This window comes from Thalia democratica, chromosome 3 (assembly GCF_965202585.1).
Source record: "Thalia democratica chromosome 3, ktThaDemo2.hap1.1, whole genome shotgun sequence".
NCBI classification, from domain to species: domain Eukaryota; kingdom Metazoa; phylum Chordata; class Thaliacea; order Salpida; family Salpidae; genus Thalia; species Thalia democratica.
The window spans coordinates 29376431-29448519 of record NC_139167.1 but is presented as its reverse complement, the minus strand read 5'-3'; the positions used below and the strand labels follow the sequence as shown (position 1 = coordinate 29448519).

General features: G+C 24.1%; 2 protein-coding genes across 2 annotated transcripts; both read left to right on the top strand.

Annotated features, from left to right (window-relative positions):
- The first annotated feature begins 5857 nt into the window (after nt 1–5857).
- On the top strand, nt 5858–6595 carry LOC145832152 (kelch-like protein 35). Its single transcript, XM_082939506.1, has one exon. It carries the CDS (start codon nt 5858–5860, stop codon nt 6593–6595), a length of 738 nt encoding a protein of 245 aa, XP_082795632.1.
- A 38396-nt stretch (nt 6596–44991) lies between these two features.
- On the top strand, nt 44992–51016 carry LOC145832151 (multicopper oxidase 3-like). The gene is made up of 12 exons (XM_082939505.1): nt 44992–45052; nt 45488–45629; nt 46040–46226; nt 46462–46575; nt 46830–46960; nt 47306–47413; nt 47901–47966; nt 48454–48547; nt 48980–49281; nt 49523–49668; nt 49778–49974; nt 50916–51016. Exons 1-12 carry the CDS (start codon nt 45021–45023, stop codon nt 51014–51016), a joined length of 1620 nt encoding a protein of 539 aa, XP_082795631.1. The 5' UTR covers nt 44992–45020.
- The last annotated feature ends 21073 nt before the right edge of the window (nt 51017–72089 follow it).

The following is a 72089-nucleotide window of genomic DNA, read 5'->3' as shown; positions in this document are numbered from 1 at the left end:
GCAATAGCTGGTCCTTTTGAAGTTTTTATTTTGAGGAAATTAAAGAAAAAAATCTTCTTTTTATGTTTGTAAATTTTGCTTGCTTTCTATTATTACAGTTTAAGACATCGACAAGTATTCTAAAAAAAAAGTACATTTTAAAATAAATAGAAATTTTTTGTTGTTAATATTATTATTGTTACTTTGAATCAAAAAACAATTTAAATTTTCGTCTTCAGCAATTTCTAAAAAAAACTGGTTTTTATATCTAGTTTTCGCACAACTCTTATTAAATGTTTAACTATAACAACTTTTTTTTTTCGATATTTCAAAGAAGTAGGTTTTGATAAAAATAGACCAAGCTTAAAACTTAAACGTTCCTGCGAAAGTAATTTTACAAAAGTCAATTTTAGTAGTTATTTTTCCTTTTTTTTTTTTTTTTTTACTTTAGTTTAAAATAAATCAACACTTGGAACAAGGACACAGAAGTTAGTGTCCGGGAAAAGGTTATGTTAAAATTTAAACACTATTGTATAAAAATATTATAGTTGTTTTAAAATGCTGGTCTAAATTCAAACTGTTTCCTCCATTTTTCAGAAATAATTTTAATAATATTTATTAACTTTTTTTTTTCACTTTCACTTGAAAAATGTTGTAAAATGACAAAGTATTCAGCTTTTGTTTTTAACCAATAAAATGACAATAAAAATAATTTATAGTATAAGTGTAATGAGATAAAAGTTAAAAATAAAATTTATACATAAACTCAAGATTTTTAAAGCTTCATTTTTTTCTATTTTATTATGTCAAGCTAAGAAAAATAAGATAGGGTCATAAAAATTAAATATAAAAAGAGGATTTACAGTTTCATTATCTTTAAATCATGACCTATTAATATAAATAAAACTTAGTAGTAAAACTAAATTATTTAAATTCTAGCTTTTTAGAGAATTTTATAGACAAGGTGGCCAAAAAACCTGGATTCCAGAAAAATTATGGAATTTAAAAATCTAGAATAAAACACCTAGGATTTTTAGAAATTTTTAAAAAATGTAGAAAACATGGAGTTTTGAACTGAAATAATTAAATAACCTTGAATTAAAAAAATTCTTCATGTTAAATAATGAATTTCCTATTTGACACAAAAGATCTATTCTAGAAAAAAAAACTTTTTTCATTAGCAATTTTCATTTTGTTAAAAACATATTTGAAATAGCTTTATCTTTATAGCATCTTAAAGTATTTTTACACCATAAATTATTCAAGATAGTGTTATACCATTTAAAACAGTTATTTTTAACTTTTAACTAAAAATAGATCTAAAAGGGTGTTCTTTTAAAAACCTAGAAAAATGTTAGAAATTCTGGAAGAAATTCAGAAAGCATGTAACAAATTTCTCAAAAATCAGTATAGACCACATTTTATAGACTAACTTAATTCATAGCTACCACACTTGTAGGATACACAGGACACTCAGTTTCACTCAAGACATTTTTTTTTTTTAAATCTTACCATGGCTCAGTATAAATCAGGGTTGACTTTTTTTAAACTCAGGATATTTCTTTTGTTTATGAAAAAGCTCAGAATATATAAAAAATTCAGACCAATTTTTGCTAGATACTAAAAGAAATTTAATTAATTACGTTCAATATTTTGCTACTATTTAACAAGTTTTGTTGAAGAACTGGACTTTTATTGACTTTGAAAAGTTTTTTGTTTTATGAAACATTTGAGTTTAGGATACCTCCCGACAATTTAAGAGCACTCATTTATTTGACTTAAAGAGCAGCAACCCTGTTATTAGAAATTTTTTAGTAAGATTATAATATGAACTTAAAAAATGTACATGAATCTCCTTTAATATAACTAGACTGTTTTACAGTCATTGTGTGGATAAAAGTTTTTAAATAAGTATTTTTTTGAATCTGTATGTTTATGATTAATTTAAAGAAATTTATCAAACTTTTGTCGTTGTATGTTGGCTGTTTCTATGAAAAGCTTAATAATTTTAAAGTACTTAAGATCTTGTAGTATAAAAATATTTTAAAATTTCATCGTGTTATAGTTTTTGTAAAAATGTATTTAATTTTCTTAATGTTTAATTAGTTATCAATGTTTTAAAAATAACTTTTACAAAGATTGTTCGGAATATAGGAAGTTAAACTGTATAATTTTTACTAATTTTTTAAACAATTTTTATTATAGATGTTTAACAAAAGTTATAACAAGTTTTAGTTTTTAAGTTATTCATTATAATGTTGGTGGTTTAGAATTATGTTTTTTGTTTTTTAAATATATGTATTAATAAGTTTTACCTTTACTTTATTGAGGTCTAAACTATTTTAAGTATAGCTTTTCAGAGAATTCTATAGACATGGTGGCCTAAAAACCTGGATTCCAAAAACGTAATAGAGTTTGACAATCTATAATAAAAAAAAACCATGAATTTTAGAAATTAAAAAAAAAATCTGGAATAACCTGGAGTTTTGAACTTAAATCATTAATTAACTTTAAAATATTCCTTATATTAGATAGTGAAATTTCCATTTGACACAAAAAATCTATCATAAAAAAAAACTTTTCTCATTATCTTTTTTTTTTGTTAAGTAATTTTTTTTCAGATTTGGCTGTTCTTTTTGCTGTTTACTTCAACTTTTTTGCATAGGAATCAGATTAGATGGTGCAAAAAAGAATTTCAAAAATGTTTAAAACTTAATATCAAAGTGGTTGTATAGGCAAAACATTTTAGTGTTTTTTTTTTTTTTGTGTTTTTTTTTTCTGTTTTTCAAATGCTGCAATCTTTATTATATTTAAAATTTTAAACATTGTTAGTAAAATTAAAATGAACTTTTGAAGTTCTAGTAAATACAAAAAACAATTTCAATCGTAAAAAATACATTAGTTTTTAAATTAAAAGATCATTTGTTAATATTGTTTAATTGATTTTATTTACAAAATTTTTTTCTCAAAAGAACAACAGTTATATTCTGAGACAAATTAAAAATTCGTTACATGTATTTTTTTACTTGTTTATGAAAAAAGGGTAGCGTTTATTTTCTAACAAAAAGGCGAAAGAGAAGAGTTTAGTGAAGATTCTCTTACAAAAGTGGAAGAAAAGGAAGGGTTACAAGATCACAAATTGCATTTGAAAACTGTTTAAATTAAATATAATATTTTAAGTTCAAGCTCCTGCTTATCCAAGCGTTTAAGAGAAAGCTAGCAAGGCTACTTGTTATAAAGATGCAAGTTTGCACTACTATATTTACTATATTACATCCATATAAAAACTCTCAACAGTTGAAGCAGAGACACATTTTAGCCAAGACCTGCTGCAGTAAACATGTTATTCCAGAAAAGACATTTATATTGTTTTCAAACGTTATGTTGTGAAGTATAATTTTTTTTTAATTGTTATTTTTTAAGTATATTATATTACATTCTAAGTAGTTAAACTTAATATTTAAACCTTATATTTCTGTTAGATTAAACCTTGTGTAAATGTTTTGACCACATATAAAGTGTTTTCTTAAGTAAGACGTTAATTAAATATTTATTAAGGTTTGCAATGGTTCTAAAGTATAAGATATGTTCATTAACTGTCATGCCTAGTTTTTTATAGAGTAGCCATGAATACTGTTTTATACCAGCAATTTATATAAGTTTAACTATGGTTGGGAGTGTGGTTGTACAATACACTATAACAACATGTATAACATTTAAGTTACCTACATACATGGGTTACAACTCAATGAATTAATATAAATTACTAAGTAAATTTAATTTGCTCTGTTCCAGCAATGACGTTATAGGAGTTATTCCAAATTGTTTTTGCAGACTCTTTTTTTTTGGGCCATCTACGTCCATGGTTTAGTGTGTAATTTATGTAAGTTGGGTAAACGTTTTAAAATGTGGACTTAGCTTTAAATGTGTACCCTTATTTCTGTTACACAAAACCCTAACATGTTTAGGTGATACTTTGATATAGGAAAAAAAAGTAAACGAATTTTTCCTGCTTCGATAAACGTCGAGGCTATGGTGTCCATGGTTGGTAAAATTTAAATCGTTTTCATTTGTGCTTATGTAAATTATTTGCAAGTTTAGAAGGAGAATCTCTAAATAATTGCTACTATAGTTTCGTGTATTGCAGAAATCAACTAATTCATTATTATGAAAATAGAAGTATTTTTTCCGATCTCAGTATCTATTAAATTAATTTTACTTTTTGTAAAATTCAATAAGCATAACTATTACTTATTAAATTAAATTATAAGAAAAAATTCAAAGCTGTCAAAATTAAAATTTCAAATAAAATTAAATAAATAGTTTGACAAAATAAATAGTAATTACTGTTGAAACTTTTTTTCAGATTTTAAATAAAAAAAAATAAATCATGTACAAGATCGTCGAATTGTCAAAGAAAAACGCACAAACAAGTTTTCAAGAAAAAAATTGTTTCGTTGAAAAAGGTTGAGTGTAGAAAATTAAAAATAATGTTAATGCACTCGTAAATAGTTAAAACTAAAAATTCTTAAATTAAGTTTACTATGTTTTTAAAAGCCACTTAAGTTAACAACATAGTTTTTAAATCAATAATTTTATAAGCTGTTTTAAAATTTTTTTATAAATATTTTAAACTATAAAATAATAAAAAAGGCAACCCTCACTTTATAAAGTAATGTATTATTGAAAATTAAAAGTCTATTTAACTAACGTGTATATAGTATTTTAAACTTGCTATTAAACTTTATCTTTTATTATTAAGTTAAAAAATAAAAGTTTAAAGCAATAAAATTATTCAAAGTAGTTTTCACATTAAATTTGTATTTTAATTGTATTTTACTTAACCTAATTTTTCAAATAAAAATTTTAGATATTAATATAGAAGAACAGAAGTTAAAAGAAAACAAATTAAGTTTGACTTTAAAACGAAACAAACATTCCATCAAGTGCAATATATTTAATGTGTTGAAAAATAAGTACAAAAAAGTTTTAAAGAAAATATTTCAAACCATCTCAACAAAAAAGGTTAAATAAATAAAATATTTATAGTAAATGTTTTACAACTCTAACAAACTTTTAAATCAAAAACTCTAACATAAACATAAAATTTGCATTCTCATATTTTAATATTTGTTTAATTATTTTTGTTTAAGCAGTTTAATAATTTTAAACATTTTTAAAGAACTTTTGTATTTTAAACATTTTTAAAGATCAATAATATAATTTTTTTTTAGATAAAGAGAAGATGAAATTTGAGGGATTAACTTTAGTTTTAAAACTAAATAAGCTTATGTTAAATGAGAATGAATGTTCGAAGATATGCAGTTATATCGAAGATCAACTATCAGTAGAAAAATGTCTTTTATTTTATAAATTAGCTAAACTGTACAACTTATCGAGTTCTGAATTTTCATTCGGCTACATAGAACGTTGTTTTCCAATGTTAGTTGAAACAAAAAAGTTTATACACTTAGACTTTAGTTTTATTGCAAGAATACTTTCAAGTTCTGGATTGAATATTCACTCAGAAGTTGAAGTGTTTAATGCAATAATAACTTGGTTGAAGCACAACAGTAAAGAACGTAGCAAGTATGCAAAACAGTTGTTACAGAAAGTCCGATTTCCTTTGCTAACGGAAACAACTTTAAAACAAATTTCAAAAAACAAAGATTTTTTAAACTCATTTGAGAAAACTTTAGTTGACAAAAACGACTTCATTCAAAATAAGTCTAATATTTATTGTAAAAATAGGTATTGTAGCCAAAATGAGTTTGGTGTTCTAATTTGTGGTGGTTTGGACACGAAAACGAGAAAACATTTAAATACAGTACATAGAATTGATGGAAAAAATCTTAAAAATGTAAAAACTCTACCTTCGATGCTAAAAGAGCGCTCGAATTTCAAAACTGTTTGTTTAAAAGGAGAAGTTTACGTGATTCAAGACAGATTGCACAAGTCTTCAATTGACAAATATTCACTTTCTGCTAAAAAGTGGAGCAGAGTAACTGAAATGTATGACAAACGTTACGATTTCTGTGCTTGTGCATTCATGGATGAAATATTTATTATCGGAGGGTGTTACTGGGGTTGTCTCCACAAAATCATCACTAAAGATTGTTTGCAGCTCAATACGAAAGACAGCAGTTGGAAAAAGATCACCAATATGAAAGAGCCTCGGAGAAATTCAGCCTGCGCCGTTTTCCGAGGAAGCATTGTAGTCTCAGGCGGGGAGGATTTTAATCGTCGTGATTTGAACACAGTAGAATCATACGATGTTTTTGAAGAGAATTGGACACCGATGCCTAGGATGAATGAAGCAGTGCGCAATCATAGTTTGATCGCCACCAGAGATAAACTTTTTGTTATTTTTTCAGACAAACTAGAGGTGTTTGACAGTGAAAGTGGAAAATTTGCTGATCTTGAGATTCCAATTTTTCTAACTGAAAATCTATGGAGATCAATGGCTATCTCAATAGGCAACAAAATAGTAATATTTAAAGAAGAGGAATCTTTAGTAATCAATTATGATATTATTAATAATAAATGGTCTGAAGAACCTTTTGAAATTACAGAGAATCTGGAACGGTTTTCTTTAACAAAGATACCTTGCTACTAATAAATTTTGCTGTAGACAAAACACTAAAGTGTCTGTTCTGAGAAATTTTTTTAGAGTTTTATACTAACACAATATATTTTACGTTTTTTCAAATAGAATAACTTGTACTAAGATTTTTAATTAATTTATTTTATGCATATTTTTTTAAGATAAAAACAACAGAATATTTTTCTTAACTTTTATTCTTTTGATTGCACTTTCGTATTTTTATTAATAAAAAGTATTTAAACAAATTTTATGTTCTTTTAAAAAGTTATAAACTTTATCACCGTTTTAGGTAACCAGAACTATGTAAACTCACCAATTATTAAACTATGAAAGATAGTCATTTGCTACAAGATTATTTTTTTTAATCTACAAATAGTTATTAAATAGTATAAAATCAATTGATAAGTTTTATTTTAGAAATTTAAGAAAATTTCTAATACCTAAATACGTATAAAAAACTAGTTTTGTAGATTCATTTACAAGTTTATATATTTTAAGTAAACTTTAGTTTAAAGATCTTACTACACTTTTAAGTTATACACTTTTATAACTAATTACAAAATTACATTACTTTTACTTTTTTCTGTATAGCTAAAACACTAAATATTTTTTTACCTAGCTTTTGTTTGCTATAACTGTAATGGTTTCATTTAAAAAAAGTGATAAACTTCAGATCTAAGACTGACAAGTAGCTGATTAATGTTGTTAAAACGGTAAAATTGATATGATAAAATGACTAAAAAACGTTTTTTGTATAATGTTTATTCTAACCTAATAAAAGTGTCTCTTTTGAAAACGCTAACTTCCTTTATTTTAAACATTAATGCTGTTTTTGAACTAAAATGGTTTAAAAAACAATGAAAATGATAAAGTTTCTTACGTTTATGCGCGTTACAAAGTGTTACTTATAACTTAAACGTCAAATACGATATTTTGCTTAGTTATATAATGCAATAAAACACTAAGTGTTCTTAGTCTTTTTTAACTACGTTATTTAAACTTTAAATAATTACAATGAATGTTTATGCATTTACCAATTGATTTACTCTACGGTTATATTTAATGAAAATTGTTTTTTCCTTTTAGATATAACTTAAAATACTTAGTTACTGTTAATATTACATTGTAAATAGACTTTGACAAACCACAAGTCAACTTTCAACTTTTCTAATAAAATATTGTGATAGTGCGGAATAAAAAGCAAACATATCGTATTTTTAAAGTTCAATTTTTTATTGCTATATGAAATTATATTTAACAATTATTTAAGTCAGCCTAATATTTATATACTGTTCATTATACAATGCACTGTATACAATGAATTATAAAACTCGAAACATGTTTAGTTTTTTATATACTCTAGATATGATTAAAGTTTAATTTTGAATACTGTTAAGTTAAGTTTTATGATTAGTATTAAAATTATAAGAAAAATAAATAAGTTTTTAAATATTATTTTCATTTTATGTATTTGTTAGCTTTTAGTCAGCTCAAAAAGTAAGCCGTTTAACAATTGACGTAACATATAAAAACACTATAATTTTATTTTTTAGTATAATGTATGAATTTAATAAGAGAAAAATGAATAAAGTTAATAATCTGTAGATAAAATTCTAAGCTTCTTACTTAAGAAGCGTACAGCTATAAAAATTATTATCAATAGAAGTTAAAAAGTGTTAAAATGAACTAACTTGTATTTTTATACATATATGCATTAATTGTTTACAGAAATTTAAGTATGTCAAGTTGGAAAAAATATCAAATTCTTTTAAATGTTCTAAAATCTAAAAAATACAAATTCGATAAAGATTTTATTTATGGTTATTAACTTAACTTTTTTATTCTTAAAGTATAAAAGTTATATTTATTTGTTAATTATTACTAGTGGTAGTAATTTGTATTTCTATAATAAAGTTTTAACTTTACTTTAATTATCTATTATTTACAAACTTGTTGAGTTTAGAACTTAAAAATGATAAATACTCAAAAAAATCTATATTTTGTTAAAAATAAAGTTACTCAAGAGATGTACAATGTATAAGATAAGTTAACTTCGGTTTGTTTCTATTATGCAAGAATTGATATTTTTTAATTTTCGACATATTTATATATATAATATTGCTTTTATTTCGTATATGCTATGGTAAAGCTTTATTTTTAAAAATACTTTCATAGAAAATGATAGTTTAGTCAAACTTAATAACATTTTTAAATTTATTGATAGTGAAACAAATTGAAGATCAAATAAACCTGCTTTAATTAAGTTATTCATGAAATTTTGAAAAGTGATACGATATTTTCAAAAATTACTTCAAAATAAACACTTTTAGCAGAGGTAGTGATTGTGTCATAAGTTTTTTTTAATCAAGTTTTATTAAAATAACCTCATAACTGTTACCTATATATATATATGTATATATATATATATATATATATATATTATTCAACTTTAAGCAAAAAAATTCAAATCATAGTTAAAGTAAGCAATAAGTTCAAGAAATATGATATTGTTTAAGTATATTTATATATAAATATACATATATATATATTATATTTCTTTTTAGGTTAAATATTATTAAATAATATAAGCTAATTCATCACATCATCATGCATTTTGTCAGCAATAGCTATAAGTTGTTAGTTTTGTTTAAAGTTTTACATGAAGTTTTAAAACATTTGAGACGTAATTACTTGTCTATTGAGTAGTGAAAATTTACTAACAGTCCGATCGAGCAAGTATTAACTTTCGCTGCTCACCTATAAAAGAGAATTTAGAGGAAAGAGAGGAACGAGTTTTTGCATTTTATCACTAGTAGATTACCAACTCTTAGTTGTAATTGTATACTTGTATTAATCTTTAAAAAGAAGTTAGCGTTTTTGTTGAATTTTAGTGTAGAAAAACATGTATGATTGATACTAATTTTTTTAAATGTTTTCATAAAAATTCTAAACATTAAACATATTGGTTTTGTTTATGTTTTTTAAAGTTTAAAACTAAATGATTTCAAATTATTGGTTTTACTAAATTACTAAACTAGTTTATAGTAGCAGCATTTACGTTTAAAAGGACAATGAAAACTTAAAATATTTAATATATAAATTTATATGTGTGTATATGTACTAACTTTATGTATCTTTATCGTTTAAATTTATCTAGGTATGTTTATTTGCGTTATATATGTTAAACTAAGTAACTATTTAATTAATATACACTACTTAATTTAAAATACACACTCAAAAAGCTCCTATCAAAAATGCAAGCAATATTAAACAATTTTTTGCTTATAATAAAACTAACTTGTTTTTTGTTAAATGTAGTCTCTAAATAATTCTTTTAAAATGAAACTTCAATATTTCTAAAGTAATTTTCAATTTTGTATATCTCAAAAGTTTTTATGTAAGTACTAGAAGTTTTATTTTTGTACATTTTGTAAAACTCTTAAATTCACATTCTTAATTAATAATTTGTGAAAAAAATTTACGTGAATTTTTTAAATATGTTCTTACATGAGATTGTGTGTAATTTAGCTGACAATACATTTTAGGGTTTAACTCAGTCTGTCAAAAAGTTCAAAAGTTTTATGTAGTTAACCATACACTTTACTAGCACAAAATTGTACATTTCGTTGTTTTTCAAAACCTAATAAAAACATTGTAATAAAAAACACTGTTATATCTTCATTTAAACCGAAAAATAATAGTATAAGCTTAGTAAGTCTAGTTCGAAACCAAAAATATTACTAAACAAAAGTAAAATAAATAGACTAAACAGTTTTGAACAAAAAAATCAATAATATTTGCTTAATATAACCTTTAACTTTTTAAAAAGTTCTTTTGAATTAGTTATTTTGTTTTCTAAAAATAATTGTAAAGGTAACTTAATTTGTATATGATTAATGTCGTATGATTTTAAAAGGAAACGATCGTTATAAAAACACGGAAATAGATTTATTTTATTTACTTTTAACTTTTTCACATACATAACATAGAAAAAACAAAGATATATGTTTGCTAATGGCTGAAAAAAATACTATCTGTTTTTTGTTCGTTAACACCATTGTATCACAGTGCTCAGAATAATGTTTCATACATTATAACTTCTGTTTTTAGTCTTTTTACGGACAATGTTTATTTTTTATAGTGTGTGCAAGTGTAAATACTGCATAAGTGTTTGTTTGTAATTACCTTAAAGAGTTTTTATTTTTATGAGTCTTTATTTATTTTTAATATCTAAAACAAATTTTTAATAGTAATAAATGTTTATCGTTATATATTTTTTAAATAATTAAACTGTATTTATAAATTTTATATGCCATAATAAACATAGCAATCTTTTTTTTATTGTTTTATGACAAAAGCAATAAGAAAAGTACTCTTTTTTTTTAATGAAATCTTATTTAGGAATATCCATTGCCTGTTTTTTAACTTAGCTTAAACACTAAAGTCATTTAAAGCAGTGAATAAAGTTCTTTAATGAAAAAAAGCTTACGTTTTAAAAGTTGTTGGCATATTTAACTTTAGAAAAATGTTTAGATAGTTTAACTAGTTTGTTTATAGTTAATAAAACAGTGTTTAAACATAAAAAGTAATTGGAGATAATATTTTCTTAGTACTCTAAAAATATGTTATAAAAGAGCGATATTTTACATCAGATAGAAACGTAACTATTGTCTTAAAGTAAATCGAAAAATTATTAAATCCATTAGTCACACTGCTTATAAGTTCGTCTTCATATAGATCAAAATTATAAAAAAAATAGTGAATATATTTTAATAAATTAAATTTTCTTAAAACCATTCATTAAAAACAGTCAGTTTGTTTCGTTGTTTTTTCTTTATTATTATTGTGAGAAAACTTTTAAAACTATATTTTTGAAATATCAGACTTTCTGTTTTTTTTTTCATACTTGTTTGATAAAAAAAATATTAATTTAATAAAGATTTAAAACGCTATTTTGATAAAAATTTCTAAATAAAAATTCCATTATGTGAAAAGCTTTACAAAAAAAAAAATTACAGATATTATAACAATGTAGTTTAAAGTTCATAAATATTTTGTAAGTAATACTTAAATTATAAAATCTAGAGAATAACATAAAGTTTTTATACTTTTGCAATAACCGATAAGTATATTTTTTAAATAAAAGATAGAAGATATAAAGTGTTATTCATATAAATTATTCTAGTATAGATTAAGTAATGTACGATAAAGCATGTTTTTATGTTTGATGTCAGTGTAGACTATTGTTTCAAGATATTTACTTTTATCTTGCAGACTATCAAACTACAAATGCAAATTTATTTTATCTTAAATGTTTTATTTTTATTTTAATGATTTAAAGACTTAATGTTTACTTCAAATAATAAACAACAGATTTCAATGTTGCTGATAATTTTTATGCCTCCTTTTGCACTAAAATAATGTTTTTATAGTAAAAAATTTCACAAAATTAACAATTAATTACATTAAAACAACAAAAAGTTTTAGTCAGTCTTCATTAAACATCCTCATCTAAAAATATTAAATGTTTTTATGTTTTGTTTGGTCTAATATCAAGTTATTAATTTTTAAGTTTCTAAATTATCTGTTTTGGTTATAAGGCAGGGTTATTGTTTTTCGTTTTATTTTTTAGCAATAACCAACTTTATAAATTTAAAAGGTAACCATACCTGAGCAAAAGAAAAGAAAGAACAATGCTCCTATAAAAGTGTTTTTAATGGAGACAAACATGATTTTTAATGAAACTCAATGCAATCATGAAAAAGGTTTTTATTGTTACTATTTTCATTACTTTATAACTTGTTTAAATTCAATTTTTTATGTTTTTACATTGCAAAAAAGAGCCTCTATTTTATTTGTTTGTACTTAAACATTTACATAGGCGTTCGAAAAGTTATACGAACCAAAAATATAAGCAAACAAATTTTAAAGACGTAACAGTTCAAACTGTTTTATTGGTGTAGTTCTCACGTCAACTATGATAACTCCAAATGTGTGGTTAAACTATGCAGAAACTCTCGCACAACAAGTGACGTCGTAAAAGCTGATTATGACGTAATAAATGAAAAATTACGTCATAAGAAAAATCTTCAGAAGGTTTCCGGTAGCAATTTTGTTGCAAGCTTGGGAAAAAAGCATAACTCCGGTATAAAAAAAAAGTTTATATTTTATTTTAACTATTTTTAGAAAGATGAACTTTTGTATTGTTTAAAACTTTTATTGTAACACTAAGCAGTTACAGTGTTTATAATTTTGACGTATTAGAGTATTATAAGTACAACCTCTTTAAAACATGGCTAATAATACGGCATACCGTCAGAATAAATATATTTTTAATGACAAAACATACGTTTTAATTTCACCCAGTTTACAAAACAACGACATAAGTTAGTTTATATTAATTATATATATTAATAATTATATTAATAATATTAATATAATTATATTAAGTTATTTAATTGATAAATTAAATCTTTCACACGAAACTCGAGTCATTTGAGTTTTACATCTTGAAATAAACCTTTATATATATAACCTTAAGGTGGGCTCAGTGTGAAAGATTTGATTTATCAATTTAAATAACTGAATTATATATATAATTAAGTTATTTAGCTTGATAAATCAAATCTTTCACACTGGGCCCACCTTAAGGGCTTCATTAATAAAAAAGTTTTTTTCAAGATGTAAAACTTAAAGGACTCGAGTTTCATGCTTATGCACTCGTCAGCTTCAAAACAAGTTTAAAATAAAGTACAAAACAAAAAACACAAATGAAAGTTAAAAAATTTTAGAGTAAATAGATTATGATGTAATTTTGAAACTATCAAAAATCATGCGAAACGGCTTGTGCAAAGATTAATTTATCAATCGATTTTTTTACTTTCATTTGTTTTGTGCTTTATTTTAAACTTGTTTTGAAGCTGATGAGTGCATAAGCACGAAACTCGAGTCCTTTGAGTTTTAAATCTTGAAATAAACCTTAATATATATATATTAAGGTATGTATATATACATTATATTAACATATTTAATGTATTCTCCTTTGAACTAATTTTTACTGTATAAAATTGTTAAACTATTTCAATGGATGTTTTACTTTTTATATTTAATAAAATAAAAAGAAGAGATCGTAAGACAGCGTAACTTCTTCATTTTGGAAGAATGTTATTACACTCATATTAAATGAAACTGTTTTACTATATTGATAAGTCTTTTGGACGTTTTTGTTTTAGCAATATAATGATCATAACAAATATTTCTTATGTAAAAGTTTTGATTAAGTTATTTTTAGAGTCGCAAATTCAATTGAAAAGTGTACAAGAAGCTGATTTTAAATTGGCATATCAATAAAACCGGAATATTACAAAACTGATAACTTAAAGTGTTTGGCTATACGATTTTTGCACTTAACAGTACTTTAAAAAATCGATTACTTTCTTTCTTTTTTTAAACTTATACCTTTATTAATTCAGAAATTCAAGAAGAAATCAATGCGGAACAACAAAATTTAGAAGTTTTTTCGAAAGCAACATTAGTAGAAAAGACAGTAAAGTACAGAAACATAGGTTGATATACTTTGTATATTTTTCATAATTATTTTTTTTTACTTTTTTTCATTTAAACTTACATTTAAACAAGTCACATATTAATATAATCAAAAAAAATAAGTTAAATTTTAACTAGTACATTTGATTTTGTCAATGAAGAAAAAATCATTAATTTTACTAGCTTTACTGTATGCATAGTGTAAAATTAAAATTGACGTTTTGAACGTTTTTATTTCTGATTATCCAAACCTCCTTAAAATAGAATCAACTATTTCTTTTAAACACAGACAATCACCAAACAAAAGCATCAAACTAATCTTCACCTGAGAGTCCACCTTCGTTGCATGAGAAGCCGGAAAGATACAAACCGCACAATGTTTATAATAATCTTCAACGCTCCACAAGCGAAGATCTTCTTCAAAACTACCAAACAATTAAACAAGTTAAAGGTATGAACGAAACAACTTTATCGCATTCAAGCACATTTAATGTGAAAAAAAAGAAATCAGAGGTTATTTTCAATGTAGTTCTAGGTCGGGGTTTCATCTTTAGGAACGATTCTAGCGTTAAGGGGCAATAACTAGTGAGAAAACTAAACGGTAACTAAATCAACAGTTAATGAGCGGTGTTTAAAAAAAGGTGACTATTATAAACATGATTTTTGAAAACCTTATATTATACATTTGTTTGAACTCTAGGCTATGCAAGAGTTTTATAGCTTTCAAATTTTTTTTAACTTTCAACGTTTATTTTAATTTCAATTATTTGGGACGTCTATTTAAACAATAAAAGTTGAAAACTTTATGAAAGTAATTTCAAATTAAAAATTAAATAGGTTAACCTCTAAACTTAATTACTAATTATTAGTTTTTATTGTTTGTTAAATCGAAATTTAAATACTCTGTTTTTTAAATATGAAAATCTGTTTTCGGAACATATTCGAGTAAAGCTAAATGAAAGACTAGTTAAGAATAACTGTTTAAGTTATTATCTGCTTGAAATATTTTTAAAACCAACAAATTCATATAAAACTTTTAACATTTTAAACTGACAAAACAGCGAAAAACATTTTTGACTTTTTTTGTTAACTTTTAAAACTTAACTTAATAGAAAATATTAACAAGTATTAATGTTCATCAAAATAACAACACATGTAGTATGCCGACTACTGAAAACGTTACTACGTCATTCGAATCTGTTGAAAAATGTTTACTTAAAAATCTAATAGAACACTTTAACCTTGATATTGATGTTGACACTGTGAATGAAGCAAAAATTATGAGTTGGCTGAAATACCAAATTGGTGTCTACCAGATATTAGAGCAAGTTCCAAATAGACCACCAATTTTAAAACATGAACCGTCTGACACACTTGGTAAGCTGTTTATAATTTGACAAATAAAATTAAACAAAAAAATAAATTGTAATGTATTTTATTAGTTTTTTTTTAACATAAGTTGATAGTTAAAGTATGTACTTTATTGAACTAATAAATAACTACACAAATTATATATTTTTAGGTTAATTAAAATATCTAATTTTATAGGTATTTTTGATAAACTGTAGTAAATCAAATAATTACAACAAGCTAATTTAAAATTAAAATATTTTTATAAGTTTTCTAGTTACATATTGACAATTTTTAGTAGCTAAACTAGAAACATATTATACAAAAATTTAAAACTAAAACAAGTTTACCTATTGTAAAATACAAAAAGTAAATAAATTTAAGAGTAATCAGTTAGTAAATATTTGTAAACTAACATCTACAAAACAAAACATTAGAAGTTCCAGAGAAGCTCAAACTAGCAGTAAAGCACCACCAGTTAGTAATTATAATTACGTAAAACCTTTTAATTTGAGTAGCATTGTAAGTTGTGTAGTATATCAGAAAGTTCCAATATCAGAAAAAAAATTAAGTTTTGTTTTTAGTTTGCAGTATTAATAAAAGAGTGAAATAAAAGTTCAAATAAACTACTTACTCCTTACTTTTATTGATACAGTATTGGTAATTTTTGTGTGGTTTTTATCTACATCTATACTTTGTTTATAAGTTTATAATTTCAACTGTCTAAATTTATTATATTTAACTTTTTAAGCAATTAGTAAATATTTTTATACACATATTTCTCATGTTAGAAGTTTTATTATTAAATTTTGGTCATTAATGCTGGAGTAAAAAAATTGGAGCTTAATACTTATTTATTTATATAGAGAACACAGTCTTTTTACTATGTTTAACATATACTTTAGTACATCAAACAAAATTTTATTAGTTTATTTTGGTTCAAAACTTTTTTGATAAAAACTTAAAATTCTTATCTACAGAATACGATGTTAAACTGCTGCAAAATATTTGCGTTATAACTATTTGAATTTGATTAAGTATTCAAATTGTTCCTATTTTATATACCGTTATTTTGAAGAAATTGTTTTAATAAAGTATTTTTATATTAGATTTTTTTTACTTTTTTAATGGCTGAAATAGATTTTAAGATGTTTAGTAGATTTTTGAGTTTATAAAATTTGTTAAGGAAAAATTTATTTTGAAAGGCTTATTACTTTCACACTCATTATAATTTTAAAAGTAAGTACAGTAAAGCTAAAAAAAATAGTAATACTAGTAACTAAAAACATATAAAAAACTTTTAAAAAAAATTGAATTAATTAGTTGTAATGTTTAACTTTCTGTTAAACTATAAATTAATTATAAAACAAATTAACCTTGGAAGTTTTTAGGCTGGAAAAAAGAAAAGTGAGAAAAATGTCTTGAATAAAATATTCGGAACAAAAAAAGTAAATAAAATGATCTCATTTTGTAGGTATTAATTAACAACAATTAAAGCTCTATTTTAAGCACAATGTTTTGTTTTAAATAGATTTGTACTTTTTTTTAATAGGATTAAAATTCAATACTTAGACAGTATTTTACTTATTAACAGTTTGCTTTTTATGTATTTTTGAGAAAAGAGAAAATGCATACTGACTTTTAAAATATTTCCTCTTGAAGCTTTACTTTTTTGGTTACTTGTTTTTTTTTACTTTTTTTATTAAAAAAATGGTAATATATGTAATATTACATCATGAAAAGATTTTTAATACCACTGTACAACTTAATTTGAAACTAATTCAAAGACTAATCTTTACATTTCTAGTCTGAGTTCTTTGGTTTATCTAAGAAAAAACGTTTTTACTTTCAACTTAGTTTTTTATTCAATCCTTTTAATAAACTAAACATCTAGCTAACTAGTAAGTTTTTCTTTTGCTTAATATAAACAATAACTGGTGTTATAAGAGCTTGATGTAAATTTTTGCTCAACTTTTTATTACCTATTTAATTGCTGTGTGCATAATTTAAGCTAATTTTGACTTAAGTGCAAACTTATTTTTGATACCACAGATGCAAATTTTTTTTTTAATTGAAAAAATGATTGACGAACTATAAGGAAGCATAGCAAAGTATTTTATTAGGTTGCATACGCTTTTTGTTAATTAAATAACACAGTTCTAACGAAGTTTAATAAAGCAAGTTTTAAACCCGCAAAGCTGTTTCGTTTAACAGACATATTAGCTGTCTAATATTTTTGTACTATTAAAAAATAGTTTTATCAGTAGAAAAATTTTAAAATTAACTACTTAAGTTTTTTAATATGTTATGAGTTTTATCTGAAAAGTGTAAAAAGTTGTCAGTCAACAATTTGTTAATTTCTTTTTGTATAATTTAGTTTCTAAAATACACTAAAGAAGTATATTCGGTTTTATTTCCCATAACAAGATTTAAAAGATTTTGGATGCTAGACCTATTTTAAGGTTTAATGGTTTTGTGACAGTTTAACACTTTTATTCTGTAAAATTCAAAAACCCAAAAAAAAAAAAAACTTTTAAACTTAAAAATTTGCTATGTATCTAGTACTTATCAATTTTTAATCTATTGTTTTTTTATCAGCTTAGTTAATAAACGTTGTCTTTTTTTGATTTTTTAACAAGCTACAAATCGGTCTTTTGTTTTATAGAAATATATAACCACTTAATTACATTTTCAAATAAAATTATACAACCTTTTTAATTAATATCTCTATATCTAAATTGTAGCGAGTTATTTTATAACAAATTGACAACATAAAATGAATGTTCGAACAGTTTATTGTCGACTAAAATAAATCTAAATGTTCCTTTTGTCAGTTCTAAACCATATTCCTATTTATATAGTGATTCCTATGTTGATAATGATGCTTGCAATATTTATCATCATCCTCATCGCTGTACAGAAACAATTAAAAATTATGATATTCAAAAACAAATGGTTAAAATGATAAATTTATTGCTTTTTTTCTGAAGAGTTTACTTATAATAGTTAATTAATATAACGATTTTGGCTTAACTTTTACCATTAGCGTTGTAATTTCTTATGGCACGTATATAAACTTAAAAGTATTAGTTACATTTATATTTCAATAAAAATAGATCATTAAAACCTACAAGTATTGTCGTAGAAGTAGAAACTGTATATGTTAAATTATTTTTAAACTTTAATTTTAAAAATGTTAGAAAACAACTAACTTTTCGTCGCTGGTCATCCAGTATTTCATTTTTTGGTAAACTTTCCAACTCACCAGCACAAGCAAGCAGAACGAAAACAGAGCTGCAAACCCAATAGCCAAAAATTTGGCAGCTGCAAATAAGTTGTTTTTAGTTTATGGGTAAACATTTATAATAATGCATCGTTTTGTATGAGTATAATAATTTACAGTTAACTAGGCTATGACATTTAGCCTATAAGGTAACTTTAGGTTTATAGTTTTAATTATTACAGGTAAAAACTGATAAAACTTCGCATTGATTTTATTGCGATTATATTAATAAAACCAGGTTCACTGTATTTGTTTTTTTTTTTACTTAAAAAATCTTAAGTCTTTAAGTGATTATCTTACAACACTGATATAGTTTTTCTTTGAATGAAAACATTAACACTTGTATGTTTAACGTTAAATTACATTTTTAGTAAAATGTAAAATGTATATAGTACACATTTAGAAAACCTAGTTGGCAGAATGTTAACTTTGAGTTATTTTGTGTAATCTCGTAATTTGTATTTTTGACGCTAAACTATATTCTAAGCAAAATGTAAAAAGTATGTAGTAAACATTTTGAAAACATAGTTGGTAGAAAGTTAACTTCAAATATATTGTGTAATCTCGTAATTTTAGTTTTAAGTAAACCAGGGTTGCCGAATGTTTTTCGCAAATTTTCTCCGGATTTTAAAAATTACTTTCAGGTTTTCAAAATTAAATGTTTTCGGGCATAATTTAAGTTTAAAATAAAGTGTTAAGTAAAAAACAGTTTTACACAGTACAAGGATATCGGAAAGATATGTTAAACCTTCTTTAAATATGTTCTTTAAAAAAAAATATTATGATGACTAAAATATTTTTATCTATACGATAGAATTTTTGCGTCAAATCGGAATATTATTACTTTAACATTTTAAAGTTGCTTAAAGTTACGGGTTCCAGGTTTTTAAAGTTTTTTTAGCCTAACTTTCAAATTCCAGGGTTTTCGGCAACCCTGGTAAAACCGTTATAAGATTGAAAGTCACATACAGCTACCATACTCTAATATATCTTACGTGAAATTAAATTATCTTTTTTCTTTATCTTTTTGCAAATGAATTCTTTAGGGGAAACATCGTAAAGACGCTGCTGCAGTTTGTTGGGGTTTGAGCAAACGTAGTCTCCGTCGTACATCGGGTTAAACTCAACTTTTTCGAGAGAAAATTCGTAGTTTGTCTTGTAAGCATATTCATTAACAGTTCCACCTGAAAATTTAGAATTACCAATCCAACCGGAAATTTTGTTTAAAGTGGTTAAAAATCTAGTTGAAATAGTAAACTAGTTCTATTTAGTTTTACATTTTTAATTTTGAGAAAATTCTTATGTAGAATAAACTGTTTATAATAATACAAACTTATTTAAAATTTTAATTACAAGACAATAAAAAAAAATTCAGACCTTGCTTAGGTTCACTCTTTAGATTTATGACGTGAGAATTACCAGCTTCGTCAAAAAACAGCTGATGGGCGATGACGTCAGGAGTTTTAGCTCCATGCAAAAGATCATGATAAGCGATGAGGTCGGATGGCTCAGCATCATTCAGATATTCAAGATATTCTTCATTGGGAAACATAATTGTATTGTTTTTAATTAACACTGTAAAATAAGTTGGTTAGGTTTTGTATAAAAGGTACCTACTTATAAAAGATTTATATTATTTTGCTTGATTTTTTAAGTTTATGTTATTACAGGGTTGCCACTCACACTTCCAGGGAAATTTTTCAAAAAATTAAAAAACTGTGTTTAGTCATCTTAAGATTTTGAAACTCTTAAAAAATGTTCTTTGACTCTGTTGCAAACACAACGTTATACTTAGAGTCGTGAAGAACCATATGACTAAAATAAATTAAATAAGCGTTTCAAAATCAAAAATTTCAAAGTTTTTGGGCACATAAAATTACAAAATAGTATAATAAGAGCAACTAAATATGTCCTAAGATTTTTTGAAACCTTTTAACTATAATGAGATTTTTAAGAAAAAGCAAAAACTTTCCGGAGTCAGTCTGAGTTTTAAAACTAAGCTCATGATATCCTGATTTATTATGTTATATCCTTAGTTAGTCTTTATGCTCTGATTATCCTGAATGTATGGCAACTCTTGTAATATATGAGAAGTTTAAGATTCATATAAAATTAAAAAATATATATATCTTATTTATTATACTATACTTTTTTGTTCTTTTATTGTTCATAATACAACAAATTATAATCTTAAAATAATAATTAAGCGCACTTGCCTTTTTTAAACTTAAGCAAAGTTTTAACATTTTTAAAAAGAAATTTTATATTTTTTTAGTTGTCAACCGTAAACTACTTAATTTTTATTTTTGAAAAAAACTAGTATAATTAATGAATATGTAATTTTAATAGCATAATAAGATCTTCAAATGATGTTTTTGAACTTTTGCAAGGAATAACTATTAAAACAACAATCTATTTAAGTACAGTAACTTCTCGCTTATTTACGCACGTTGTGTCCACAGAAAAAACGCGTAAAGATATGAGAGATCGTAAAGATATGGGAGGTACCAAATATATTTACTATAATGGCTGTTTTTTGATATTGCTTTTAGTTAAAAGTAGACTGAGGACTTTCCCACTTTTAACAATTGTATACTTTATTTATAAATATGAAAACAAAAGATAAAACTATACATAAAAAAAGATTTAAACATATATAAAATAATAATACTTGTAGAAAAATTTTACTAATTTAAAAAACTAGTAGATCATATCTTTTATTTATTCATATGTGACTTATTTGATACTTTACATTTATATTCTATTCTACTTAGCAAATTCAATTTATAATTAAGCGGATGTTTACATTTTAGAAATGGTGTGGTGTCTATATCAAAATTTGTTTCTATAGTTTTTTACAAAAATATGCATTTGGTGCTGTAATGGATTTCTTCTTTTGAACAAAAATGTATGAAATATATAAAATATATGAAATTTGTTTAATAAAAATGGTTTATGTTACTACAACTTTTTTTAAATTTAATCTCTTATTGTTAACAAAATTTCTGATAAACTGTGGCATAAATGTTTATCCATTAGTTAATGAACATAAGTTTATAAAGTCTAAATATATAGAGAAGTGAGTAAGCATTTAAAAACATATTTTAAATTAAAAATATTCAATAAACCTAACTTGTGCAATATTTATAAAAAAATGACTTTTTTACAATTCTAAAATGCGTAACTAAACGAGAGTGCGTAAGGTCATGAGTGCATAAAGATGCGGGAGGTAACTGTAACTAAATTTGTTTTATATCCATTTGTCTAGTATAAACTGAACTTGTTAAGTAAAGTTTATTTAAACTCCCTATACTAGATACTAGATTTAAACTTAAAGAAATTATTTTTTAAGCAGTTGCTTTTTGCATTTAAACCCAAAATTTCACAGTTGTTTTTGAAAACTTTTCAAATAATTCTAGATGAAATAAAATATACAAAATAAACGTAAATCAAAAACTAATAAAAGTTATAAGACAATTCTTAACTAACAGGGTGGCCACTCTTTGAGTAAAAAATAAACTGAGTGCTCTTAACTATCTTGAAGGATCCTAAATTAAAATGCTTATAAAAAAAACTAAAAACTTTTTAAAGTCAATAAAAGTCTAATTTTTTAAGAAAACTAATTAGATAATAGCAAAGTGTTGAAAATAATTTAACTGAATCTCATTCAAAATTTAGAAAAAAAATGACCTGAGATTTTCATATTTTTTAAAACTATCTTGAGGTTTTTACTAATAACAAAAAATACCCAGAATCAGGCTAAGTTTAAAAAACTAATTTGAAACACCCAGAGTTATACTGAGTCTACCTAAATTTTTCATAAAAATTTTATACTTTGAGTAAAGCTTAGCGTGTAGTAACACTGAGAAAAGTTAGTCAAAAATGGCAACTGTTTTTGAGAAAGTTATTCCAGGTTTTCTGAACTTTTTCAAGGTTTTTGAAAGTACACGTTTTTAGGTCTATTTTTAGTTTAAAATTAAATTTAGTGCTAAAAATTACTGTGATAATAGTCTAAGATAATGGCTCATATTTAGATGCTACAAAGATACTTTAAATATTTTTTTTATTAAAAAAACTTATAATGACCAACATTTTAGTTTATATTATAGGTTTTTTGTGTCAAATTTCTTTATTTCTTTATTTCTTTATTTTTTTTCTTTATTTTTTCTTTATTTTCTTTATTTAACATGTAGAACTTTTGAAATTCAAGGTTGTTTAATGAACTCAGTACATAACTTTAGTTTATTCCATATTTTTTCAAAATTTTCTAAAAATCCAGGATTTTTTATTCTTAATTGTCAAAATTTATTTATCTGGATTCCAGGTTTTTTGGCCACATTGTCTATAGAATTCTCTAAAAAGCTGTACTAAAAATTTTTTAGATTTCAATAAGGTAAAGGTAAAACTTATTATTGAAAATATTTTTTAAATAAAAAACATGATTCTGAATTAACTAGACTGTAATGAATAACTTTTAGAACTAAAATTTTTAGTAACTTTTGTGAAACATCTATAATAAAAATTGTTTGAAAAATTAATAAACAGTCTTTAGAAAAGTTATTTTCGATAAACGTTTTTTTTTTCAAATTAAAGCATTTTTATTTTAAAGTTAGTTTATTGTAGTAGAAAACTAAAATATTATTAATTTAAAGTCTAAATATATAAAAAAATTTGGATAGTTAAAATATTAGTATGATAAAATTAAATAAATTAAGTATGAGTATTTAGTATGATTTTTTAAAATAAAAATATTTTAACATCAAAGATCTTTTACTATTAAAATAAAATCAAAAGCTTTGGAAATTCAGATTTTTGAGTGATACAGACTTTAACTTTTGCTTTAAAAGTATTTTAAGTTACCAGCTCAATAAATGTAAGCTCTAGCAAGAAATTAAAATGATAACAAAAATAAAAAGATATTACTCAAGCACAGTTCAAACAAATTTAAAATATAAGATTTATTTTATCTTATATTACCATTTTCTTTTAAATAAAGCTATGGATACAAAATTTATTTGAATAATTTTATAAAGTAAATTTATATACAGGTTGCAAACTGATATTGAGCAAACTTAAACTTCATAAAAAATTTACTTTCTGTACACCACTTCTATTTAACTAAAAACTAGATTTACACTACAGGCATAAATAGTAAAAATATTTATGAGAAATAAAATTAACAAAATATGAATGCATGTACAAAACAAATAACTTAACACTTTTTAGTATAGTGGTATAAATTAAACAGAACAAAAACTTTCTTGTTCAACTTTTCTACAACACCTACAACTAAAAGTTTGAAAGTTGGGATAAGTGAAAGTATAAAGTTGGCGACCTATATTAAAAGTTGGTTTAAATATCTACCCACCTTTAAAACTTGATAAGCAGAAAACTATCCTGGGAAATTAAAAGCATTTAAACTTACAAAGCAATTGTGAACTTAAAAAATTTACAGCAGTAACCTAATACTTTTAACTTTAATACTATTTTAGGTAACTTAAGTTGTCAATAAACTTGACCAGTAAATGAAATTCAATACTTGCATGATTTACTTAAATAGTTATACCCTTATTATTAGCATGATAACAATTATCAATATCATTACAAAAAAGTTATTGCTTGGTTGTTCTATTTAACTTACCATTAAATTTAAAAACTCATTTTTTTCTAAACTTACCTGTAGAATTATTGTAAAAATTTTTCATACTTATAACCAGTATCAAATAAGAATAATAAATGAGTTTGTAAATAAACTTCTCTATAAATATCAAAAAGTTAGTCTTATTACTATGCTTTGTTTATTTTGATAGGTAGTTAGGTATTGCTCTAAAAAATTATGAAACTGTAAATCCTTTCTTGTATTTGGTTTTATGACCCTAATTTATTTTTCTTAGCTTGACAACACAAAATAGAAAAAAGTAATGAAGCTTTAGTAATCATGAGTTTATGTATAAAAGCTAATGTTGTTTTTAATTTTTATCTTATTACACTTTTACTATAACTTTTGTTAGTTGTGTGTTCTATTAGATAAAAACAAAAGTTAAAAACTTTGATACTTGACAATCTTATTAAATTGAAAGCTAATTTACATAAGTACTTTAAGTTATCAAAAAAAAATCAAACAAGTTAATAAATTTTATTAAATTTATTTCTGAAAAATTGAGGAAAATAAGTTGAACTTACACCAGCATTTTAAAACAACTATACATTTTTTATGTAAGTGTACAACTTTTAAACATTTTTTATAATAGTGTAAAACTTTTAAAATATTTTTTTATAATAGTGTATAAATTTTAACATAACCTATTTTCAGAATACTAACTTCTGTACTCCTACTTCCAACTGTTGAGTTTTTTTTTTAACTATATTGTAAAAATCATTAAGAAAGAAAAATAATCTAAAATGGACTTTTGTAGAGTTACTTTAGCAGGAACGTTTAAGTTTTAAGCTTGGCTCGTTTTAATCAAAACTTATTTCTTTGAAATATGAAAAAAATGTTTTCTAAATTCAACATTCAACAAGAGAATGGCGAAAACTTAATATGCGCTACATACTAGTTTTTTTAGAAACTGCTGAAGACGAAATTGAAAAAACAACTTTTACACATCCATAAAAATTGCTTTATAAAGTAATAAATATTTGTAATTTATATAAAACCAGTGTAATAGAATATTTCTTTCATAAGATCTTTTATTGCAAAGTTTTAGTGTTTGGCTGAGTGTCGCAACATTAGTCAACTAGAACACAAGTATCCCAGGTAATGTTAGCATTATTATGGGATAGAGTTGTTAAAATTTACCTGTAAACTGAGAATTAGACACTTATTGTATATATATATATATAACTGCAAGAAAATCTTTTAGTGTATTTTTGTGGTTTAAGTATAAGAATTATTATCTGACCTACATTTGATTGTTTTAAAGTGTTGAACATTCTATAATTCACATTAGTTTAAGTCTTATAGCATTTTTCACAGAAACTTAAAATGTTTTTTAAGTTTTTAGCATTCCAAATTATTTATAAAATTAAGTAATATTTTTAAATGTGTTGTTATCATAGTTTTTTTGGTCTTTTAATATAATAGATTTGTATTGTCAAAAAGAATCTAGTATTTATTAGATAGTAATTAAATATGGTAGGGTTTAATTATGATGACTAGAACTAATTAATAAAGTTTACAACAATCCGTACCTTATACCTGTAAGTTTTGAATTATTGTTTAAGTTTAATTGTGTTTTTAACTAACAAATTTCAGGTGAGTTTTGGTTTTTAGTTTTAATTTTTAGTTTTTTTTTTAAACTGTATAAAATATAAAACAATGTGTTCTCTTGTTTTTTTCTTCACACAGTATGAACAATAAAATAACATGAAGGTTTATAATAGTATTTAATCTTTTTCTATCTTTAAAAGCTACTTATAACATAATTTAATAGTCCTAAATATGTATTTTATACAAAAAGACTCTCAATAAAACTAATTTTCGGTTTAATTTTTTTTTTCTCTTAACTAGTTGCAAAAAAAATGTTTATCTTGGGTATATTTATTAACAACTTTTACCTGGTAGAAATCTCAATGATTATTTTCTGAATTTGTTAAAATAATTATATTTCATCAAAATTTCAGCATATACTTTACTAGCATATTATAATAGATTCATAAAATTGCTATATAGAAAAATATATTGCTTAATGTAGAGTAATTTTTTAAATAATGCTTATATTTATGATTGAATTTTTGGTTTTAATTTAAAGTAATTTGTTCTTAATTTACCTATAAATTCTTATACTGTATTCCTGTTAGATTTAATTCTTAAATAAAATTTGGATACATTTAAACTTTTTTTAAGTATGATGTGCTTTATTTTTTAGTGTTTGATATGTTCTTAAATATAAAATACAACCACCAAAATTTGTGCCTCGTTTTATATAGAGTTGCCCTAAGTATTTTTTAATATCAGGATTTAGTATAAATTTAGATTAAACTTAATTTTGGTTTTTAGTGTGATTGTACACTACACCACAACCTTACAAATTATTAAAATTTTATTTGTGCTTATTAAATTTGTAAATAATCACACTTACCTTAAATTTGTTGGTTTAATGTTTTAGAAACAAAATCTAATTATATTTTAGTAATAACTTTAAAGTTTAAATTATATGTATACTAGCAAGAAAACTAAGAATTTTTTTGTAAGTTTTGTGTAAAACAAAGCATTTTTATAATAATTACTATTTTAACAAGAGTTTAATTAATTTTTTAATTATTAAGTGAAGAGGCATTAAAGTTAATTTTAAGCTATTTAATAATAGTTACAGTGTAAAGTGTGTTTGAGGTTTAATTTTAGTAAAACTAAAACTCATTTACTGACAAAACTTATACTATAATTAATACAGAATATTTAGACTTTTTTTCAAAGTTTTGTTGTTACGCTAGGCATTTAAAATTGGTAGGTGTTTAATACTTGAAGAATCATTTGTTTTGTACTATATATTCTCAGCCTATACTTATTCTAAGTACATTAAGTTTTAGTATAATAAGTTAGGGATTAGATACACTGAAAAATAAGCTTCTTTGAAAGCTAAATTGATAAAATAATAAGTTAGATTCAAACTTACTAATTTAATTAACCTATACTTCATTAACAGTAAAATCATAGTTTTAGCATTTTTTTAAATCAACAAACAATTTTTTTCATTAACATACTAGCTCCTTACCAGCAGAACAATGAATTCAAATTACTATTTTTTTCAGATTAATATAAATATTATAACAAGAAAATCTACAAACATGAGCTTTCCAGCCTATATTAGTCGTACAGCCCAAGTGAGCCCCTTTTTAAGAAACCATTTTCCATATCGTTGTGTAAGTACTTCTTTTGTTTACTAAATAATGATCGTTTTATATTACTATAAGTATTTATCTTTGATAGTAAATTTTATATATTTTTATATTTTTTAAGTTAGCCAAAATCAACAGAAAATATGTAGTGATATTTTAAATGAAAAAAAACTAAACATTTGTCCAAATGCTATTAAAACTAATTTAATTTAACTTAACCTAATTGATTTTGCTTTCACGATGTTTTAATGTGATTACAATTATCTGTCAACTTTGTTTAACTAATTAAGTTTTAATGATATATCAATTATTTAAATGCAACTAAGACGAAAAGAACTTGTAAGGCAAAGAAGAACGATGGAGTTACAGTTCATAGAATCAGAACACAAATATGTGAAATTTCAGCAAGAAAATGCCATGAATGAATTAAAAAGAGACCTGGCTTACGGGCTACCAGCTTTGACTGTTACATTAATATTAATTTTTTTTTTCATTTTTGTATAATAATTACTTTAGTCCTGTATATAGTTTTAAGGTTTCACATTTAGCGTACCTAGCTTTATTTTCATTTTTCATCAAACGTGTAGTAACTTGCTTCACATTTCAATACTAAAAGTTTTCTTTTTTGAAAACAAATTTTTTAGAGATTTAATATGCAAAGGGAATTTTTTCAGGTTAAATTAAAAGATTTAAAAATTCAAATTTTTTTATCGTATTTATAAAAGTATTCTACTCGAGGAATAAAATTAACTGTAATATGTGTTGGTCTTTAAAATTCTGTATTATGTAGCTTCAATTATGACAAGTAAATGTTTACAAAGTAAATAACTGTTCTGAAAACAAGTATTTGCAAATGTCAAATTTTTAACCTTAAAACGTTTTATTGACAGTACCACCAGTAAGTTTGTTGTTTAAGGGTCTATATATCGACAATATATGTTTCATATTCGTGCCAGGGGTCATTTTTTGGGCAGCATTTTAGTGGGTCCGCTTAAAAATCCATATAGTATTGTTGCCTTTAAAGTATTAGTTTTTAGCATCTAAAACTAATATCTTAATAACTCAATTGCAAATGAAGACTAGCCTGAAAAAATAATGCTAGTTTATTGTTAACGACAGAATATTTTTATTTAAGCCTTAGTAGCTGCCAAAGGTGTGTCTCAATTTTTCATAAAAGGACACTTTTGCAGAAGGTTTTACTTATGTATGAGCATATATCCACATTGACTCTAATTCTAAGGCTAAGTTAAACTTTAACCCTAGCCCTAACACTGTACCTAAGCTCGTGCAAAAGTGACATTCCATTAAAAAATGATTAATTGTTTAAAAGTTACAAGTCGTGTAAAATTGACTTCATACAAAATAAACAACTCGAACAAAACGTGTGATCGTACAAAAGTGACCCTGCTGCTTAATATTGTTTAGCTCGATGACTGAAAGTTCTATTTTATACCAGGTCTTTTATCAAAATATTTGAACGTTTTTTTTTTGTTACGTTCAATGAAGTAATATAAATCGCAATAGTAGTGGCCATTTAAACCATTTAACTGCAACCAAAATTTTACAGCTATAATGACTTCTGTTTAAAAAAAGTCATTTTTTTAAAGTTTATGACTATTGATTAAACACGTTAAAATGAAGTTTTAAATATCGCGTTTTAAAGAATTTTCCAGTAGCAACATATTTATAAAAAAACATGCTAGTTATTGCAACTTTAAATACAAGACTGCACTTGATGTCAACTGTTGAAAAATAGTTTCCTTTTATGTTTATTATTAAAGGTTTCTATAACTTATGTTGATAAACGCCTTAGTCCGGAGATTTAAAAAACAATTGTCCCTTTTTTTTAAATACTGCATTTAGTTTTTGTTAACCAGCTTACTCTTCACTAATTTATTAATTAACGCTTTCTGGTAGCCACACTTACTTTGAAAGAGGCAATATCGAACACTCAAAAATAGTTTTTGAACTTTTTTATTAATATTAAAAATAGTTAGGTGCAATATGGTTTTATTAAGTACATAAAATTTACTGCATTCTTAAGACATTTCAAATCTAACGCATCTAATAACATTACCGGTGAAACTTAAACTACATTATTACTTAATTAACTTTTGAAGCTTTTAGTAGCTGACCTTAATACAATAACATACCAAACTGCGTAACACAACATATTTATATCAGCAAAAAACAAAATTTATAAAATGGTAGTTGTCAGTTTTTAACAGATTTTAAGATGTGTAGAGAAATGTAAACCAGTTGGTATAACTTGAAAAAATTAGTAAAATAATATTAAAGTAAACGTAGAGTAGAAGGTACTAAAATAAAAGATAATTAATAATTTGACAGAGTTGCATTTATACTGTAAATTAAACTATTTATTTTTTATTAGATTGATGCTGAAGAATGTTATTAATACGAATTTTCATTTTATCAGCTTTATCACTTCCAAGTTGAATATTGTTCATCATTTCAATAAATTTCTTCATTTCTTCAAATTGTTTAGTAACTTCAGCTAACTGCTTTTCCTTTTCTTCAATTTCTCTCACAACTCGCTCATTTCTTAATATTTCCTCTTCAAATTCAGTCTCGTCAAAGTAAGTCTCGTCAAAGTTAGATCCTTCTAAATCAGATCCTTCTAAGTCAGATTCTTGTAGATCAGATTCATCAAGATGAAGTCCTTCACAACTGGATTGATCCTTAAGTACATGAGTTTCCACACCTTTAATTTGTTTCTTGTTAAAACCCGTGGTGTTTTCGAAGGTATCCATTATATGAAAACAACAAAGTCTGTAAAAAATATTAATAATTAGTTTAGATACTAACATACTATTCATTACTTTCTATTCATTAGACTGAATTGTGTTTATAAAAAATTAAACAATTTTTAATAGAACTGCCCTACTTTTGAGTAATTTTAATCACAATATATCTAAGTTATACTGTTTAGAGTCTACATTTAAATAGCTATGTGTTTAATTAGACTAGTTAGAAACTTAACTATAGAGAATAAGTAAATAGAAGCAGTTTTATTTTAATTGAAAACACACGGAATTAGCTAAACTGTCATAATAAAATTTTAAATTGAGGTTGTTTAATCAACCAATATAAATATTTTTAGTAAAAACTACATTCAGTCTTTTATATTAAAAAATTGAAGCCCATTGAAAGCTAGAGTACTTAACTATTTTATTTTGCAAGTCAATTTTAAAGTTTTTAATACTTTAAATTTCATTGTAAAAACATAATCATAAAACTAGCTTTAAACTGCCATATATTCCCAAAAGCTGATTAACTAGCGTACATGTTTAATTAGGGTACTTTATTATTCAGTCAACAAATGTTTTAACATTTGTTTTTTCGTTTCACTATGAGCTTATAAACTTTTAAATTTTTACAATATTATATATTTTTTTAAACTTTTTTATTTAATATGGTAAAATTATTATTTATATCATATACATTAAAACTAAGATCATATTAAGATGTAGAAGTATAACAGAATACAGTATACAACCTCAACCGTTTTCTATAAGAATTAAAAAATCATTTACCTCGAATCTAATTGAAACAAAATAATATTTTAGAGTCTTGAAAAACAGTTTAATTACAAAACTAACTTTTACTTGTTAATCCATGCTTGACGTAATTTAGAAAAGTAAAATGTATATAAAGTTAACACATCAAAAAAACTTTATTTTTATTGCATATTTTTTCTAAAAGATTCGAATTATTTTATTTATTTTTATGCTAACTTGTAGTCTTTTCTATCATTACAAACTAAAAGTATAAGTTTAAGTGCCGTAAACTAAAATTTAAATTAACTTTATAAAATACATTCACTAAAAAACTGACGTATAAAAAACAAAGGTGTTTTACTAAAAAACGAAATTTAACATGCGAAACACATAAAATTTTCTATTTAACTGATGCAACTTTAGCTAGTTCGAAAAATCACGTTTCTATAATTTTTTTCTCATTACTTTGTGAATTCTATCTATTTTGTTAAATTTCAACAACTACGAATTTTTGTAATTTTTGCTTAATCATCTTTAATTGTTTCAATTAGATTTTTTGCAACTTGAATTGCTATTTTGTTTTCTATAAACTTTACATAAAAACTAACAATTTTTAAGTTTATATTTGGTTTTCAAATTTTGATTTCGTAATATGTTTTAAAATCAATTTTCTCAACTCACTATACTTTTTATTAACATTATACAGATAATAAAATAAGCATCTGTAACAAAACATAGTATAAAACGAATGGAAATAACCTATACTAAAAATTTTATGTTATAAAAAAGCATAAACTTTTTTTCTTTGTAACTTAAGTTTATATAAGTGTATCAAAAATTTAAAAGGGCTCTAATAATTATACATCACAGTACCGTTTTGACTATAAAGCTAAGCTAAGTATATGTAGTGTGTATATATGCAAAAATTTATGAATTTTGTAGATATAAAATTACTAAAGCAACAGAATTAAAATATATGCAACAATTACGTTAACAAAACAATAATATCATTCAATTATACCCTATTTAAACAAAGCAAAAGTACTTCTACTAAGGTAATTTGCTTATTAGTGACTGTGACTAAAAGTTTTTGCTATCAAATCGTGTTGTACTTTTAAGCTTCATTGGAGTTTTAAACTAAAGCTCAGACTAACGTTCTACTAAAAGCATATACTGACAAATGTAAAACCTTTGCCTTAAACTAATTCAAATAAATATAATCTAAGCTTTTGTAGCATTTAACATTAACAACAAAGTAAGTAAAGTCATTAAAGTAACCCTTAACAAAAACTTTATATTTTTTTATAGTTAGGTACTTGTTAAATATTGTACAGCTAATCAATAATTTAAATAGCTCAAAAAACAAAATTATTTTTAAACTCTGTTGCATCAGTGTTTTGTAACTGTAATACTCATTGGTATTTTAAAGAAGTTTGTGTCTTATATTTTTTTTAAATTTTTCTTGCTTATATACGAAGCAGTAATATTGTTTGTTAACAGAAACATGATGAAATTTTTAGAAACAAAAAACTGATGCAACAAAATATTTGAAAACAATAATTAATATCGTCAGCATAATATTGACTTGAGATAATAAAATAAAAATATGTTTTAAAAATTACAAACTAAATGATTTTTGACTGTATCTAAGTAACTTTATATTTTTAAAGATCTATTCAATTAAAATTAAAATACTGAAATACTAATTCAGTAAGCGCAGACTTGTAAACGCAAAACCGATGTTTTTTACCAAACTCAACCGAATACACATTTTTTAAATACATAGTACATGTTTTGATGTTTTGTAGCACTAAACTTATAAAAAACAAAAATGATTTTTTTTCTATATGACTTAAAAAGGTGTAAAATTGATATAAACAAAAATAGTTTTTAATTAAGAAGTTTTTCAAATTGATATATATTACAATCTCATAGAAGAATAAATTGTCTTCAAACACCTAGTAGTATAAACAATACAAATATACTTCAATTTTATTTAGGTATTAATGGGTGTACATTGAAACTTGAAAAATTATAAATTTTTACACCTTTACAATTTAAATAAACTGTTTTTACGTTGTCAATTAGAACATAGTGACTAGTATTTTGATGAAAAAGTAAATTATACTAGGAAGAAATATAAAAGTTACAAAATTTCACAAAGATTATTTTGTAATAAATCAAATAACTTTAATATTTTAAGGAAAATATAAGCACATAAGCTTAGGCATGTAATTTAGTTTTATATATTTACAAATGATAAATTTATTTAAATCTATACGTTTCTGAACTGATGAAAAATTTTTAAAAATTTTTATTAAACATCTACAAAAAAAAATTTGACATCCGTTTCATTAAGCTAATCTAGAAAAAAAAAAAATTCTAGTAAACCTATATTTAAAAATGAGTATGAAACAAAATAAAATGAAATAAAAATTAAATATATATATAACAGAACGTTTTATACAATAAGAATAAGAATGTTAAAAATTATCAAAAAAAAAGATTTCAAAATCTGATGCAATTTTAACATGCTTCTATCATCACATGATTTCTAAAATTAATTGAACTGTAACGGAAGTTGTTATTTTAAACTGGGCGGTTAATATTTCAACTAAACAACATTTTCCGTCGAAGCGTTCATTTTTTTAATTTTCAACTTTGTTCGCTGACTTTTATTTTAATTTAGTATAAAGTTACGATGACATTATTTTGTGTATTAGTTATTTAATAAGACCATTTCAGCTAAGAAAATCAAACCATGTGTTATACTTAGGTTATCTTCCTTTTAAAGGTTTTATTTTTAATTTCGCTTAGGTTTGCGGAAAATTTGTAAATTTAAATTTGAACCAGTTTTTGCTGTTTTCCAGTTTGGAAACGAGAAATCTCCTTTTAAACTATGTAATTAAAATGCAATATGCGGAACAGTATTTATCCAAAATTAAGATAAATTGATTTTTAAATTAAATTTTTTAAAAACGCATTTTGTAAAAAAAAAACTTCAAAAACCTTATAAGAGCTAAATATTCCAAGAAAATGTTTAGAAGAATGCTCTTTTTTAGGCAGTGCAGCTATTTTGTGAAATTTACTCAGGTCTTGATTTAAAATTATTTTATGCAAAAAAATTAGGTAACTTAACTTAGAAAAACTGAAAACCTGGCAAAACTGCAAAACGACAAAACTTAGCAGCACATTAACCTAACTTTCAAAATAATCTGAGAAGAAATAAAAGCAAAACAAATTGTAAATTACCTTTAGTGTTATAGTTTTAATAAGAGTTGTCTAAACTGTAGCATTGGAATGTGGTACACTTAACTTATTAGTACTACCCATCATAATTAAATCCTACCTTATTTAATTACTATCTAATAAATACTAAATTCTATTTAAGACTACTTTATATAAATTAGACAATACAGTTTGGAGTGATAAATCTTTTATATAAAGTAGAACCACAAAACAATACAAACAAAATAACAAAAATATAAATTGATGTGATAAACACTTTAAGAACTTGAATCTATTCCGAAAGACTTAAAACAATAAAATGAAAATTAAATAAAACTTTTTGCAAACAAGAAACTGTAAAAGGTTTAATAAACTAATACAATATAAACCTGTCTTAAATATTTAAACAATCAAACACTAGTTGAAATATTAACTTTAAAAACAATACTAACAATAAGCATTCACAAATTAATTCAAGATCAGTTGTTGCTTCCAGCTGCACACCAAAACTAAACTAGCTGCTCACATGAAACTGCCTATCACCCTTGACGCTCCGTTGCATCAGTATTTAGTTTTAACATTACATCAGATGATTCTCATTGGCTCATGCATTGAAGCGTATCTAACTCTAAATATTCTCCAAAACAATGTCAACGCATGGAATTTTGCACTGTCATTACATAACTATATTTTTTTCACAATAAAAAAGTGAATGAGCGCTTGCCAGTCTAAATTAAAAAAATATTCCCTAACTATTTTGCTTTTAACTTGTACCGTATCAATATTTTTAAATGTTACTCTTAAATTTAACATTTTTGATAAATATCTACCTACAGAAAGCTGTTAAAGTACAAACAAGCGTTAAATTCTTAAAAGTCAACGAAAATTAAATAATTAAACTTTTTAGTAACAAAACGTTAATAAGACGCATTTTTAAAAATATAAGACTATTTACTTCCTATATACTTCCTTAATTTACTAAAGAGTTTTATTACTAAGCTATAAAACCAAGCAACTTATGTGTGTATATACTTAGCAGCTACAACAAACCGACTGATGAAATGTTTAAAGTGACACAAAACTTTTACTGATGAAATTTTATAAGGTTCAACTAGCATGAAGAAAACGCTCGTATAAAAAATACTGCTGAGTTAGAATAAAAGAGCTGGTTGCAATTAAAAACAACGCAAGGGTTTCATCAATTGGCTGTGAAAAATTTAATTTATAAGGGTGACTTTTTGAAGCGTTTTTATATATAATTTTTAAAGTTTTAAAGTAAGTAAAAAATAAATGAAGTAACAAAAAAATCTTAGTTGATACCGAAATCGTTTGAGATTTGGAACTATAAAAAAATTTAAAACAAAAAATTCCGAAAATCTGTAACTTTGAGTTTAAGTTTAGAAAAAGTTCTGCATTTTGAAGCTTTTTTATTATTATAGGCAATTTAAAATTTTGCTATAAATAGTTGAAAACTGAGTTGTTTACATGATTAATTGTGTAGAATTATATACATTTTAAACACACTAAACTTAAACTTTGGATAATCATCATAACTTAGTTTTTTTTCTTATGACCTTAAAATAATTATGTAATAACTTAAAAGTAAAATTTATAAGAAATGAATAAGGCATAGTCAAAAGTTTGAAAATCAAAAATACTTTAAAAAAAGGACTAGTAAATTTAACAAAATGTACTATGTTGATTTTTACTAGTTATAAAAGAAAACTTACGTAAAATAACAAAACTGTTAAAAGCAAAAATATAACCGAATATGCATTAAAAAATAGCTAAACTACTTAAAATGTAAGATGAACTTAACTAGATTTCACGTTATTCCTACTATTAAAATATAAGTTAAATAAAACTAATAAAAAATTATATATATATAGTATAACAAGTTTACTTGTGATTGTTTTTGTTCCAGTAAAATGCTTTGTTGTTTTCTTTTTTTTTTTTTTTTGAATTGTGTTTGTAAACATGATATGTCTTTACAGATAAATAATGCAGAAATTTATGTTGATTGTTGTTTTTAAGCTCAAACATTGCACTTAAGCTAAGATACTAAACAAACATTTACTAGCGGTTATATATGTTATTTGTTATAACTTTAAAAATATGTTTACGTCTAACTCATTCTATTCAGAGTTGGTGCACGACTGTTCGAATTCGAACAATTTAAACTCATAAAAAAAAAATTTAAGGGACACAACTAAAAAAGTTTTGTACAATTGTCAAATACAAAAAGTACATGTGTAGGTCCTATTGATATCTAAAATCCGTTTTTTAATTTTGTAAAATAATAAATATAATTTGAGATGTAGTTTAAATAAAGTAAAAACATAATTACTTTTATTAATTTTAAAACATCTTTAAAAATGTTTAAAATTTTGCAAAAATCAAACAGTAAGTTGTAGATTTTTATAAGATCTACATTTATTTTTTATCGTTTTCAAGTTTATATTACTATTTAAGATATAATCTTTTAAAAACTAATTTAAAAATTAGAGTTATCGGAATTTTAATTGTCATGTAACCAATTTATTCTAGTTACAGTATACACTGAATGCAACTATGTTTTTAGTTTCAGTTTAATTTTAAAAATAAAACTTTTTATTTAAATGTAATAATTCTTATAGCTTATAACTTTCTGAGGAGACTAGTAAAAATCAAGTTAAATGCTTACAAACTAGTAACTTATAACTTTTATCTTTAACTGTACAATTTATATAGCTTACACAGGTTGTTTTATTTTATTTAAGTTTAAACAAAAAACTTTTGTTTTGTTTTATATTTTAAAATAATCAAAACACATGTGGTAAATTATATTTCGATTTGAATTTGAGTTTTAATTCCATGTAACTAAAATAAAGCATTTAATAAAAACATTGAAGTTTCGATAGCATTTAGATAAAACGATTAAATACTAGGTCTAAAACTGTTTTATACTGAATAATAAATATTAAGAACAATATTCAATTATAATTATATAAAGTATAATAGTATGACTTACTAATACTTTAATAGACAGTTTTGTTTAATTTTTTTAGATCGAGAAAAGAAAATTAGTAAGTAATACGTAAATTAACTGAAATAATTTATCTCAAGTCTAATATTTAATTTAACATGAAACCATACTTTTCACACTATACAATTAATATTTTTATGAGAATATCAAATGTACACCTTTCAAATTGTTCATATTTGAGTTTTTCGTAATATTACGTTATTATAACAATTTAAAGTAAAAAATTCTATCTCAAAATTTATAAATGTGTCTACTGAAACAACTATAGAATACTAGCATAAAATATAATTATGTACATCATAGTAAACCGTACTTAAATTGATTGTAATTAATACATTTACTTCATACTTTTTAAGAACAGTAATTTATTTAGATTTATTTATGGTGAATTATTAATTTAATGTTTAAACAAATAGAGAAAATATTTTAATTTTTGATATATATTTCAGTCAGTATTTTAGGCAACAAAACTAAAATTAATCAGTTTTATTCTTTTTTAAGAAGTTAAGTACTGCTAATACATTAAACTTAAACTGATTTTAACTTTATTAACATGTGTAAGCCTATCGTATCATTATTTTTGTTTTTTAACAAAAACAAGTTCAACCGTTGTAAAAAAAGCTACTTTAAAAAACAAGTATTGTTTTGTAAAACTTTACTGAAAAGCATTAAGTAAACTACTAAAAAAAGTTTTTGATTAGTACGTGTTATTTGCTACAAGTAAATTAATAACTAAACTGATAAATGAACAAATTAGTTCTTATAAATAATTTACGATTTTTTGTTCCATACAAACTAGTATTTTCTTAAAACACAATATGATTAAATTAGCTGAAAACAAATTTATTTTTATTTAAGCTGAACATTATGTAAAAATATGTAGACAATTTGTCAAACAAGTAAGTCTATTATAAGAAAACAATTTTACAACACAATATGAAATGCAAAGGATTTTAACGAAGAGATATTAAACTAAAATAATTTTTAAATTTTTTTTTGGTAACAATTAGAAGCATTTCCTTTTAAGGTTTTTGCCTTAGTTAAACTTAAAGTAGCTAAAAAATATGAAGTTTATGTGTTTAGAAAAACTTTTTTAAAGATAACTTAATTAAATTTTAGAGGCAGCTAAATTATATTTTTTCTAAAGTAAGTTATTAGGTTTAAATCATATTAACTTTAGTTGTTTGTTTGACGTAACAGTGTAATACGCACATAAACTAGCTTTGAAAAGTTTTAATTATATATTCAAATATGCAATTTATAATGTTTCATTTAACACTTTAAGTTTTGAGCTTCTAAAGTTAGAAGTGATTACATAACTGCCAACTAATTTTTTGGATTCTTAATTTAACAAAACAACATGTTTATATGCAAATTTAAATTCAATTTATACCTAAACAAAAATACTACATATTCATAAAAAAACAATAAAACTAAACATGCAAACACAAAATCTTCCAAATAGCCTTCAAAAGTTATTAAAAATATGGTAAACGAAGCAAATAAATTAAGCATTTATATAGTAAGTTTAAAAAATTACTAGCAAATATTATTACGCTAATAGTAGAGAAAACAATAACTTAGAAATGTTATATTAAATTATCCCAAATTTAAATTATTTTCAGTTTTAAGTGTTAGAAAATAAGCTTGTAAAAAGTCAATAAGAAATACTTTAACTATCCGAAAGAATGTATGCAAAGTTTTAAACTTTTTGATATTAAAACAAAACCTTTTAAACTGTTTTTAAATATTTTTTTAAAAACATAAAAAGTATGCGTCAAATATACTTTTTTTTTCTCACACTATGTATTCCAAAAATTAGTTGGCAGTTATTTGATAACTTCTGACTTTAGAAGTAAGTCTGTTATTATAACAACTATAACTAAAATTTATCTTAAGTAATTTACACTAAATAGTGTTTTGTTGATTATCTTTTGACGTCATAAGTTATTAAAGACAGCCAACAAATTCAAAAAAGTCGAAGTTTAGTTAATTACTTATAGCAAAACAAATATGAGTTTTCGAATTTGAAGAGAGTAGCCACATATTAAATTAAAATTTTATAAAAATATTTCAGTTTGCTGAAAAGATACGATATATCGGATTGTTTAACAAATATAGCTTTATTTTTAAACTTAACCAAAAAAATTTTAAAAATCTCAAATACTATTGTGTAGTTTAATTGGGTAGGAATGTATAAATTAGGTTAAACAACTAAAATGTTAACTTAAAAATTCTTAACATAAACGATTAACATTTTACAACTAGTCGTTACGGCTTTTAGGACTAGTCTTAGCTTCTAAGTTTATAAGCATCAAAAAAATATAGTTTAAAATTTTTCTTAACTCTACACTATTATTTTCGTTTTAATTTAAAAAAAAAAATTAAGTAATCTATTTATTTTTAAATTATATATAATGTAACAGTAATAATAACATTAATATAGAAATATAATATTGACAATGTAATAGTATTTATAATAATTTAGATGGAAAAATTTGTAATTCTAATATTATCATAATTAAACATTAATAATTTGAAAAAATTTTATAACTAATCAAACTGTTTATTAAACAATTACGAGTAAAAATAATTACAAGCTACAGTATAACTTAACATAATTTGAAATTATAAGATAGTTAGTGTTGTAATAAACACGTACCGCAACCAATAGCTTCATTAAACAGTATGTTTTACGCAAAATTATTTAAAATTTTTCAATTAATTAACAGTTTAGTCAATATGATGCCAATTGTTTGATACAAATTTACACTTATAAAAGTTAAATATTTTTGAGCTTAGTAAAGAAAATATTTTGTATGTACATTGTACATTAAGGTTTATACAGAGTTATGTTTTAAATTTCTGGTATAACAATTTCAAAGATAAACCTCTCGTTAAAACATGTATTGTTATGTCGCTTCTAGCTGAAAAAAAACATTTTATAAGTAATAATGATGGTTTGTACGTGCGTAAATGTTCTTTGTTATAAACTTATACTTTGTAACTAAAATTTACAAGTCTGGTGTAAATGATCATTGACTTGTGCAAAATAAATTATTAGTTTTGTGTGTGTTTTATTATTTTGGGTTACGATATTAATGATTATTTATACTCAGATTTTAAAAATATTTGTGCTCAAATCGATTTTGTTTTATTATAAAATACAAACCTTCTTTTGTGGATATTTTATAAGTTTTTATTTTGTTTTATTTAAACTTTGTAAAGAAAATTCTAAACAGGTCTTCAATAAATAAAATCAACACTTATTCTTAAAGTTTACAAAAATTCCGATACAGAATTTTTTTAAAACTTTTTTGATCAATTCAAATTAAACAATAATTTTATAAACATTTACATTAACTTTTTTTTTCCATTAAACTCTTTGAGTGATTTATCGCTTATTTTTCACATTTGCCAATTCAAAAATTATAAGCTTATATATGTTTAAGCGATTTTTAACACTTATTTTTAAGTTATCTAAAAAAATTAACATAGTTTTTCTAACTATTGTGTTATATGTTCTTAATGTAAAAGTATAAGTTTCACGTAGGCTTTTTTTTAATATGCTAAAAACTACATTTTTAAAAAACTAATGTTATATCTAAGTTTATCTGATATATAAAAAAATTAAGCAGGTTTTTGTGTTTTTCTATTATAATGTCAAAAATTCAAATAAATTTTATATATCTTTATTTCTAAATAATAATCGGTCAATTAGGTTATTGTACAAAATCTAAAACTTAAAGAAAATAAAGAGAGTACTTAAAAAAGTCGTAAACAAATAACTTGATTAGTGTTAATTATACAGTTAAACAACATATCATTACATGATGTAGAAATAAGTTTGTATAGTAATATTTAAAGTTATATTTGTTGCTTGAAAACACTTATTATTGACATTTATTGTTTAAAAAATAATTCAATACAAAAAAATCATACTTATGTTATACATTGTTTACTATAGTTTTTAGCTGATTTAAACAGTATTATAAGAATATGTTTCGTGTTCGTTTAATGTACTCTCAATAAGTTATATGTTATTTCAAATGAAAAGACTTTATATAGAATTAAATTACGAAATTCATAGACTGTTATGAAAATTGGCTTACTTTTATTTTTTAATGAACTTTACCTCACTTTTTGAAATTAATGTATTATAAATTTATTGTTTTAAAAAATTCTATTATAGAACAACTATTTTTAAAATTAAGTCAAATCTTGTTTATATTTCTTATCAGTTAATCAAATGAATATTGAAGTAAAAAAAATAGACCCAGCGAAAATCTCCTAACGTAGCTTTAAAACTAAATACAGAACTTATCAAGAAAATTAGTGATTTATTCTAATCATTCTCTATATAAAAGATAATGAAAAGATAAGTTAATGAAAAGTTTAAAAATAAATATTGATTCAGTATAAGACTATAAAAATTAAAACTTATTTAATTGCAGTCAAAAGACAATTTTTAAACACAAAAGGGTTGATGTTACATTGTTTCGATTAATTTTTTAACAAAGGTTTACGTAACAAAAGACACTCAAACTGTGAATCACCACAATTAGCTTAAAGTGTTTAAATTTTGTCACAGTTTACGTACGAGTGTATGATTTATTTAAGTGCATTTTTCTAAATTGGTAGCTGTGTCATAAGATCAAAGTGTTATATATAGTAGTATGGAAATTGTATTAAACAAGAAGATTAATTTGAAGTAAGTTTATAAGTTTTAATAAGTGAAACATAATGTAATATTGTTTATCAGTCAAGAAAAAAATAAAGTTAAAACAAAAAAAAAAGATTAATTATACAATACAATCATTCAATAGATTACTTAACATAAATATTTTTGTTGTATATTTCAAACAACTTAATGCGCTTTAAAAGTTCTCTATAAATTTCACAACTTTTCTAGTAAATTTAAACAAGTCAATTAAGTCTTTTATAAAATTTTGTATAAAATAGGTTGATACAATGTATTGTGTGCCAATTTTACAGCTAATAAAAAAAAAGTTCAGAATTTTTTTTTGTTTAGACTTATTTTGTTCTAAAAATCAGTTTGAGCTTTTTGCCTTTAGTATTCAAGCCACCATATTCAGACTTAGTGAGACTTATTCAGACTTTTTTGTTCAAACCAATTAATATTTTCGTGTTAAAGTAAAAGCTTAAAGTTGTAAACCATTTTCTGATTCATATACATTTTCTTTTATCAAAGGTGGTACTTGCAAAAATATATTAAAACTGTAGAAAAGTATGCGTAGTTTCCAAAGTAATATTGTTTATTGAACCATTAAAAAAAGCTAAACATGTTTAGTTTTAGGACCTGGTGCACGAAGAACCTTTCGGTCATCGAGTCGTACATCACTTGGATAGTTTTTAACGTTTTGTACAGCACTAGCTGTCTAGGACTATAGATATAGAAATCTTTATATATAGCTTAATGACCACTCAAATGCTATGAAATAATTAAAATTAACTTTATGAACTCAGTTGAAAACATTTGTTATATTTTATACGAAAACCAGTAACATTACATTAAACAAAAGGACAGCTTTTTCAATGTATATTTTGATAAACTTACTTAAATAAGACATATATATTGAAAGACTTTAGTATGAAAATATTATTAAAAAAAAGTTGCAATACTTGGTTTACAAAATAGTTTTGAAAATCATAAATGCACAAATGCACAATATAGAAAATCAAGGTTGCACACTTTAATATACGTACAAATGTGTTAGATAGTGAATCATACTTTTAAAAGTATAAAAATTAAAACATCCATGTATTGTGAAACTAATTTGAAATAATTTTTTTCATGTCGTAAAAAAAATAAAAAAGAAACATGCTTTTTTAAACTCGTGTTAAAATTAACTTATTTTATCAAATTAAAGTAAGTATACATCGCAGATATAAAATCAAGTTTCATTCTCAAGGTTTTTAAGTGCAAAACTTGTTTGAAAATTTAAAACAAAACACTTTCTAAAGAATATTGTTATTGTTGGTTATAAGTTGAAAATTATAAATTGTTTATACTTAAACAGGTTCTTGCTTAAAAGTATAATATTTTAAATAATCATGACCAGTAAATTACATAACAAAAAAGGAATGCTTTATAAAGGCGTTTTCAATGCATATTCTGATGAACTTACTTAAATAAGACATATATATTGAAAAATTTACATATAAAAACATTGTTAAAAAACAGTTGCAACACTTGGTTTACAAAATGGTTTTAAAAAAACACAATGTAGAAAATCATGTTTGTACAGTTTAATATACGTGCTTATGTGTTAGATAGTGATTCATACTTTTAAAAGCTTGAAAATTAAAATATCCATATATTGTAAAACTAATTTGAAATAATTTATTTTATGAAGTTAAAAAAAAAAGAGAAGCATGTTTCTTAAAACTCGTAAAAAAATTAACTAATTTATTAAATTAAATAAGTACACATCGCAAATATAAAATCAAGTTTCATTCTCAAAGTCGTTAAGTGCAAAACTTGTTTAACAATTTAATACAAAATACTTTCTAAAGAATAATATTATTTTTGTCTATAAGTAGAAAATTATAAATTGTATATACTTAAACAGGTTCTTACTTAAATGTTTAATATTTAAAATAATCATGAAAACGACATCATTTTTAGTTTTTATGCAACTATTTGGACTCGGATTAGCTTTTTATTTAGGTAAGTGTAAAAATATGTTAATAAATACGTGCAAAAACTTTATTTGTTTCATAAGTTTAAGTATGTATAACTGAATGTTAGTTATGCTTGATATCAAAACAATATGTTATTTAAATAGTTTTTAATAAAAAAAGATTTTATATTTTTAACATTGTTTTAGCAAACAAATTTCTTCTTAAAAAGTTTTACATTGTATTCGATAAGTTATTATTATTTAGGAAGTAAATTTTAAAATGTAGAATAATAAACACGATAAATTAAAGCTTAAACTTTTAAGTCTTAAAAAAAAAATTATTTACAAATAAATATTAAATAAGTGCAGAGCGTTTCGTAATGAAGCTGAAACATTTATAAGTTTTAAAATGAACCTGCAGAACTCAGAAAAATCTTTAAAAAGTAGTTAAGTTTTTATATAACAAAGTTAAGTTAGTTTTATATAAAAATCTTAATTACTCTTATTAATACAACAATAGAGTTTTTAGTACAAAAGCTTAAATGACCGGAAATTGCAAGCTATTCATTTTAAAAACGTGATAAACTCGGTTTTGTTTGTAATTTGTAAAATTAGTATAGTTTACTATGTATACTGTTAGCTTAAAACATATTTATATAACCCTGCTAAAGGCTTCAGTTGGATACTTTTGAGTGAGTATAAAATACTTAATATTTGTTAAAGCAAATAAAATTTTGGAAAATGTTTATGAAAATTTTTGACTTGGTTGTGTTTAACAATAACGGTGATTATTTGTAAAAGCTGTTGCTGTTTCAATTATGATTAAGCTTGTTTAAATAACTTACATTGCCAAAAACTTTTTATGATATTAGGTGTTGCAAGCTACTTCACGATTTTGGGTTTATTTTGTTTGCGTTGAAATATAAAATTTTATTAACCGTCACTTATATTTTATACAGTTAATGAAGCATCACACCGATGTAATAGAACATGCAATGGAGAAACAATGATTTGTCATTACGACTGGAATATTAAATGGTTTGCCTTTTTACTCCCTGTATTACTATTTAACTTTTAGGTATTTAAAACTTGGAAAAAAAATCCAACTATAGGGATTTAAAATAGAAATTAAATCTAACTAAGTCTAACGTTAAACCTTTACAAAAATAATTTCTGAGTTACAACTATGTTTTATGACAGACAAAAATGTAACTTCTTATAATATTTTATATTAATCCAATTATAAGTTCTTATTTTAAAAACTACTACTAATAAGAGTGATTTTCTGTGAACTATAATTATTATTAACAATAATTTTTTACTCTACTGATCGTAATTTTAAGTTACGATTAAGACAGTTTTGAAATCAACACTAAACTAAAATAAACTTGTAAAAGTAAATAAGTTTTGTGTTAGTTTATAAACTATTTTGTTTTGAAGAAATGTTTATACTATGAAACGTACAATTATCAGGAACAGAACACTCGCATATGGACGTTGTGGTAATTGCACAACTAAAACCTCAGATTGCTACAACAAAGGTTGCTTTCCTGCAGACGGTTTCTCCAAACCAATCATCCAAATTAATGATCATCTACCTTGGCCTGTTATTTCGGTCAGTATAAATTGTTTAAGATAGTTAAACTTAACACTGTAGACAGTAATGTTTCTATGCATCAAAAAAAAACACTAACATACTATAAGATTCCAGCTTTAAAAGGCTTTTATTTTTATCAAGGTTCTAATAAATTTAGATGTAGTTCGTACTTCTTCAGTTTCAAAATAGATCAATAAACTAATCGTTTTTATTTACAGCAATAATATTTCTTTCGTTTACTTGACTACAACAAATAACGTAAAACAAAACAGTACAAAAAACAAACTGATGTGTTTTATGAGCTTTAAAATTTCACTGTTATATTTTACAAGTTTTCCTTGCGTCGCTCTACGCTTTGAGCTGCAGTGACTTTTCTACCGAACTATTTTTTTTTCTGCAGTTTTTTTATTTTTCTACTTGTTTTTCAGGTGTGCGAAAACGACACGATAGTGGTGAACGTCCACAACAACCTTCAGAACGGGGACGCCGTGACAATCCACTGGCACGGAATGGACATGAGCGACTCGCAGTGGATGGACGGAGTTCCAATGGTGTCCCAGTGCCCGCTGTCTGCTGCTGAAAGTTTGCGGTACAAGTTCACAGCTTATCCCCACGGTATGTTCAAAAATATCAATCTGTCTTAGTTTATACGAGTTGGAAAAAATTGAAATTTGCTCAATCAAAAGCTACTGTTATTTTTTAACAACAAGTTGTTGAGCAATTTTTACACTTTCTGAATACAGGTTCAGTCTGTAGCTTAGGCATGAAAAATACAGGGTTTAATTCAAAACAGAAAAATTGTAAAAAGCTTCCTCAAGTTGCTTGTTTCGTATATAATTATTTTAAAAAGGTACTCATTGGTGGCATTCACACAATTTATTGCAAAGGGGTGACGGACTTGTAGGACCTCTGATTGTCAGGCAAGCAAAACAAGACAATGTTCATTCAGATTTGTACGATATTGGTAAGTTTAGCTCATTTACTTGTATTTAAGCTTTTAAGCTTCACAATACTGAAAAAATCTTACTTATTAAATCTTTTCAAAGAAAATTAAACATTTCAAACTGTTTTTTAGAGATATACGCACAATACTTTAGTAAATGATTAAAAAAATCAAGACATAATAAATGGTTTTATTTCTCAGACACCTTACAAGTTGCAAAAAAAAATTTAAGCTCAAGTTTTAAAATTAAAACAACATAACACTTAAAAATGCAGATATTGACAAGCACGTTTTCATGGTTAGCGACTGGTTCCACACTACTGCATTGGACAAGTATACTTCTATTTTTGCAGGAAAAAACCCAGACGGGCTTAAGGCAGAGAACATTGTTATCAACGAAAAAGGAGTAAGACTAATTTAAGCTTAAGAAAAAAAAATCCTTGTTAACAAAAATAAAATAAACATATGAGCAAGTTTTTCATCGACTAAAATTTATATTAAAACAATGTTGATACTAAACAACAATTTCTTGCAAGCAATATCTTTATGACTTTGTTAGCTCAAATATAGCTAACTAATAAATAACTAAAATCTAGTTAATAAATGAATACAAAAATTTCTCAATTAACCAATTTGCACATTCTAAAATCTAAAGTACTTTTTTTAATGTTTAGCTTTTTTTAAATCTGTAAACTACATTTAATACATTTTTTGTTAAATATTATCGTCTCATCAAACAATTATTTTTTAGCGCACGCCTAACTCAACATCGATACCATACGAGTTGTTTTTATTAACTCCAAACAAACGAACTCGGTTCAGAGCTATCAGCCATGCATCCCTTTACTGCGCTTTAGAGGTTACTTTTGTTTATAACTTCTACCTTAAGAATAGTTTATAAATCAGTTAATATTTGATAAAGAAGACAGCAATAAAAGTACTATAAAAAGTAACAAAATATACTTATTTATTTATTAAAGCTATTTTTTTTTGTGTAAGTTAGAATTTACAAAATGCTCTTTAAATAAATACCAACCCTTTTAAGAAACTCTGGTCCAAATAAGGAGTCAACAAGACTAGTTTTTATACCGGTTTTTTTATGCTTAATTTTTATGAAACAAATTTTAGAATTTTACGTATTACTATATTTAAGATTTCATTTTTTTCTTTTGAAAATAAACTTAGTTGTAAACTTAATTAGTTATTTGAAAATATTTTTGAACTTGATAGAGTCGAGTAAATTACTTTGATTTTAAATTATAGACATGGTACAGTAAACAATTGTTTTAACTTACTTTAAAGTTAAAAAAACTATTAAAAGTGAAACATATTACTTTAATTTATAGATCACCATAGACGATCATGAACTCATGGTAATCAGTACTGATGGAAATGACATTCAAACTGAAATTGTAAGTTTTTACACATTTTTGTGCCTTTATAACAAAATATCTTCGTAAAACTACGTTTAGTATGGTTTAAAACTACTAAAAAAAATAAAGAAAGTACGTTAAAATGATAAAAAAACTAAAAAAAAACGTATTTTAGAAGTTCTTTTTCTTTAGCTGATTAACACAAATTATATTGTTTAATAAGCCATGATTTTAGACAAACTTCTTTACTGTGTGTACTAAGTAATATATAAATTTGAATTTTTTGAACTGAATTTTCAATTTAGTTCATTTGTTTATCATATTGTGTTTAACTTTGTGTTTCCATTTAAATTATGTTTGTATATATATATATGTATAATTTATCTTAAAGTTTTGAATATAAGTTTATTTTCTTTTTTTCATTTTCTTTTTCTCTTTTTGTGTGTCCTGTTTAAGTGGCTCAGGTTTTGATGCCTGAGTCCAACATTGCACAATAAACAATATAATAATAATAACACATTATTAGGTTTCAACAATAACAATACAGCCTGGCGAAAGGTATGATTTTGTAGTAAATGCAAATAAAACTCCCTCTAACTACTGGATGAGAGTTATAGCAAGTAATTATACCGAGTGTGCAAATCTTTCACAAAAAGCCATTGTTAGGTAATAATCAAAGAAAAAAGTTTAATTATTACATTGTGTAGTATTATTTTATAAAAAAACAGTTCGAACATTTTTTTGTCATTGTTTTCAAACAGCCTTGTTCAACTAAAAAAAACTTTGAAATTGCCGTGCTATTTGGCATACAAGTTTATTTTTTAAATTCAAAATCTATAATATTTGTTCTCAGAGAAATTGACACATTTTATATTTTAAAGTATAAACTTCATCATGCTAACTATCCAAAGCTTAAAATACTAATTAGTATTGAAGTTTAAGATAGCTAAATCTCTTTTTCCGCCAAACTATAGCAATTTTTTTGTACGCCTGATTAATTTCAAATTAAAAATATAAATTTTAGTTTTTCGTTATATACGATGACCCATTAGTTAGTAACACAACTCTACCTTCAACAAACAAAACTAAAGAGTTTAGAAATTTAAACCCTATGTTGAAAGAAAAGGATGTGGTAAACCCAGTTTACGTAAATCAGCTGAAATCTGTTAGCAACATTTCTGAGAAACTCAGAGGCACTCCTAACGAGACTTTGTTTTTTGAACTTAGTTTTTCTCCGACACCAGCGATTAATAACATAGTGTATAAGCAAGCCGACAGACCCTTGCTTTTTCAGTACGACACTGTTGATAAGAGTACGATTTGTAATGCTCCAAACTTCACTGTTTCGAAAGATGTTAGTTGTTTTGCACAAATTAATTTTAACTGTAAAACTTGTTAAATTTATTTTTAATCCATAACTTTGTATCAAATTTCAGATAGATTATTACGAGTGATTTAAAAAATCACAGAATAAATCTGTTATGATAGATAGTTTAAAACACTTCTTTTTATTCTAAACTTAAATCTATGTCAATAAATAGCTGTAAATTACCAATTTATTGATCGTAAAAATGTAACCTTGATACTCACTACAGCGAAAGCAATGTGTGCACGTAGTGAAAGTGAAAAGTAACCAGCTAATTGAAATGGTGATATTCGACAAGGGAGCCGGAACTAATAACGATTCGGGTCATCCGATACATTTACACGGTCAACCGTATGCCGTTGTTGCTATGAAAAGGTAAGTTACACTTCTTCCAGTAAACTTTTTCAAGCTATAAACTATTTATCACTCGAAATAAATTGAATGCTATAGGAAATAAACATGATAAGTAAATGTTTGTTAAAAGGGTAAATGAGAGCGAACCGCTGCCAATGGAGAAAATGAAGAATTACTACTACAACACTAAAATTGATAGACAGTTGGTGAATCCCCCAATGAAAGACACAGTAATTATACCCAACAGAGGATACACTATTGTCAGGTTCTTTTCAGACAACCCCGGATTCTGGCCTCTCCACTGTCACATATTGTACCATGATTTGAGTGAGATTGTTGTCATAGTTAAAACTTTAATTATAAACGTATTTTTTGTATACTTTTGATTTTTTTTAATAGGTGTTACTTATTGTACCTTTATTTGCAATATTGTTATGCACTGCAGTGATTTTAAAAACATAATCATATTCACAAAAAGAAAAACAAAAGGAAAAATAAACAAAGTTTGTTTTTATAAGAAATTAGTGTTTGTATAAAGATAAACTCTTTATAAATAAGTTAAACCAGCGATTGTTAGCTCCAAAAGGTAGCACCTATGTAGTAAATAAGTTCAATAACTGCTGTGCACACTTAGCATTAAAAAGTATTTTTTGTATTAAAATGTTTTATAAGGTAAGCTGTAATTGTTATGTATACAACACATAAAATATATTTAAAAAAAATAGCTTTTTAAAATTTATATAGACAAGGTACCTATTAAAAAAAAAATTTAAGATTTTTTACCCCACGAATTAGCTTATCTACACTTTAAGAAACATAACTGATTAAGAACAGGGATCTGTAGTCTTTAACTTGTAAAAGAAACACGAAAAAAATCTTGGACGCGGGTCGCAGTGGTTAGAAAAAGTCTGCTATGGGTGGCGAATTTTTGGAATAATTGTAATTATCATAACAACAAATGTTTTAAATTTCAAGTATATTAGAAAAAAAAGACGAGTAGATACTATTATTAATTCAAGTACCTAATTTTAAGTTTTTTTTACAAACTTTTATTTATCATGATTTTTCAAAGTATAAATTTACTAAAAAATGTATCGCGGGCCGCGTATTTTTGCTTTGCAAGCCGCTTTTTGTTGATATTTGATCTTTCTAGAGTAAAGAATTAAGTAGAAAAAAGTGTAATTAAGTATTTTAAAAGAATTTTTTTCTACTAAAAATCGAATATAACTGGTAAAAATTCAACTCGTAAAACCGAAGTATTTTTTCAGCGATGTTTCTTGTTATTCAAGTAGGAGAACCTGGAGTTGTCAAAAGAAGAGTTCCTAAAAGTTTTACTAGATGTGGAAGTTACGAGCCTGCTGAAAACTAGCAACTAGGATCTGCAATGATTTCTGAATTTTCGTCTGTACTTGTGTACTTTTTGGGCTAACATTTTAGTTAAGTACTCATTTATCCCTTATACTTCTTGTCTTATTTGTTTTAATTTTTATTTTGATTACTTTTATTAAAAATGAAAGTTACAGAACAGTCTTTTTTTGTTGTTAACTACATTTAAGGTTTTTTAAAAGGGTACAATAGAACAAAATTGATTGTAGCAAACAAGTGTTTTAACAGTTTTGACTAGTTCTATACAGATACTTAACTCGTTTTAATTTATATGCTTAGTAAAACTTAGTCTCATTTACATTCTAAATTTCAATCAATTTTACCAATAATTTGTATAGATAAATAAAAAATGTCTATACTACCTTTGGTTCTTTAACTAATACTAGATTCTAGTTTACTTTATTTAACCATTCTAAGCTAATTTAAATTTAAAATATTATGTAAAAAATTGAAAGTTTTAGATTGCAATTAGTATCTAAGGAATTGTACACATATATAAATACATTTGATACTTTTACTATATACTATATATCGTTTAAGCAGAGTTTATAACTTATATTGCCAAAAAAGTAAATAAAACACTTTAAACAATTTGAAACTATCAATTTTACTTAACTATTTCTTTTTAAGCAAAAAATAAATAGAACATTTTCTTAATGCTAGGGTGTTCATCTATGTTACTAGAGTCTTTGACTGTACTTTGGAAATTAGCTTAAATTAAGTATAAAAACTAACTATTTATTACGGTTAAAAATAAATCTTAATTTTGACGACGTACTTAAAACGAATAATTAAGGAGTATTTTGAAATGACTTTTACTACAGCATTTTTTTAGAACAGCAACAAAAAAACATACGTAAATTAGTATAATTAAATTTTAATTTCTTCTTCTACTTCGGTTTCATAAAATGTTGCTTTTTCCTAAAATTTGACAAATTTAAAATGTTTGTTTGTTAAAACCTTTAAAAAAGTTTTGTGTTTATACCCTAAAAGAGGTGTTAACAAAAAAGAGTCTATTAAAATATAGTTGTTGCTTAAATATAATATTAATAAATTAATGTTGTAAGTTTTTTTTTGCATGTCAAGGTTTTCTTCCGTAAAATATGTTAAATTAAATTTAATTTATTTTAACTTTAAATATTTAACAGAAAACAAAAACTCTAAAAGTAAAAGTAAACTAAATTCAGTCACTAAAACCAGCTTGAGAATAATTATTCTGTAACGAAATTGAAGTTTTAGAGTTTTTCAATCTAAATTTAACTAAACGTGTCTTAAAGTAATATTAAGTACACCATATTGGTAAAAACAAACAAAGTTTGTATTCTTTTAGTTTTCTAGATATATTAAGGTTACACATAAAAAAGTTACATATGTAACAATCTAATTTAGACGATTAGCTTTTTTTTAATAAAAGTTTATTTCAAATAATAAAAACCATTAAAAGAGACTTAAAGTTGTTTTTAAATATCAGATGTTTAAGATTTATAAATTTTCCTTTGCTTCAATTATTTTCGTCTTTTTTTAATGACTTGATATTTTTATGTTTATTTGTTTTTATTTTAAGGACAGGCCGCAAACACAATCAAGTAAATTTTTATATAGCTCTAAACTATACCTCCTTATAATAAGATAAAATTTACTTAGTTTAATATTTTAAATGAATAATGATTTATGATGTGCAACTCAAAATATAAAAGTCACCCTTTGATAAACTAAAAACTTTTAAATTATTTAGATTTAGTCAACCCTTTTAAAAAAATCAAACTAAAAGCACCATATACCTTATTTTAAGCATCAGTATTTTAGTTTCTGATATTTTACTATACTTAAGTACAGAGGCAGTTCTGAAAATTAATCAAGTCAAATAAAAAGTTATTGAAAATTTTTTAATGTTTATTTTCTGAATATTTTAGTTATTAATATAACTTGTTTTGAACACAATAAATCTAACAATAGCATCAAACATTAAATTCCTGATTTTTGAATTCTAATAAATTATCTTTGTGTAAGTAATTTGTTAAATTTGTCAAATTTTAGAACTGTTCAACTATAGTTTCAAAAGTTAATTATATAAGCTTTATTACTTTTATAAGCTGTATAATAACAGCATTTTTCCAATTCTTTTCACAACAAACTTTTGTTAGTTTCTATAATTTTTATTTGAAAATATCATGCAAAAGTATTAGAATTTTAAAGAAAATTTTTGCTCGTTATTTAAATAAACTTGCTTTTTTATAAAATTATCAATTTTATATACCTTTAAAACATTACATAAGATATACTAGGATAACCTTGTATTCAAACACTTTAAGTCATAACGTTTAACAAATGAAAAAAAATTTTTTGTTTAAGTATTTTTTAACTTAATACAGTTACTTAAAATTATTTAAACTTTATTTATTATTTTACTTCACTACATCTAGTTTTATTAGTACAGTTCAATGATTAATATAGAATTAGCAGCTTTTTTATACTTGAGATTTATTTTTTTAATTTATTAAAGTAGTCTTATAAAAGCTATATTTACTAATAAGGTAAACTAAAAACTAATATTGCGTTGATTTTTGTAACATCAGAATATGTGACTAGATTTAATTTGAAGTTAATTTAAGTAAAATGCTATTGTACTTATTACTTAATAGACATTACTGATAGGTCAATTTTCTACTAAAATCACTTTTTAAAACGCTTTTATAAAAATATTTCAAAATATGTTAAAAATATATTTTATGTTATTGAGTTAAAATTTCACCCCTAAGGGATCTTCAGGCCTGCAAAATAAAATAAACATAAGACGATGGACAACTTAAAAAAATTACCATAATGTAAAAAATTATATTTGAATTCAAATTAAATTTAAAAAATGTATAGTGTTAATATTAGATAATTAATTAACAAAATTAAAAATTTATAATAATGAAAAAGACTTTTTAAATTTTAAATATGATTTATACTTACAATAGATGATTTGTTCTATACAGATATGGATTTAGCTTATAACAACACAAAACAAAATGGCGCTTAACAAATTATTGTACAAGAAATAACAAAAATAGAAATAAGTGATAAAAGAATTAAATACGCTAAGTTTTAAAATAAAATTTCCTAAAATGCGGGTAGGTGTAGAAGAGCTCTTGTCTTTTGTTTAAAATTCGTTTCTTATTAGCAAGTACTATTTCTATTTTTTACTAATTGCAAGTCTTACAGATTTTACCTATATTCTTTATTTTTCTTATCTTATGCATTATGCTCCATCTTAAATCGTAGCAAGTGTTATTGTTTTTTAATCTCCAAATGTACTTGGAAACCTCTGTTCCCTTGTTGTTTTCATTCTTAATGTCACTAATGTGTGCATACCATCTCTTTTTGAAGTGGCCTCCCGTCGATCTTATGTATTATTTTGTTTTGATCTGACTGGTAATCGTCGCCTTATAAACAACATTCCCCTGCAAACATTTGCCACTTAAGGGGCAGGAGTCTTTGTCGCGGCAGTTGCACGTTTTATCCTCTTGGTTGTTCTTTTGATTCAGTTTATTTAGTATCTTCTTATTGTGGCTACTTATTAGTGATTTGACATTATCCATACAACAGTATGATATTTTGCAATTACTTTTGTTAAAGATCTTTTTCATGCTCTCTGTTTTGAAATGCTTGTCAATTAGGTCTAAGAATTTCCCCCCAACGTTGGTTTTTACTGACTGGCAGTATGGAGGATTAAAGTACATAAGTCTTCTTGTCGTTTATGTTTCTTCTTGTCAACAGGGTTGGTTTTGTATTCATATTCAAGCTTGTGTTTGAAGTTGGATTGGAGCAGTGCAATTTGGTAGCTGCAATAATGTTTTGCATTATCAAAGGTTCTTAGGCTTGTGGACAGTCTATTTAGTCTTTTCAGAATCATTTTGGATAGGTTTTTCTTGATTATTTTTGGGTGGTTGGAGTTACTACTGATATATCTGATTAAGGAGTTTTCTTTTCTGTATGGCATATGACAATTGTTTGTGAGGTCTAGTGTGATGTCCAAGAAGTTGCATTTAGTCATACCAATTTCCATTGTTATCTTAAAACCAATGTCTTTAAAGGTCTTTATTGTTTGTTTTTTTTTTATGTTCTAAAAGTCCTGGTTGTTTTTGTGCTTGATAATCGCCAAGCCATCATCCCTATATAGGCCTATCTGGTTTGACTTTTATGTTTTCCCTAATCTATCAAGAATGTGTAGACCAATAAGGTCGCATAACTCAGCTCCGAAGTACGACCCCATAGGGACGTCAAAAGATGATTCTTGATTTTTCTTGGCCCACACTTTTTCATCGTAGGTGAGAACTGAATTACAAGTGTGTGTTTTAATTTTCACATCTTCTTCACTTATCTCTGTGAACTTTCTTGCAAATTCTATAGCATTTATAAGGTGTGTTAGTTTAAAAGTGCGAAAAATTTCAACGCTTGTTGGCGGAGCAAGTGTTACAGAAGAAGAACTTGAACTAAAACAAAATGTGTATTGTTAAGTAGTGAAATGTTTACTAACAACAACAATTGAGGTTTGTGTTAAGTCTAAGCTCTATATCTATTGAGTATCACTGATACTTTCTGCTAGGAAGTTTCATTAGTTTTATTTTTTAGATGTTTATCCATATATATATGGCAAGATATGCTGTATTATTTATTTGTGTTCTATTATATTTGTGTTTTGTGTTCTGTTATAAACTCTCATTATTTCATTTTACTTTCATTATTTAACATAGTCATATTTCTTTCAGAATTTTAGTTTAATCTGTTATTGTTATTAAAACTTCTAATATACTGAGGTATAACTAAATGTTAATCAATTAGTCGAGGAAAATAAGTTTTCAAAGTCTGAAGGTATAGAGTAAGTTAGCATTTAAAAACACGTTTAAATTAAAAATTTACAATAAACCTAATTAATTAGAATTATTAAATTTTGAATTTTTTAGAATTCTAAAATGCGTAACTAAGTAAGAGTGCATAACGTCTCAAGTGCGTAAAGATGCGAGAGGTTACTCTAACCCGTTTTTGCTATATACCAAATAGAGGATCGGGTCTAAATTGCAAGAAGACGAAATTTTTCGTGGTTACTAAATTTTACGAAGGGACTAAATTGCATGAGAACAAAACTTCACGAGTGCACAAAACTGCACAAGCCTGTTCGATAAAATTGTTAACTTGTAAACTCTAATAGAAAACTTTTGAAACAAACGGTTCCTATAATAATTAAAAGAAATCTTTTAGATCTTAAACAACTGACAAATTATAACTTTCTTTTCAAAGTTTACTATATATGATAAATCGGGAGCCGACCATTTCTACTTTGCTATGATTTCTAAACCCTTCACTTCTAACCCGATCATTTCTAACCCGATCACTTCTAACCCGACCACTTCTAACTCGATTATTTCTAACCCGATCACTTCTAAACCAATCACTTCTAACCCGATCACTAATAGAGTCTCACAATACAAATAATTTTCTTGTTTTATTATAAATTTACAAGTTATATAAATTATTCAAATAACTTATACTTATATTTCATATTAGATTATCGCAAAATAATCTCAGGTTTTTGTGTTTTAGGAAACCTGTGAAACAATAACATTTAAAAAATATTAAGAATTTTTGAAAAAAGTTTATACTATTAATCGTAAGAAACTTTTTTTTCATTTTTAAATTTTGAAAACTTTCAAATTTTAATGATAAATGTAAATTTATTTTGCTCTATATACATCATATTTAAAAAAAAAAAAACAAAATAATAAGCTTTCGACACTTAACTTTTGTAGTTAAGTTTTTAATATTGGGTAAAAGAAAGAAAATTAAATTCAAGTTCTAGTAAATGACAGGTACTTAATATAAAAAACAACGTCTAAAAAAATTGTGAAATCTTATATTATGAGATTAGGCTTGTGAATCGCAAATGGAAAACTGTCATTTAGTTTTGTTTTATGACCTTACAGTTTTTCAGTAACTATTTAGTAACTTATTTTTCTTATCTAGCTTTCATATTATAATAGTATAGAAAAAAATCATTCAAATGGCCGTAACATTTATATGTGGTTTGATAATAATAATACATTAGTATAAACTAACATAATATGTTGAATATTTATTAAAAGCTTATGTCTATTGTAAGTATTTACAAACTTAAACAATTTAGATATTTTTAGCAAGTTTTATAACTTTGTTATGTAAGTACAACAACAAAAATATGAAAATATGTATTCATTCAAATTTTGTTATAGCTAAAACTAATATATAGTAAATTTGCTCATGTAAACTTTTTAATACTTTTTTCATTTTACGTTTTTATTGCCCCATTACAGTGACTAGAAAGCTTTCTATTTCACTTAGACGTTTTATAAAACTATTTGTGTTTGTAAAATACTTTTAAAATATAAGTACATTTTTAGAAAACTAGCGTTTAGTTAGAAAGCTTAATGACGTCACTAAGTGATTACAGCATGATTGATTAAAGCAAATTAACTAAACTTCAACTGTGAAGTACTGTTTTAAATTGTGATTAACTTTTTTTTTATTTGTTATTTTAAATTAGACACTTAAGTACGTTTCACACAATTACTCTGTTCACTAACTTTGAATTTTTTAACTAGTCAAGTCGGATGATTGTTTGGTTTTAGTTTTAATAATTAAAACCAAAGTGGTTTTACAAACTCTATGAAACTATTTGAGATTTAAGCAACTACTTATTTAGCTTAAAACTAACCACTTAGTCAAAATAACACACCATGTTATTACAACTTTAGATCAATTATCAGCAGCCTTTTACAAGTCACAGGCCAATTTTATTCGAAAAAACTTCTTGCGAGCAGCAATTGTTTTCAATAATTGTAATTATTAATGTAAGAAAACTACTTTGTCAAAATTGACGTATTTTGCAGTAATAAAACACTAGTAATTTCTGCTTGCTTTATTTAAAGCAAAATTTATGTTCTAAAAAGTTTTCAAAGTATATCTAGAACAAAAATTAATGAGTTTCGTATATCTACTTATTTGTGACTACTTAAAAAAAGATAAGCTCTTGCCACGCTTCATTTAAAATAACTTTCTTATGTTTTTTCGACTCAGATTTATTATTTATTAAAACCATGACTTTAACCTTTAAGGGTTAATAATAGTTAAAAATGTTTTCTAAAAATTATAATTTAAAAATAAACTAGCTTTGAATTGTGCGATGCATCGTCGCAGCAAGTTTTGTTTAAAGTGTATTTATTATTTCTTATCAATAACTAACAGGTGTTAACAGAAGTTGCTGATTCAAAAATTTATCTAACTCATGATCTTGTTTGATTTAGTTCAATCAAGTTAAACATTTTTCTATTACTAGAATTAAAAGTTAAGAATAATGTAAGCTTCATGCTTATATGACCGTTATATAGTTAGAAAAAAAATATTGTTGTATAGTTTATAAAACCTACTAAGGTTGATTAAACTGCTAATTTAATCATTTATCTTTTGCTTTAAATTAACTACTACGATCAAAAATATCTCTTAAGTTTTGAAACTATATTGTTATATTGTTATAAAAAAAACATAGCTCAAGATAAAAAGTATATAAAATTCTTAAAACTTGAATTAAATAAATTAACTTTTTATAACATTTTATACATATATATACAACTTTCAATTTTTTTTTGTTTTAAACAAAACGTCTTATTTGTATTTTGGTATTCTAACATGGTAAAAAAAAAATCAAACTATTTAGTTATTTTATAATTTTTTTGTCACAAAACTGTGACTTAAAAAATCGCGGTAAGAAAATTAAAGTGTTGTTTTGTATAATCTGTTTTAGTTATTATAAATTTATAAAGCTAACTTTTGCTGGTAAGGCTGAATGACTTTATTGAGTGATAAACAATTAAATTAATAAAGTATTTTTAAATTAATCAAAAATTTCTTTGAACCAAACTTGATTAAATTAAAAAACACTGTTGGAGTTTTTTTTCTGAAATTTTCTTAAATAGTTTTGAACGAAATTAAATTGTAAATTATAAATTAAACATGTAAAATAATTCTACTAAGCTAAATTCTGCACTAATGCTAAACTTTATGAGTTAGTTCGATTAGTTCAAAGTTCCGTTTTAATTTTAGTCTGAGTTGTCACAGAAATTTAACTTATAAAAGTAGTATAAATGCTTAAACTACTAATGTTCAAGCATTTATACTATTATAATATACTATTATCAAGCAATTAGCTTAAAAAGTCTCATTAAAAGTTATTTTTCAATAAAAACTAAAACACCATTTTTGTAATCTATAATTATTACTTTAACATATATAGTGACTTAATATTAGTATCATGGAAGTAGGTTCTCAAGTTTAAAAAATGTTCATAGAACTGTACTATAATTAAATAAAATAAAAAGTTTAAGTCTCTCACAAACTGTACGTACATGCAGGAATAATCTTTTAAAGTAAATTACAACATATAAAAAACAAATTATAGCCATTTTCTAAAATAACTAAAAGCTTTAAAAACTTAATTTAGTTCATTATATACAATTAATATTAACCTTAAAACACTTTTGTAGCTTTAAATGAAAAAAAGGCATCACGTTTGAGTAAGTTATTTTAAATTTATATTTAAATTTATATATAAGCGATAAAGAGTAAAACAATCCGAAACAAATAACCACTACTGTAAGTTATTAAAAACATTAAATATGTTTTAAATTAACATTTAAAAAAATGCTAAGTAAACTATTTAGTATTTTTTTCATTTAGCGTTTTAGTTTTATACAAAATAAACGTACTTTTAAGTGAATAACAAAAATAAAAACAGAAGTTTTTAAGTTTACTGCAAGTAATAAATTTTTGATTTTTAAGCTTAAACATTGCAACAATTTAAAACAAGTCGATTTAAAATTTATTAGAATAAAAACTATATTAATAAGAATTATTTATTATTAATAAAATGTAATTATTTTTACAGATTATAAAGTAAAATATATTTTTTAGAATGCAATATACTTTAGAAGAGTTTATGTACTGCATAAATTAGGTATGTTTGAACAGCTCAACTATATATAAAGTTAAATTAAGTTCTTTTAGCCACTGTTCTATTAGTTTTAATATGGTACAAACAACTGTAATTAACAAACTTTTGTATGAGTTTATAAGGTTAAATATTTACTAATGTTTTTTTATTGTAATATACCTTACACTTTAATTAATCTTAAATAAAATTTTCATTACATACCATTTTTTTTCTTTTTAAAATTTCATTTCAGGGAATTTACAATACCAAATATAATACCTACGTTAGAATACTTTTACCACAAGTGCATAATGTAAATTTACATATATTAAGAAGCTAGGCTGCGAGATGATAGTATGAAATGTTTCTAGTAGTTTAAAGCAACAAAGTTTGGCTAACAAAATATTCAATCTACTTGCTCATAAACGGAACAAATGAAAGTATCATAATAACTATATATATTCGTTACTATGAATTAAAACTTATATTGATGATTGTTAGAACTCTAAACACAGATTTCATCGAACACTGGGTTGGCAGGCAGTTGGTGCTTGCGGGCCAAATTTCAAGTTTCTAAAATCTTCTCGTGCCACACTTTAATTTTAGCGACACTAGTATTTTTTTTTTATCAGTTTATATTTTTAATTGTAGCTACAAATAAAGAACCTAAATAAACTATACATATTTAATGGAATAAAATTTTCTTAGAATAATATACTCAACTTTTAATAAACTATGTACTATCTTTAAATGCTGATTAGTTTAAAATTAGATTTTTATTTTACTTACAACTTAAGGTGTTAGTTAAAACATTTTTGTTAAAAAAAACTTAATTGTTTTTAATTTCAAATAATATTCAAAAATGTTTTTAAGCTTAGAGCAAAAAAACAAAAAAACTACCAACATATTTACTTTATTTTATTCTAACATTTTTTCTTTTCAGGATAAACTTTATTATTTTAGTATTAGTTTTAAAGGCCATTTAGTGCAAGTTGTTTTTGCCTACTTTGTACAATGTAATGTACTTTGTGGAATCATAAAGTCTGTGGTTTAGGATCTTATAAAGTTTAATAACATTTAAAATTTGATTTAAAACTAAATAAATTTAAATTTAAAATTAATCAATTATGTCTTTTAGACTATAAATTGATTGTAAAAATTCTGTTTTACAAGTTGGTATAAATTTATTCATGATGTGACTAAAGAAATTTTATAATAACTTGCTACAAAAATTGGTTATTTTTTAAACTTTATGGCTGATAGAATAACAAAGTTAGATTTGTTTGTTATCTTAATAAAAAAATAAACTACTTTTAATAAAAACTTTAAGTTTAGATAATTTAAACAATAGTTTTTGTATAGTGAGATTAAAACTTTAATCACAGTATGAACTGTTTGTATATTATTTATTTTAATAATTTTTTAATTTTTTTTCTGTTTTTTGTTATTTTGTTTTTAAATTATTTTGTTAATATTTTAACCGTCTTGTGTTTCAAAGGAAATCCAAAAAAGAAACACGTGCATAAACTTATGCAATTTTGTTGGAGTTTATTTACGAAAAAAATTAATAGTCAACACTCCAGATATAGTGTTGAATAAAGTTGAGAACATTGCTATATGATCCATCTACATAGAGTTTCCTAATGTTTTGATTGAAAATTTGAACTATGTGATTGAAAAAATAAAGCAATTCAATTCATTTTCACTCAAACTCACAATTAACGACGTCAGAAACTTCACCAAATTAATCAGCATTAAACTGCTATGTAGAAACTAATAATTTATTAAATATAAGTAGCGATGGTTAAATACAAAGCCATTCGGTTCAGTTTGACGTCAGAAACTGAAAAAAAAATAGACAACAAACATTAGAATTAAATATTACTTAGCGAAAAAACTAGTTTAAATCTGTGGTCATTTGTGAGTGATTTAGCTTAAATTTTATTAATTAGGTTATGTATATAAACAAAATCACTTTTTTAAAAATACATAGTATTTTGTTTGAAATTTAAAGCTTTTTAAATTCAGTAAGTTTAGAAACCATTTTAGTACTTATATTTAAATCTAAACATAATAATTTATTTTCACAATTTCTTCCAATAAGTAATGTTATCTTTTTATCTGTATAGTAACACTGTGTGCTTTTGTAATACATCTGCCGTTGTAAATAAATAACGTTCTGTTTTTTTAATTTACATAAAAAATATAAAAAAAATTAATACCACAATTCAAACGGTTTCACATTAATTCAGTTAGACTAGGGGTGGGCAACGTTAGGCCCGCGGTCCGGATCCGGCCCGCAGAGTGAAACTGACCGGCCCCCAACCGTTTTTTAAACTTTAATGGGACCCGGTCCGCAAGCGAAGTGACAGGCCCGCGAAGGGTCAATATTACAAAGTTTTTATAAAACTTTGCATCATATTTTTACAAATCAAAACTGTAAGAATTTGACTTTAAAAACATACTAAAAATGACTTTGTAAATTAATATGTTCTAATAAATATAACATTTTGTCCTAATACTTTGTGTTGTTCTAACTTAGTTGGGTAATCGTTTTGTCAAATTACCCCAAGCAAAGTGTTTTTTAAGTACGATGTTTTACATACGTACCTTTGTCAATTAAAATGTCAATTTTATTTATAGACATTGTTTTAACACCTGACATGTCTCAATACATATCTTAATTTGTCAGACTTGAGAAAGATTTGTGAATTTTTAGGATTCAAAAAAGTGATCCACTGTATCAATATAACTAGATTGCGGCCGGATCCGAAGCTGATATTTAAATTAGAATCCGACCGGATCTGAATCTCGATTTAAAATTAATATCTAGTCGGATTCGGATCTAAAAAGTCATTATTCGACTAGACCCGGACACTGGATCCAGTAAATAACTAATTCAAAATTCTCCGGCTCGCAAAAGACTAACTATTTTCAGATCCGGCCCGTTGATTGAAAAACGTTGCCCACCCCTAAGTTAGACTATAAAATAGCTAACATTTGTTGTCTTTATAAACAGTAATTTTCAATTAATATTTCTAGCCTTTTAAATTAATATTTCTAGTCTTTTATACAGTTTAGCTTGTAAGTTTTCCTGAAAATTATAATTGAAATTGAACTAAAGAAAATACGTTCTTTTACTATTTATTAATATTTGGAAAAAAATAATTGGGGACAGTAATGTTTCATCGTTTCACATTTCACTAATTACCTTTAAAGTAAGTCATGTTTGAGTAAAATAAACACAGTAATTTATAAATCTTTTTTATTTCAATGCAACAGAAATTAATTTGTTTTAAACATTGTTAACACAATAAAAATATCAATACTTAATTAAGTAAAACCAAGTTTAAAAATAATTGCAGTTAATAAATACGTATGAATAAGAAAAAGTTATTAAAACAAAACCAATCCTATTCAAATCAAAGTATATTCTAAATGACATAATGTCTTGACGTAGTTTTGTACCATAAAATTTTACAAATCCTAAAAGTATATTTAGCCTATAAAAAGGTTATATGCAACAAAAATTTTATTTTGTTAGCTACTTATAAAACTGCTATAATTTAAATCAATAACTATCTTGGTTTCTTTAATCCAGTATATAACTAATTTATAATTTTAAACTAAAACAAAATTTATAGCAACAAACGTTTTAATCAAATATTAACATAGTTGCAATAAAAAATTAATTATGTAGTTTTTTTAAATAAACAAAATTATGCAAATTAAAATTATTAACACTTCGTAAAACAGGTATTAATATTAATTTTAGTAAATAAGTCCATTCAAAAATCAATTAACAAATATATTTTGCTCTACTAACTCTATTTATAAATTTTTTACTTCATTTTTAATTCAAAACTTTTCAAACTAACAGTTAGGCAGGTTTTAAAAATTAAAAATTTAATATATATAAAATAAATTCTTTTAATTCATTGATAAGTTTTCAACTTAACATTCTTTTACAATACAAAAAGTTGACTGCCGAGCAAGTTGACCAGAATCTCGTTGTCGTCTTCCTCCGCTTGCAGGTCATGGCTGATGTGAACCCAATTCTGCGGATCTTCACCCAGCTGCCAGCTCTCTGTGAACTCAGCCACTTTGGTTTTTTATTATATAAGCAATTTAACTTATAAGAAAAAAATCCATATAAACATCAATGAAACAACTTTAGTTTATAATTTAACTTTAATTCGATTACCTTAACACGTATTAAGTGTTTCGGTACTAATGACTTTTGACAATATCTAAGAGTCTCATATATGTACTTGAATAAAATGTCACACTCATCTTGTCCTGATTTAAAGATGGTATGATTGTAATTTAATATTAACATGTTTTGAGCTTGTTTTACGGCACATGAATTTCTTTCTTTTGGACCTATTTACTTTCACTTTTTTTTTCTTTTATGTTGTTATAAATGAGCAAGCGGTCTTGATGTTTATATTTTTAAACAATTTTTAAGTTAAAGCAAATACAATTTGTGATTAAAAAAATTAACATGTTTTATTTTAGCAAATTCAAAAGTACTGCTAAGATCTGTACAATAGAACTTTATTATGTATCTTAGCTTAGAAAATATTTAAAATTATTTATGTTACGTGAATACTAGTAGTGCGTACCTAAGAAGTGCGTACTTAAGGCGCAGGTTACTGTATTTTCACTTACGCAGATACTCCGTAAAGTTTTTCAAAAGTTGCTTCTAATGTAAATAGCTGCAAACTTTTTAAACCTGCATTTAATATTATGTCATAATTTTATAGTGAATACCCTTATTATTTAGATATTTCACAATGAGTTATTTTAACAATTTAATAAGTGCATCTAAAACCTAAAAAAACAGTACATTCTATATAATAATTGCTCAGAAATGATTTCTAGATTTAAAAAATATTAAACTTCTATTCATTAAACTTAATAATTTCTTTTAATTAGTAGTGTATTATAAATTTAAAGCAATTTCAACTGAATTTTATTATTATTTATTGCCTTTAAACTATTTTAAGCAAGATAAGATAAATCAAGCTTAGTAAATTTTTCTGATTTTAACATGTTTTTATAAAGTTTCTTAAAAGTTTTATATTAAGCTAATTAATACACCAGGGACGTAGCTAGTTCAAAATCTGCAAAAATCAAAACATCTGAAATCACGCGTGGTAACGTCCTAGTGGGAACACAGCAATTTAAACTACCTCTAATGTTATTGAATTTAATATGAAAATATGCATTTATGTTAATACTTCAAAGATGGAATGTTTAAATGAGGGTGATAACTTTATACAAGGCAATTTATTTTGCTCCATACTATGACTTTTATTTTGCTGTATGTGTTGCCACTTGTGTAAACCCATAAGACTTTCATTGGAAATAAGTAGAAGAAAATCACAATTTAACTTGAAAACATTTATAGTATTCTCAAAATCAAACATAGTCAGTAGAAACAAGATTAAATTGTGCAAATGTTTGTATCATAAAATTGCATGATTTTGATTTTTTATGTAAAAGCTGCATTTCCATTAGAATCAATTTTGCAATGCAGCTTTGTGACAAATTAAATCTTTAACGCGCTATTGTATACAATTTAGATGATTTTAATTCGTTTAATTTCTACGACACTAAAAATGCTAAAGAGTACATGTATGTCAAAATTATCTCTCAGGAGTGCATAACTAAGTAAAATACAGAGTCTTTTCAAGCTGAAATAACATCAAGTTTTTTTGCACATATGTTTACAGATTTTCAGAAACGTACCAAGCTACGTGTCTGTTATACACTAACACTGGAGTGTAAATTAACATAATAGAGTTACTGTACAGTAGACCTTTTAAATGAAATAATAATTTTAATTAATATAATATTTTCTTAATTTAGACAAATCACTTGTCCCTAAAGTTGGCAAAGATTTTTTTTTCTTAACTCTTTTTTCTTTTTAGTTTTACTTATATTACTTTTGGCTGACTTGAGTGTAATATAAAACTAAGTATAAGGCAAATGTATACAAAGTTATTAAAAATTAGTCTCCTTAAATTGTATAACTTGTTTTAGATAAAAAACTAGGAATACAAAAGTTCGATAGCCAACTATTTTATAAAAAACGAACTAATACTAACCTATTTATTTAGCTGCAACTAAAAGAAATAAAAACAATAATAAATTAACGTATATTGCTTAATTTGGGTTTTTACCTGTAATAAAGTAATTTTTTTGAACTACATATATATTAAAGAAAGTATTTAACTATACAAAACTTTTTTAATAGGTAAAACTATCTTAATTTGTTATTTAAATACTTGATTACTACTGCAATAAAAAAAACTATCTATGGTTTTTTAAATAAATTAAATTTTTAAACGGTATCATTAATATTAATGTTATAGTTTGTTTAACGACTAAAACGGCGCTCAAAATATTTGGTCCTAGGACCTGGTGCACTAAAAAAAAATTAATTTTTGAGTCGCAAACCTCTTAAATAACTTTTAACTTCTTGTCTAGGACAGGTATCAGTTAACATGTTAGTTACAAAAAAGAATATTAACCAACAAAACTGTATTAAAATGTGTAATGTCCGTAGAAACATATAACCTATAACAACCTTAAGTTTCGTTAAAACAAAAACATATTTGAACCCAATTAGCAAATTACAAAGGTGTTTCCATAAAAAATTATGACAACTACTAATTTTAGTTTAAGAACAACTTAAATTGTCATTTTAATTTTAAAATTAATAATTATCATACACAAAGACAACATTTTTTATAAGCAATATGGTATTTTGCAAAAATAAAAGTTCATCGATTAGATTTCATGTTAGAAAAACGATTTTTATAAAATAAACAAGTTTAATTATATAAGCTCTATACAAAATCCACTTTAAGTTATTATTTAAAAATCTTTGTTTTTAAACGACGTTTTATACAACTAAAAAATTATAATTACTTATGTGTTCTAAAAAACTTACTAATTGATAGTTTAAAAAAATTACTTTTGAAATTTTTTTTAGTTTATGATCTTCTGTTATAATTTTTTTGACACAGTCTTGAATAAAAAGCTATAAAAATGTTATTGGTTGAAATTTTATTTACGTTATTTACAACTACAGAATTAAAATAGACTTTTAAGCCTTTAATTTATGCCTAAAGTAATTTTTTAGGATTTTACAGAAGTAGTTAGTGAAAAGGTCTGTTTTACCTCTTTATAATGTGTAATAACTATTTTTGATATTTAGTCTTTTATCTTATAATTATATGCAAAATATTCACTTTGTCATTATACTCAAGCTTAAAATATAATCAAACAATCTTTAGAAAACTTACACCAGGCATTTCAATTTTATAAAAAGGTAAAACAAATTAAAACTACCATTGCGACCGGCGAGATTTTCTATTTTAAAAATTTAAGTTCTTGAGCTAAATCTAAAAATAACTAAAATACTAAAAAATATTTTTTTTGTGAAAACATAAAATTTTTAATTAAAAAAATCTTTTTAAGTAAAAAATATATAAAACTTTAAAAAATGATTAATTTTTACGTTAAAAACAAACAAATCAATCTTCTACATAAACTTAAAACAGGCGAAAGGTTTTATATCGTAGTTATATAGTTATAAAGATATAGCTTCAATAAGTTAACAAATAGTATTAAATTGTATAAAAACAACTATCTTTATATAAATAATTACTGTTATTAGTGACTTTTGGTCTATTGATACTTCGCATTGTAGTAATGTATAGTTCATATTTGTAATAAAATAGTATTATACTTATGGTAGTATTATACTTTCATCATACTTTCAAAATTTAATTGTTTATACTAGAGCTTACTTTTATACAAAACTTTTATTTAATAGTTTCTACAAATTTTAATAAGTTTGTAAATATAATATCTCAATTTCTGTTATAGATTCCAAAATCAATTTTTAAAAAACTACGCTCTTAAAACAAATATTAACTATGACTACTTTTCTTAAAATTATATAAGTATTAAAATAAACTACATTTGAAACAGTTTCTTATATCTTTTAAATAGTTTTATAATTCAAAACTATTTGAGATCTCACAGCCTGAAAAGAATTTTTGTTTAACCTTCTAAGACTTTAATTAAACTAGTTTTATTTTAAGTTAAATCATGTTATTTATCTAACTCTTTAAACTAAATTATTAAGATTTTTACAACCTAAATAACCTAAACAGTAGATTACTAAAAACAAATATTTGAGCTAACTATTAACTAGTTATTTCATAAATTTTGATAAAAAACATACTTTCAATTTATATCTTAAACTGTTATTAGTTCAAATGAGAAATACTTAAACAAAAACGAAAAAAAATACAGCTTTTCTGACAACTTTTTAATCTAAATGTTCACAGTTAAGCAAATTGTATGATCTTAATTTCTATACTAACTGTTTTAACTACAACTAGTAACCGAACTTATTAAAATGTTTTGTTTCAGTTTGTTTGTTTTTTCTTGATAAGATTTAAAACCATGGACAATTTATCTCATCTGGGTTGCAGAACGTCTATGCTGTTCTATGATGCACGCAGATCCGAGTTCTTGAAAGAATTAAGAGACAAGACTGACAAGCTCAAAACTTTGATGAAGAGGTGTGATAGATACTGGGGGTATAATAATTTTGCAGAGGTACGTCGCACGAGGGCTGAGATGAACCCAATGGAAGAAGAAGCTCAACGTCTCGTTGTCAGCTTCCAAAGTTCGAAGAAGCAGCAGTCGGACAGGATCAAAGAGCTTCTTTGAGAAGACAGAAGGCGGATGTCGACGATCGAAAGAAGCGAGGTCAACTATTTTGTCGACCTGAAGAAAAACGGCATTGAACGATTGAGACGCGAGAAAGCGGAAGAAAACTTACTGGTTAAGGAATTCGGTCTATTGACGTCAGAACTGTACTATAAGAGAAAACTTTGGTATGAACAGGACCAGGATGATGATGGTAAGCAAAATGCGGATAACTTGACGTTGATATTTTTGGAGGATCAGTCGGCAAAAATATTACACAAGGAGCAGCCCTGGTATGAGGTAAAAGAAGATTAGGTTGATAGTTTTTCCTAAACTATATGAAAAAGTGAAATGATTATTAAAAAAAATTGATTTTAGAAAGCTAAAAAAAAACTTAAATAATTTTAAAGCGTTTTGCTAAAAAAGAATTATTTAAAAACATTGTAGTATAAGTTTTATTATTATATAAGCGTTTATTTTACATATATGTATGTGTTTTCTATATACTATACTAAATTTTTTTACACTTTATATCTTTATGTTCTTAATAAAACTTATGTTATCCTTTATTTTATTTGTTATGAATTTTTTTATTATAAACTACATATACTTAGAATAAATTATTTATTTAATCAAATTATAACTGTACAGAGTGGTGTTAGTATAGGAGAGAAATCAAAAAAAAAAAGTTAAACAAGTTTAACTGACTATTAATTAATAATCAAAGTGACATTGAATAAATTTAGAAGGTTAACACAATTATGAGTTGTATCTTTTGCGTTTATGTCAACAAGTTAAGTAGCTTATCTCTAGTTTCACAGCACATCCAAATTAGAGACACAAAATATATGAGTGTAGGACACTTTTTTAGCTCTTAAACTAAGTTATAAAATTTAAATACAGAAAGTTATGAGTCTTTGTCAATCGTTCTCAATGTATTTCAAACTAGTTTTTACTAACTATAATAAGTTTTACTTATACTAATTACATATCTCAAACAGTATCTCAAACAATGTCCTTTTATTTTTTTCACTTCATAATAAAATATGAAATATCTCAATGTGAACATTTTGAAGTATAACACGTTTAAGCACATTTAAAGCGCATTTAAAGTCTAGGCTATTTCGAAGTTAATTTGTTTTTATTCTAGTATTGTCACAAACGAGCGTGTCAGGTGTCTTGAAAGTTGGGATAACAAATTTTAAAATGTATAAAAATTATAAAACCTGACGTCACATATAAGACCAGTAAACAGTAGCTTCTTAGTAAAACATCATAAATGATTGAAGAATATAAGATTGAAGCTTTCTTTTTTACAACAAAGATATTTTATTTGATAATAGAAGTATAATGTTGAACTTTATTTACAGTAACTAAATGTTCTAATCTGATTAACTGTCTCTTGTTAAGAATCAGTAATTCTGATCTCATTAAAAACTATAAAAACTTTCTTTTGTATACCGCTTATAGTATATAAAATATAAACAATTGATAAATTATTATATTATGTTAAGAAGCTAAAGATACTTCTAAATTTAAAAGTTTATTTAGTTTGTTGAAATTAAATTATTTTTTTTTAATAATGTTTGTCGTAAATAATTTCAATGACACGTATAAAACTACAAATAAAAATTTTACGTTACTTGCGTGCTTAAAAAACTCAATTCAAAGCTACAATGAAAAATAACTCTACTCACAAAATATAAAAAATAAAGATAAACACATATTCTTTTAGTTGTTTTAGTAATATGTGTGTATTTTTTTATTGTAATTTAAAACTTGAAACTATTATTTTTAATCATGGGCTTTTATAAGAAAACTATACAAGATCATCATCTCGATACAAATTGGTTTTTCTACAACTAATGATAAAATATAAAACATTTTGAATAAAATTTAATACGTTGAAGTTTTGGGTTTTGAGTAAATAGATGACATAACATATAATATGTATACCTAAATCATAATATATACACTAATTACCTTATTTTAGATAAGCTTTTAGAACAAATAAATACTTTTTTATATGGGTCAAAATTTTAGTGACACGTACATAACTACAAAAATGATATTTATTAATGTTTGCTTACTTAAAAAAATAAGTTCAAAGTTACATTGAAAAATATATTTTAAATTCTACTTGAAGAAAATTACATAAACAAATGTAGTACTAGTTGTTTTAGTAAAATTTGTGTAGCTTTTCATTGTAGTTTTAAACTTTAAACTTCATTTTTAAATTTTAGGCTTTTACAAGAAAAAAAAAATTAGATTATCATTTCGTTACAAATTATCTACAAGTAATAAATTGTAAATTTTTTAAACGAAAATTGTAACGCTTTAGTTTTTGGTTGAGTGTAATGAATGACGTAACTATAAAATATGCATACCTCAGTTATAATATATGCTTCAATTAATAAGTATTTGTCAATAGTTTTTTTAAAGCATTTTTCACATAAGTGAAATATTTTTATAGTTCTTGTAGTTTTCAACACTTGGTTTTTCATTTAATTTTAAGTATTTCTTAAAATGTTATAGAATTTTTTATAGTGGTTATATACAATATTTTAGTACACATTGTACATAATTAAAGTTTATGTAGTTTTAACAATTGGTATCTAGTAATACTAAGTCTAGGGTAAAGTAATTGTTATGTCAAATCCCAATAGTAAAGTCAAACTCAGATTAAGCCCCAAGCGTAAACGTTATAGGGTAAATAAACCTTTGGATGTTGGGTCACCAACAACCTTTGGTTTTTCTTCAAAAAAGGTTCTGATATGTTTGTTATTTTATAAGTATATTATCAATATGACTATGAAGTGCTTTAACAACTTTAAAAGCTAGAATTTAAGTTATTTAATAATATTTCTTTACTCAAACGAAAAAAATATATGTAGATAAATTAAAATGGTATGGTTAACTAGTGGTTTAATATTATGCACTAGAATTTTTTAAACTTTTTTCTAATAATTATTTTTTTTATTTTTAGATATTTTATTTAAATTGAAAAAATTTTAGAAAACATAATTTAAGTAATAAGGTTTCTAAAATACTTTTCATAGTTTTTAATACAACTTTATAAGTAAAATAATTATAGAATCAAAAAATATTTGAAATAAAACAACTATAAATTTAAAACTAGAAACATTAAACGAAATTGAAGTGTTTACGTTTAGTTTTTTTTTAGTCTTAATTTGTAAAAGAATTTATTATAAAATAATATGAAACGCTGTTTTAGTTTAGATATGGTAAAAACGTTCATCATATTAACAATATTTTTTATTTCGTTACAATTTTTTAATAACTTAGGTAAACTTTT

What these genes read in the sequence shown, in the direction of transcription:
- LOC145832152 (XM_082939506.1), top strand. Translation starts at nt 5,858, where the DNA reads ATGCTAAAAGAGCGCTCGAATTTCAAAACTGTTTGTTTAAAAGGAGAA.
- LOC145832151 (XM_082939505.1), top strand. Translation starts at nt 45,021, where the DNA reads ATGATTTGTCATTACGACTGGAATATTAAATG. An exon ending in TTGTTATCAACGAAAAAGGA is followed by an intron (nt 46,961 to 47,305) that starts GTAAGACTAATT and finishes ATTATTTTTTAG; the next exon opens with CGCACGCCTAACTCAACATC. An exon ending in CCCTTTACTGCGCTTTAGAG is followed by an intron (nt 47,414 to 47,900) that starts GTTACTTTTGTT and finishes TTTAATTTATAG; the next exon opens with ATCACCATAGACGATCATGA.